Source organism: Euleptes europaea, chromosome 2, assembly GCF_029931775.1.
Source record: "Euleptes europaea isolate rEulEur1 chromosome 2, rEulEur1.hap1, whole genome shotgun sequence".
In the NCBI taxonomy this organism is placed as follows: Eukaryota; Metazoa; Chordata; class Lepidosauria; order Squamata; family Sphaerodactylidae; genus Euleptes; species Euleptes europaea.
The window spans coordinates 30,034,774-30,106,862 of record NC_079313.1 but is presented as its reverse complement, the minus strand read 5'-3'; positions in this window follow the sequence as shown (position 1 = coordinate 30,106,862).

Genomic DNA, 72,089 nt, shown 5'->3' with positions numbered 1-72,089 from the left:
AAATAGAAGACGAGAACGGCAATCAACGGTGAAGGGCATAACCTTTTCTTTCTGATGTGCTGGTTTTCTATCTACTTGAAGTTTTGTGTGTTTGTGTGCAAAGGAAGATTCCAAGCTTGAAACCACTACCTGCGGTCTGAAGAAAACACTACCTGTGGTCCATTCTGCCACCTCAGGGCTCAACCTCTTTATTGCTACTTGTTTCTGTTGCATGCGTGAACCACAAGTAACTCCTAACTTTGGCATGGAGAGGGTATGCCCCCCTCCCATTCCTGATTTGGGGGACAGGGCGCGCCACAAGGCTTTGGGGGGTTTTCAGCATACCCGAAGGTCTTTCCCATCTTTACGGACACCCTCCATACCTATTTGTTCTTCCAAGTGGGACACTCACTTTACAACTAGGTGGAATAATGTAGTGGCAAACAAAGGGCACATGGCATCTCCATCTCCAGTACTCCAAAGATTTTGGCTGATTACCAAAATTCTTTTGGCTGCTATTAAAAATGCCTTGGATACCCCCCTCCCCGAATCTAGGTTCACCTTCAGGTGAAATTAGGTGTCAGTTCTGTTTCTAAGCTGGAATGGATGCGCAGGCACTTTTTTTCCCAGTGAAAAGGGAAAGCGAAGACAGCTTTCACTGATGGTAGGGAAGAGACTTAAATATAGCCTGTATGACAGAAACAGCACATGCTTATTTGCTGATTGGAGAATGAAGGTCATCCATCTACCAGTCTAGTCAAGCAGGATTTTGATTCACAGTGGTTTAAAATTCGGGATAGATTCTGTTTGGACTTTATTGTTATAGCTCCTTGTATGATGTCAAAAGGGAAGGGGAAAGGAGCCTTCACTTTTATGGGTCTTATATATTTTCTCCAAGTGATAAGAATCGCAAGTGCCACTGCTGTGATTAGAGGAAAGATTGTGGGAGACGGGGGTCATCACGAGGGATTTATAATGGTAGGCTGTATATTTTCCTGTCAGAAATGAATGCATGGCAAGCTGTAAAGCGGAATTAAGTTAAAAATGTGAAATGTCGCTTGAAGTCGAGGGCTTCTCCTGGTGCTAGGATATTTGCAATAAATAATTTTTTAGAAGACAGAAGTGGGTGAAAAATGGAGACTGATATGGTACATCTGCTGTTACAGATGCCCCCCCCCATCCATGAGGTTTGAATTTAACAATGCTGTTTGTTTATGTATTTATTTATGTATGTATTTATTTGCTTTTTAATCCGCCCTTTCCCAACCTGGGTCAAGCTCAGGGGGGCTTACATCACAAACACAATTTCCAACCCCATTCCAGCTAAAATACAGGAACACCATAACAATAAATAAGTTTCATTAAAAAACCTATCATACATCTTAACAATTAAAACCAATTAACAGATTAAAACCAAGAAATCCAATGACACCTTGAATATTGGTACTGGTGGTGTCGCAGCCAGGCGAAACGTGGAATGGCCAATGTAAAAGATAAATCAGGTGTTGCAGGTGGCACAGGGAGTCCAGTCAGGATGGTAGATATTTCAGAACCTTTCTGAAATGGTTTGAGGCAGCATGCAAAGCAATATTAAAAACAGCGTAATGCTAAATGTAACCACCAAACGCCGACATCTGTCTAAAACAATGTATCAACCCAAAATTGCAAATGCAAAAGCTTAAAATAAGCCAACTGACGTTTGCTGAGGAACTGAGGGGCCTATCGCACTCATTCTGGGAAGCGTTTTGCAAATGCCTTGAAGATGGTAGTGTTGGATGCGAATTCAAATTTCCCCCTCGCACCATGTTATTTTCACTCTGCTTCTAACATCAGAGTGCACCTCCCAAAATACCTCTTCCCCCCATTTTAAGAATACTTCTTTTGCACGCTGGAACATGTAGATTTAAAAATAAATAAAATAAGAGCAGGAGTAAGGGGAGGGAGATTGGGAATTCTCTGTGTGAGATTGGGATCCAGGCAGTGGTTGAGCATATCCTTCGGCACTGGTTCTGCACCGGGAAAGTGTGCGAGGGGAAGGGTAGGAGCCCCACTGCCACTGTAGCGCAGAGCACTGAGTTACAAAGCGGAGCATGTGTGTGTCGGCAGTAGAGCCCTGACTTGGGACTGTATGCCTGCCCTGATTGTGTGTGTGTGTGTGTGTGTGTGTGTGTGTGTGTGTGGTCTCTCAGCCCGGATAACCTACAAGAACCAAAAAAATCCAGCTCTAACATATTGATGCAATGCTGTAGTTATGGATATAATGCTTTCATTTACAAAGAAAGTCTCTATCCCCAACTTTGAGACATATAAGGAAAAAGGCATATCTCAGTGAGGGAAGGAGCTAGAGACTTACTTTTTAAAATAAATGAAAGCTGGGAATTCAGAGAACCTGCTTAAACTATCAGTGTAACACTACAGCATGGTATCAATATTTTAGGGCCTTTTAAAAAAACCAAGAGGGGTTGCTCTGATGCAGGTCATTCATTAGACTGATTTAGCATCAGCATAATTTAATTATAGTGTCGTTTGCCAGAAAGTAATTTTCAAGTATTTTTTTCAAATTCAAAAAATGCTTCCCTTTGCCATTTCAGCTTCAACTTGAGGGTATTTGGACATCTGTTCAAGGCCGTAATTTTCTACAGTTCAAAAATGAGTCAATCCCATTTCCCCCTAAGTGTGCCAGTTTAATGCTGTTCTCTACACTTTGCATATTAATTTAATCACTTGCCCTTTACATTTTCTTGTTGATTTCACCAAGTGCAACTCTAGATGGCGGAGGGGAGAAGGAAATTTTGACTCTAGGCTGGGCCTGGAAGGGAAATTGTGGCATCAGACACATACACACAAATGTACATGCATGGAGTTACATCCATTTGCATATGTTTGTGTCTGTCTGCATATACATCTACCCTCTTCTGAACTTTATTGTCAACATGGGCAGGATAAATACTGTTGGAGAGATAAGAAGATCTGGGGGAATCTGTAAACTTTCATATGGGGAAAAAAACTTTCCCAAATGTTCCTTTACTTTTCAAAATCACAGCAACTCTGCTGGAACATATAGGCTTGAGAGGCTTTGTGACATTAGAAGGCAATAGACCAATCCCATCTTTATGGTTATAACAGGCTAGTGGGTGCTGCTGGGCAAAGGTTGCATGTAGGGAAGGTGGATGGAGACATCATACCTTCCCTGCTCTGTGGTTTCATCTACATATAATTTCTCTTGAAGAGCCAATGCATTGCTCCTTCACAGTAAGCAACCAATTGTTACAAGCAGTTTGGTACGCTTGCATATTACCCAAAGGCACCAAACCCTTTAACTTCATTTATCATTTACCAAAATTGTAGGATGAAATGGTTGAACTTATTGTTTGGTTGAATGCAAAGAAAGATAGCTCTATCAATGTGGTGTAGCAGTTAAGAGCACTGGAGTCTAATCTGGAGAACTGGTTTGATTCCCCACTCCTTCACATGAAGCCAGCTGGATGACCTTGGGCTAATCACAGTTCTCTCAGAACTCTCTCAGCCCCACCTACCTCACAAGGTGTCTGTTGGGGGGGGAAGTGATTGTAAGCCCCTTTGAGACTCCTTAAAGGTGGAGAAAAGCAGGGTATAAAAACCAACTCTTTTTTTTCCTCTTTGGACATAGTTGCCTGCAATTTAGGAAACAAAGCCCCCAAGGTACAGTCACATACAGTTTTCTTTCTGTGCACAAGAAACCACAAGCCAAATAAATAGCTGAAGAATGTTAAGGAATTTTCTGTCTTAGTTAGAATTTGTGCTTTGCAAAAGGTCCAGGATGTAATACAAATAGATATATATTGGGAATACAGTGTTGAGATGAAATATGTTTGGATTACACAATTATGTCTATTGATATGAATAAACTTTTGAACAAATATTTAAGTATGTTTTATACTGATAAACCACTTAACACTTAATGTTTACTGGATATTTTGTGTGTGTATATAGTGTATGTATAAACCACTTCTGTTTCTCACTTGCCTTAAAAGCCCCTTGCTGGGGTCACCGTAGGTCAGCTGCAACTTGATGTCACTTTACACACCCACAGTGTGTGTATATGATGGTTGTTGTAAGCATTACTGATTATAAACTATTTATTTAAAAATGTAAAACAACAAGAAGAAACCACCAGGGGCATTTAACAAATGCCTGCAAAATCAAACGATGTTGGCAGTGAAGTGCTTTTGTCATTGTTGTCCTAGCCCAGGGGTGGGGAACCTTTTTCCTGCCAAGGGCCATTTGCACATTTATAACATCATTTGGGGGCCATACCCGGTGTAGATCTCCCGGCGGGGGGGGGGAGGCTAGGGTTGCAAGGTCTCCAGCCACCACCTGGAGGTTGGCAACCCCAGGAGAGGCCACACAGAGAAGGCCTGCAGGGCACCCCCACTCCCCTCCTCCCAGGTGGGAGGGCAGCCAGCGGTGGGCCCAAGCAAACAAGGTGCCAGGGGTGCACACCCCGCAGTTGATCGGCAAGGGAGGAAGAAAAACAGAGAAAGAGGAAAAGGGAGGGAGGGAGAAAGAGAGAGAAAGGGAGAAAGAAATGGAAAGAAGGGGAGAAAGAAAGAAAAGGACAGAGGGAAAGAAAGAAAAGGATGGAGGGAGACAAAGAAGGACACAGAAAAAGAGGGAGAAAGAGAGGGAGAGAAAGGAGAAAGAGTGACCGAAAAAGAGGAAGAGAGAAAAGCCTTCCACCCCCACACACACACACGCATGCCACCCCCACATGACCAGGCCCCAGCCTACCCACCACCTACCCCCCCCACACACACACACGGCGGCGCACGCAGCCCCATGCGACCGGGCCCCAGTCTCCATGCTCTTCCCCCCCCAGAGTCCACAAAATCCCCCCCCGAAGCCCGATCGGCTCCCACACACATGCTCTGCCGCTGGGAGCTGCAGTCCTCTTCCCCCCTTGCTGCTCAATAGCCGACAGGCAGTGAGAGGGGTTTACAATGTGCCGCGGCGTTCCTCCATGCCGTGGCTGTAGGGGGCAGCCTTGGGGGAAGTGTCCCTCCCCCTCCCCTCTCACCGACCAACAGCCGACAGTCGGTGAGAGGAGGTCCAAAGGGCGCCACAGTGCCCCTGTAAGCAGCGGCTCCAGGAACACCCTTGGGAAGGGCCACCCTGTGCCCCACCTCCACAGCAGGGCCCCGGAGCCCTCGAGGGCCACAAAAAATATCCTCAGGGGTCGCATATGCCCCCGGGCCGGAGGTTCCCCATCCTTGTCCTAGCCAGGGCAAAGTATTGGGATGACAAATGTTCGATAAGCTTTTGCAAAGGAAAATGGAAATGAATTCGTATAGCTGTCTGCAGAAGGATGAAAACAATGGGCTGAATATGCACCTTACCACAGACTGTGGAAATAAAAAATGCCAGATGACCAGTGTCTGTCATCTGCAAAACTGAATAGCTGGTGGTATGCTCTCTTGGACACAACCTGCATGGATCAACTTTGAAACGGGTTACCCCATGACAGTATTTGGTGGCTGACAGCACATTTCTGAGCTCTAAGGGCGAATGCCCTTAGGAGGCCAGGAAGGCGCAGCGTCGGCGTTCTTCCCCCCTCCCCCGCGCCAGCGTCTGAGCAACTAACACCAGCGTTAGTGGCCCAAACTCTGGCGGGAAAGCCTGGACGCCGGTCGCTGGGTGCTGCCATGGAAGCGCCACCCCGGGAGACTGATGGGGCCTTCTGCCAGTTCCCGCCGGAGTCACAGCCCACGCTGGTGTCCCAGGAGGCGTTCCTGGGCGTTTCGCCACCGGGCTGGGAGAGGAGTTGCTTTTAGGTGGCCTCCAAAGTCCTTTCGGGCCAGGAATGCCCCTTTTTATTTTTGAGAGATGTGTCACCTTTTTCGGTGGTGTATCTCCCGTGCAACCCTATGAAGGTTTGCACGGATTTTTAATGCCACAGGGAGGTTTCAGCGGGGCCGAAACCTCCTTGAGAGGCAGCACAGCCGCGCTGCCTCCTATGACCGGCGTGGGCATTCCTCTCAGGAATGAACTGTTACACTTCTTATTTTTAGCTGTAGATCAAATTACTAAAAAATCATACTTAATTGGCCATGTTGAAATCTTGTGTGCACATAAGCCCTTCTATGAAGTGTACTGGACTTAAGTTTGTGTAATTTTGGATAGTATCATGGTCTTTATAATAGTCTGGGCAACAAACAAAAACACCACAGATAATATTCAGTTAACTTGATAGTGCCATCAACTAGCAAATGTAATTATCCTTGAAAGGTGATTATAGCCTGTGGCTTGAATCCCATGAACTATGAGCAGAAGGCCAATGGGTGAATATATTTTGAAATCAAAAGCTGGTGACTCCATTCACTATCCCAATAATTTCATTATATTAAACTGAAGGAAGAGCCGGTCCCTTTTCCTTGGCACCCCTGTGCTGTACTTGACTATGGCGATATGCGGAGACGTGGAAATTAATTTTCCTTCTTGAGAAAATAGTAGTTCTTATCTCTGAAAAAATGTTTTATGACCTTACCTTTGAAGGAATAACTGTCCATAAATCTCTTTAATTAGCAATTATTAATTAGCAGTAAAATACATGTTTTCCCTCCTCAGCTTACTTCCAGCTTTATGTGCTAGTAGTCCTGAAGAATCTTCATAGGAGATGATTTGCAAACACATTAAAATTTTTATTAGGACTCACGAACGGCTGGTGTCTGTATTAATAATAATACAATTATGTCTCATTAAAGCCCTAAGCAGTAGCAAACAGGGAAAGAAAACCAAAGCTGCCTATTCTAATCAGTGCTTTGTATTGTCATTAGCAGATTTGGATTGGAAGACCACGTTAAGAAGCAAATTGCATGCTGCTTTGATTGCATTGCTAAATAAGTAATGGAGAAAATATGAATATTTCAAGGATATCTGTGCCGCTTCATTTGGATTAATCGTAAAGTATCACAGAATTAATATGTTTTATATTACAGAATTACTATATTTAGTAATTTTAAGATTACAAAAGGTGAAAGGGCCATGTACATGGATGCCTGTTGTTGGATGCTGACTCTTTATTTATACGTTGTATTTCTGTCTTACCTTTCTTCCACCCGGAAACTCAAGGTAGCACACACAGAATTCCCAGCAAGGGTAAATGAAGGTTTCCTGTTTTTTTCCTCTTTTTATAGTTGCCCATACAGTCCTAAACAGAGTCGCACCCTTCTGAACCTGTTGCAAGTGGCAACACCATGGTAGAATTGGGCAAATCATTCTATACTGCTTCTTCACACAACAGAGAGCTTGTCAGCAACTCCACCCAGTGCTGGACATCAGTCACCATGTTTGGACCAAGGAACACTTTCTCTTGAGGGAGATGGTCCTCATCTACCTATTGCACTTCTCTTCCGGCTTCACACTACCTTAAGGTACCTATCTCTAGCTTAGCCACATATAGATCCCAAAGCCTCTACACTGCTAATTCTGGATTGGTTCCACTGAGCTATGACATTACATAGCAATCCTGAGGTCATGTGGCTGGAACTGGATCAGAGTGTAAACAACAGTATTTCTCATCAAACCATGGTCACAGCAGTAGTTAAAAAACAATCCAGCATTTTTATGTATAAGAAGATGTAGTATATTATCTAGATAATAATTAATAAGATGGTTAAATTAGTAACTATTTAGAAACATTTAAAGAATTGTTCTGTTTCTATTGCTTAGATCAACCGATGAAGTGATGAGAATGTAAATTATTTAATTATTTATATTGACACATTTTGGATATATCTTGTTTCCTTTTTAATTTTCCCTCCCTCTTTTCTTCTTTCTGTATCCTATAATATAAAAATAAAAAAGTTACAAAAAAGAAGATGTCGTATAAAGAGGAGAAACTTTTTTAAATGTAAGCTTCAGAAGAGACAGAGAGATGATTTTCCAAGTAAGTGTCTCATTTGAGCAATGTCTGTTTCTACAACTGATGAGGACGAAAATGTACTTGAAATATCTAATAAAAAGCTATCATGGATTTCAAGCTCTCACCGGTGGACCTTGAGAGTCACTGGGTTACATTGTGGAGCAATATTCCATGCTTCTACACAAAGAGAGAGGGAACGAGCTAATTAACATTTTGAACTTGTCATGCATTCCCTCTGTTGACAATATGCTGTGTTGAAAAGGGCAATGAGTAATGTAGCAAGACTGCTGTACAGAAAAATAGATTATTACTGAGATGGATGGTAATGTTTATTGTCAGTACCTATGGAGTTGAGAGAGGCCTCAGGTAAAGGCCAGATATAATGGAATCCTTTAATGCAGCCATCTAGGCAGACAAAACGCCTATTGACTTTGAAAAGGAAGTTAGGGCTACTTTTTGACATTCCTTTGTGAGACATTGATCGGTTCTTAGAAGCCACCATATAAAATTATAACGGGATAATTGTTGTGAAAACCAGTGAGGTGCAGAGTGCAGAAAGTTGGGTGCGGTTGGGATGAAAGCCAGTCACTTATAAAGTTCAGAAGCCCTTCAGCCAGTCACTGTTTCTCAGCCAAACACGCATTACAGACTGCTGTTGTTGTGATGAAAAGTGAGATCATTGACACAGGTATTTTTTGAGGAAGGATAACATTCAAATGTGTTAAAGAGTAATAATAAGTGGGAAACCACAAGAAATTTCCGAGAGCAGCTATCCCATTCTCCCCACCTTTGCTTCCTCCCCTTTCCCTAAGATCTTTTGAGGAAGGATAACATTCAAATGTGTTAAAGAGTAATAATAAGTGGGAAACCACAAGAAATTTCCGAGAGCAGCTATCCCATTCTCCCCACCTTTGCTTCCTCCCCTTTCCCTCTACTTCTCTCAGTTTCTCTCTCTTTCACCCTCCTGCAACCCCATTTCTTATTATCTCTCTCTTCCATTCCTGTCAATTTCTCACTCTTTCTGCCTTCCATCCTATCACTCTCTCTTTCTTTTACTGCCTCCCCACCTCATCGCTTTCTCTCTCGTTCTGCCCTCATTCCATCACCCTTTTTCTCTTTCTACCTTCTACCCCATCACTCTCTCTTTCTGCCCCCCAGCACCCTTCCGGCCTCCCTCCTGCCTGCTTTCCCCCCAACCCTGCAGCAGTGGTGGCAGTGGCTCTCCCAGAATAACAATGGATCTCGCAGCTACAGAGATCAGTTCCCTTAGGGTTTCTAGTTTCAGGTTGCAAAATTCCTGGATATTTGGAGGTGGAACTGTGGGAGGATAGGGTTTTGTGAAGGAAGCAAACTCAACAGGGTATAATGCCATAGACTCCATCCTTAAAAGCAGCCTTTTTCTCCAGGGGAACTGATCTCTGTCATCTGGAGAACTGTTGTAATTCTGGGTGATCTCTAGCCCTCACCTGGAGATTGGCAACACTAGTTCCTTTGGAGAAAATGACTACTTTGGAGGGTGGCGTCTATGGCATTATACCCTTTTGAGGTCTCTCCCCACCTCAAACCCAACCCTCCCCAGGCGACACCCCCAAATATCCAGGAACTGTCCAACCTGAAGTTGGCATCTCCTTTCCACCTAAGAGCCATCCATCTGCCCCTCTGTCTTAAATTTTCCATCTCCCTGGAGAAAATGGCTGCTCTGGAGGGTGGACTGTATGGAATTATACCCTGCTGAGGCCTCTCCCCTCCACAAACGCTGCCCTCCACAAAGTTCACCACAAAATGTCCAGGAATTTCCCAACCTGGAGCTGGTAACCCTAGAGGCCTGGCCCAAGGTGCAATTGAGTGGTGCAATTGAGTGGTGTTTACAGCATAAGGCTTTGACCTATCTGGGAATTAGTAAAAGATACACGAAGGCTGACGAAGCCACAGCCCTGGCTATCTTTGTCTCTTTCCCCGGTCATTAGTTGTTTCACACTACGGCATTGCCTGCCATAGGAGACTTCCACTCTGCTCCCCCTCCACTGGCAGGAGCTTGGCATCCGCAGGGGGCGGCACGGGAGCCTACTACGTCATTGAGCAGTACCTCCTTGTCTCCCGCCGGGAGCTTGACTTCCCTTCTTGGCTCCTGACGTTTCACAGCGGCGGGACTTACTGTGCATGTCTGCAGCCACTTATGGAACCTACCCCGTTCTGGCTCATTAAGACTCTTTGCTCGCAGCTTGACTGCTTGCCACTTTGAATGAGTTTTGTTCTTATTTTTGTGCCGGGGATTATTTTGCCTACATGCTTTAGCTCATACAGAGTTTTTGCACATTGTCCTGCTGTGCGTTTGTTATTTGTTTACATAATTTTTCGTTATTTCCTTAGAGGGGTAATTAAGCTTTATTTCTAGGTGTTTAGATTTATATTCCTGAGCCTACTTGCCGCTCTTCTGCATTGCCTCGATTGTTCAGCATAGGGTTTTGGTAACCTCCAGGTGGTAGCTGGAGATCTCCCGCTATTACAACTGATCTCAAGGCAACAGAGATCAGTTCCCTGGGAGAAAATGGCCGCTTTGGCGATTGGACTCTATGGAATTGAAGTCCCTCCCCTCTCCAAACCCCACCCTTCTCAGGCTCCACTTCCAAAAACTTCAGGTATTTCTGAACCTGGAGCTGGCAACCCTATCTCTATGAGAGTAGAACATTAATGCTTTGGTCCTCTCTTTCTTTTGGGACTCTTATGTCATTGAATATAACATTGAAGAGTGGTTAGGAATGCCTCTCTTCCTTTCACCATGACTAAATTGGTATGCATTGTTAGTATACACTATGATTTATTTGTTTGGAAGAAGCCAGGAAAGTTCTACCATTAATCAACCTTTTTCATGCTAACTAGTCACATAGCAACACAAGATGCAGACATGTCTACTTTACTTTCCCACCGGTTTGCTTTCTCCCAGTTTTTGTTATGGTTTGCATTTATATGAGAGGAGGATGTAATATTGAACTTTTAAATCCTCATTTACTATGAGAAAGAATGTGCCAAGATTGGGGAAGGGGTAAAATGATGACGCTAGGAGTATAAACTTATGTTCGTTTATATTTATCATGATTTTTGTTTGCTTTTTAAGCTTTCTTAAATTATGTTGATAATTTTTTTTGCAAACTACCAAAAATAAGATAAACTGTTACCAATTAAAATGTAAACTATTTAACACCCTCACTCAACAGTATTCATGAATATAGTCAGTCTATCATATGATGTATATAAAATATTTTATTACCCTCACTTTTATTCCCATTTTTTCAATAAATAAGGGTAAGTGGTAGGAACATGGCTAGCTTCCAAAGCGTCCTAATGAGCTCGATTCAGGTGTACCACTTCCCAGATGCTAGTCCAGAAGTCAGCAACAGTTTATAATGAAAGACCCAATCTATGTCAACGTTCAGAGCAAAAGATCAACAAAGGGCCAGTGGAAGAAAGTATCTGGAAATACACCAGTTCACAAAACTGATAACTGAGTCATTGATTAACAATCCGTAAAGTTTCTGCAGCCCAAAAACAAGCTGTTGAGTGTCTTCTATTAGGAAGTGCCATTCAAAATGGCTGCTTTCACGCCAAGGATTTCCCACATCAGCCACCTGACTAGTGCTTTATTTCATGTTTCTGTATGGCATATCCTCTATTTGTGCACAGACAATTAACAGCTTATTTCTCTCTCTCTCTCTCTCTCTCTCTCTCTCTCTCTCTCTCTCACACACACACACACACACACACACACAGAGAGATCTTGTTTTTTTAATTCAGTTTTTTAAACAAAAGACCACCACCAAAACAAACAAGGATAACAAAAAAACCCATTAAAATACAAACATAGAAAAATATGACCAAAAATACATAAATATATAAAGGTGAATCCAATTATTGACAGAACGCTTAGTAGTTAACACATTTTTCAATCTGTTTTAATAATTACAAATAAGAGAGGAATTAATTAATGACACTGGGGATTTAAAAACAATAATTATTTATATATGTTGTACTTAATTCCTTGTCTATAGTCTGAGGAAGGGTTTAGCTAGATGTTGAATACCTCTCTGATTCATGTATGAAATAAAATTTGCTTTATTTTAAACCTGATGTTTCCTGGACATGATGCCACTGGCCCAATAGTTTCTTGGGTATGAAGGGGAAACAGCATAATTGCAGGACTGCAGTGAAGAGCTAGTCAATTACTCTTTTCTTTTGATGAGAACCACAAGGGGCCAGTCCATTCAGCATTTAGCAAAACAGAAGAGAATCATCTACCTTTTAACCAAGGGGGAGAGGATGTCTGGAGGTGCCTCTGTAAATATGGGGACTTTTTAAAATAGGTTTTTTAAAAGGTGTTGAGCATTATTAATTGTTTTAGTGCACTGACAAACTCCTGTGCAGGATTCACACTTAAATTTCTGGCAGCTGTTCATCTCCATCATTTCACGTTGTGTAAAACATCAATAAAAAACTGCTTAGCCATAAAAAAAATGCCTGCCACTCCCTCCGCATACTGGTTATTCTAGCACCTAGGGTTGCCAACCTCCAGGTACCAGTTGGAGATCACCTGCTATTACAACTGATCTCCAGCCGATAGAGATCAGTTCACCTGGAGAAAATGGCTGCTTTGGAATTGGACTCTATGGCATTGAAGTACCTCTCCAAACCCCGCCCTCCTCAGGCTATGCCCCAAAAACCTCCCGCCCGTGGTGAAGAGGGACCTGGCAACCCTACTAGCATCCCACATTTCCCTCCAATATACCTGAATTTAAAGATTTTGTTTTCTTTTTTTAAAGAGCCATGTGTGGTTCTGTATTGACCCATATTTGACTCTAGAGCTATAAATTGCACATCCCTGACCTAGTTCCTGGACATGTTGATACAAGTGCTTATAGATGTCCACCCTCAACCAGTGACCTGTTCATTCCAGTCGCTCACCCCCAGCCTTTGGTGTGTTACTTTTTCGCCTAGAACATTCCTGCCTGTTAGTTAAAATCAAATTGGTCAGTAAGATTCAAACCTTTTGGCTCCAAACCAATCCCAGCTTTGCAGCCCACTGGATGCTCACATTCCAACATTTTTACAGTAAAAATGTAGCCCTCGCCCAAACCCAGAATGTTGCAGCAGCAACCTTTCTCCTGAACTTGCTACTGCCTCTGTGTAGCTTGAATACGGGGCCCTCAGAGATCTGGAGCCAGCCTCAATCTCAATCAGGGTTCTCCAAACATCGGGGGTCACACACCTGTAGGCCATTTGGGTGACATTGTACACTCATGGGTATTCCCAGCTGGCCAAATAGTGCCCTCCCAGAATAATTTCAGGTCAAGAAATGTGGGGGGGGGGTCTGAGGCCCCTTCTCCACACACACCACCGTTGCAATCTGAATTTGGCATCACACTGAGAGAAACTGAGGAAAACTGGCAAATAGCAGGTGATGCTTACATGGAACACAGGGTGGGGAACCGAGCCCAACTTGTCTACTCCATATTGTATGAAGACGCTGTAGGCTTCTGTTTAATTACACCTCAAATGGATGTTGCAAAGATAAATCAGGGAAAAGTAGGGTTGCCAGGTCCCTCTTCACTACTGGTGGGAGGATGGGGTTTGGGGAGGGGAGGGACTTCAATGCCATAGAGTCCTATTGCCAAAGTGGCCATTTTCTCTGTTAGCTGGAGATTAGTTGTAATAGCAGGAGATCCCCAGCTAGTACCTGGAGGTTGGTAACCCTAGGGAAAAAAAGAATGACTTATGCTGCCCTGAGCTCCCCGGAAGGAAAGCCAACATGGTGCAGTGATTAAGAGCAGTGGTTAGGAGTGGTGGACACTAATCTGGTGAACTGGTGACTTTCCCCACTCCTGCACATGAAGCCAGCTGGGTGACCTTGGCTAGTCACACTCTCTCAGCCTCACCTACCTCACAGAGTGTCTGTTGTGGGGAGGGGAAGGGAAAGTGACTGTAAGCCAGCTTGATTCTTCCTTAAGTGGCAGAGAAAGTCGGTGTATAAAAACCTCTTCTTCTTGTTCTTCTTCAAAAACTCTGTGATTGGTACAGCGAGGGTGCAGCCAAATATAGAGCTGCCATTTTGTGCAGCGATTGTGCGTTTAGTGTGACATCCCATTTAGCCCTCTCTCTATGAAGGGGGAAAATGTTATATGGAACCACCCTGGGACACTTCTGCTTGCTATCTTTGAGGAGTTCCAGAAGAGCTACCACTTTTATGCCGTGCTAGGAACCCCTACTACAAGAACAGGAAAGAAACACATTTCTATTCTTAGTTCACAGAGGGAGCTTGTGGTTGGTGGTAATCTAAGTGCCTGAGAGCGGAGAAAGCACATTCCCTCTCAGTGTGTAATGACAGCATGGGGCTTAGGCATCTAATGACTGTGGCTGTTCAGGGTGAATCTTTCTGTTATGGCTACAATGATCACACAATGAAAGTATATTGGAGAATAACTGACTGAATGAAGAGTCCATGAAAAGGTCTAAACATTTGATATTTGTTTCCATAGGCATTCTCCTGGGAGTGCCATCAAGGGAGGTCAAAGGGCCCAGTTATAACCTCCCCATCTATCTGAAACCAACTGTGATTACATTCATTTCAGGAACATATATATCTTGGGAAATTCATGGTAAATAGTCTTAAAATATGCTTCATTTTAGCAATCATGTTTAGCAAGTAAAATCATGTTTTTAACCATACTGCAAATCTATCTATATATTACTTTTAAAACTTAGAATATTTCATCCCACCCCTTGGAGCTCTTCCAAAGGAGCTCAGACAGCATACATAATTCTCATTTTATCTTAATTCTTATCATAATTCTCTTCCTCATTTTATCCTAAAAGGCTGAGTGTCTGTGACTGGCCAAAGATTACACTGAAAGCTACATGGAAGAGAGGGGAGTTTTATCCCCAAGCTGTGCATTTGGTCTATTGGCAGTTGTTACACTGGTGTCTGTCTCTAGACCTGCCTAAATCTACCAGGCTTCTACTGTGCCTGAATCCTGGGACTTGTTGAAGTTGGACTCAGATGTCTTCCTCCCCAGGTCTCACCAAGATACCAGACTGTTGGATTTCAGTACCTAGGAACCCTGTACTACAATTTTACTAGAGAATTGTGAGTGCGTGTGTAAGTGTGTGCTATGTAAAGGATCAGGTTTGAATACTTGCTGAGGGCCAAACTAGATGTGATGTCTGCCATATGTTGGATCAGACTTCCTCAACCTGACGTCCAGTCAGACATTCCAAAGCACTGTGGTGCCTGATTTGACTCTGGAGCATGGTAAAGGGGAAGCATAGGTTTCAGCGCCGCCCCCCCCCCCCCCCCCGGTGCTATTTTCCTAAGTTGAAATGACCGCAGGGCTACTTGTCCTGCTGTGGGGCTTCCATGAATATTTTGGCTTGGGAAAACACTGGCAGGGTAGGCTGATGCTCCTTCTTCCCCCATGCCATGCTTGAGCATGGAATCCTGAGCCCGCTGTGGGCTCACCAGCCAAGATCAGGATGGGGAGATGGGGGGGGGGTGGCGTCCTCTGAGGAAGCCATCCCCCCCCCAGCCCTGATCTCTAGGCAGCTGTCAGTGACCCAACCAGTCTGGAGCAGCTGTTTTTGGGTCAGTGGGGGATGCTGGCAGCCGCCAACAGTAGGGGCAGAACGCTTTCTTTAGTTTGGGGGGGATTTAACCCCCCAGTTCTTTTTTAGAAATCAGATTTTTCTGCAGACCCACGGGGTCCCCTGACTGTGCAGAAAAACCGGGTGGGTTTCAGTCTTCCCCCTATCTGTAGATTTAAGTATCTGCAGGCAGGGGGCAGAGTTGGGAATTAGATATATACATTTGCTGCAATTCGCACTATCATGGAAGTTCACAAAAACAGTGACTACAATTGTGGCAATTGCAGCATATCCACATTCATAAAGAACTTGAGTGGTCCACATGCAATCTTCTCCATGGGAATTGCAGGACATCCACTTTGAGGGGATTTGGTGGCACTATCCTACATTTGAACTAGCTCTAAGATCTGAATATTCAAGTTAGAGTGGAAATTGAAATTATGATAAATACAGGGCTACTGCTGAAGATGGTAGTCTCATTTCATTTTCCCCTTACCCCTCTGGCAACATTTAGTGCAATTTGCCTAAGTCTTGACATCATGATGTTGTGTGTTTTCCTGCCCTTGCCATCAGCGGTCAATAATGTGTGCTCAAAGCCATTGGATCAAATGAGTAGTTTCAGTTAAGTACATTTAAGGTCAATAATATGAAGACACTCAGGGCAGGAAATACAGTGCAATGACATCTGGGGGTGGGTGGAAAATGCCATCAAGTCACAGTTGGCTTATGGTGACCCCGTAGGGTTGTTAAGGCAAGAGACGTTCGGAGGTGATTTGCCATTGCCTGCCTCCAAATGGGCTGAGAGAGTTCTGAGAGAACTGTGACTGGCCCAACATCACCCAGCAGGCTTCAAGTGGAGGAGTGGGGAATCAAACTCAGTTCTCCAGATTAGTCTGCCGCTCTTAACCACTACACCACACTGGCTCTCATTTGGATGTGAGTAATTTTTCATGAAATGTGGTGGAGCACTTGACATAGAGTTGCTGTTTCAACAGCATCCCTATATTTATCATAACCTATAGCACCAAAATAAGAATAGAGGAATTTATTAGGAGGTTAATGGTGGAAGCAATTTAATACAACATGCTAGTCTTCTGGAAACGTCATCTCTTCTCAACACCTTTTCGACATCCATCAATAAGCACCTCCTCCCATAAAATAGCTGGTTGTGTTGAACTCATTTATTATATTTTTAATAGTGTTATGGAATTGCTTTAACCACGGGAGCATAAGTAGTAAACACTTCAGCAATTGGTTGATCCACGATCCTATTATTTTTAGAGAAGTCATGTGGTTATAGCCTTTGCACATCACTTTTAAAATGTAGGTAGGACAATACTTCTAACTATAAAACTACTGAAACCAAGTAGCAGTGCTACTTTACAGCATCATGGAGGACACTAATCCCCCCCCCCTTAAGACACACATCACTTGTAATCACCTGCCTGGTGATCTAAATGTATGCAAAGAGAATCTTAGCTGAAAAGCTTATTAATTGAATATCATCATAATTAAACCACGGTTCTTGCAGGAAATCACATTTAAAAAGGGGAGTCTATATCTGCTCCAAATGCAAACATAATGTCAAGAGACCCGAATGCCAATTGCATTATAATTAGATTTTCCGTGCAGAAATAAGTAAAGATGCATATTAAGCATGCAAATGATTTCCTTGCCTATCGTGCTTTATGAAAACCAGAATCAGCACAAGCCAATGATACAGTCTGGGAGAGTAGAACTGGGCAAACACTCCTTGTCTCCCTGTCTCCATGCTTTCTGTTTCTGATTGCTTCATTGCTTTCAGAAATATATATTTTAAAAAATGGGACAGCCTGGGTCAAAGGCTGGGCCAGGGGGCAGCCTGGCACTTGTAACTACGTTGAGCATTATTGCATCCCCCCCACAAACCATGTCACCTTCAAGCTGTTCCAGAAATGATCTGGGTCAGTCACAGCCATTGGAGAGTACAGAGAAGGATTTAAAGATTGCCAACACTAGCTGCCCATCAGTTACCTGGCTCAATTTAAAGTATCGGTTATCACATGCAAAGCCCTTCATGGGGAGAAAGGCAGTAAATGAATAAATGCTGTGAATAAATAAAATATTTATAAGCTGACTTTCTCTGAGGACTCAAGGCAGTTTACAAAGGCAACATATACTGCAAAGATGGAATAAAAATCTCTAAGAGCATATATAAAAAGCAGCCTCCAGCGCCCACCAGTCTTCTACAACATCAGCTATAGAAATGACCTCTTCTTTACCTCCACCGAATGCTCTCTAAACAGGACACGTATATGGTCCCTATGTAAAATTAGAAGTGACGGTTCTCTCCATACCGGTTTGGGTAGACCCTTTCAGAGTAATAGTCCTAGCACAGAAAATGCCCTTGTCCAACCTGAAGAAAGTGCAGACTGATTTATGAGAGCAAAGCAAGAAGTCAATCTTTTGAGAAACTCAATTGACACGTGAAAATGTCAGGAGAAGTGGTCCATTATATATTTAGTTAGTTAGTTAGTTTTGTATCCCACCCTCACTCCCCGGCTAAGGCGATATGACTGTCCCAGATAGTGAAGAGCTCTCAAACTAAAAACCAACACCTTGAGCTGAGCCTTGAAGCAAACAAGTAAGCAGTGCATGCTAAAATGCAGGTGCTCCAAGCTGCTCGTCTACCATATTTGATACAAATTTAAACTTCTAGGTTATCTTCAAGGGTAGCCCACCATACATCACATTACTGTAGTCCAACCAAGAAGTTACAATGACATGGATTAGCACAGCTAGGTTGGCAGACTGAATGTAGTGACGTCTCCAATTCAGGGGTCCTATTTATGGGCACAGAACTGGCTCGAGGTTTTTAGGGTGCAGGAACGCTCAGTTGTACCCTTAACCTGGAAGCGTCAGGACATGTCTCTTGCGCCATGCTGCAAATTTGGTGACTCTACCGCCAAAAATGCCCCCACAGGAGCTTTGAAAAAATCCCCGTAGACTATAATGGGCCTGATTTTTTTCCAGTAAACCTGGAAAGAAGCCAAATACCCATATTTACCTCTATGGGTATTTGGCTTATTCCGGGTCTACCAAAAAAAAATCAGGCCAAATAAATCCAAACCCGAAAATTACCACACACACACACAAATCATGACCCTAAATTCTGTTTATAATGTTTGAATATTCTTTCAACCACTCTGCACACATAAAAACCCAAACCAAGGGGATAGTTTTTCAGCCTAGCTTTTCCCCAGACATTTTTAAAAATACAACATACATAATGTTGACTTGGGAAATACCACACACTGCTCACGATCCTTCTCAACCTGATAAAGTACAGCCTAAGAAAAGCTTTATCTGGTAATTACGCTGCCAGAAGCTAAAATGACTAAACTGAAGCTACTGTACTTTAGTCACTGGAAAAGACACACTGGAAAAGACTAGGAAACAATGAAGACAGTAGGAAAGGAGGAAGACCCACCATGAGATGGATTCACTCAATAAAGGAAGCCATGGCCCTCAGTTTGCATGACCTGAGCAAGGCTGTTAACAAGAGAAGGCTTTGGAGGTCATTGATTAATAAGTCAGAAGTGACTTGATGGCACATAACACACATGAACAGGCCTTCCATTCTTGCCCCCCCCCACTTTTCAAAGATGTAAAATCAGGCTCTTTGGGGAAGGCCAAGCCTATCAGATGAGGGACAGGTCTACTCGTGGCCTTTGGCAAAGCCAAGCATAACACAGCTCCCAGTTCTAAATCAGTGGTGGTGGTGGTGGTGACAAGAGAAGAAACCATCATCTTCTCCTCCTCCCCATTTGACTCCAGGCTGCTCCAGGACTTGCAGCACCTCAGCAGAGCACAAGGCAAAGGGGCAGGAAAGAGGGGCACACCAGGCATTCTAAACCATTAACAGTTACCAGCCTCCAAAACCCTTCTCCCCCTGTGAGTGTTTAGAACACTCCCTAATCCCCCCCCCCCCCGCCGCCCAGAAGTCTCACATACCCAAAGCCTACCATGGCCACTGTCAATGTGCAGTCCTGGAAAGAGGGCAGCAAAAAGACAAGGAATTGGAAGGTCCTGCAGGTGCAAGAGTGGAGAGTGCCTCAGCTGGGGGAAGGAGGGATATTAGTGAGGCCAAAGAAGGTTATCTGAGGGTCTGTGTCTCCTACTGCATAGAACTTGACATCTTTGAACATCTCCTCAGGAAACTTTAGTTCCTCTTCCTCTTCACTCGCTTAGTTTTGTCCAACTAACAGCCTCAGCTTCTGCCTTACCAGGGGCTGTGACTCTCCTTGGAGGTCCTCGGTCTCCCTCTCCCTCCCCCTCCCTCCACCTGCTAACAGCAGAAGGAAGGGAGTACATGCACTGCAGAACGAGCCATCTTTTCTGTGCACCTCCTAGTAGCAGCCTAATCAGGGGAATGGGCATGCATGTTGCACAATGAGCCATACCATATAGAACATCTTCAAAAAAAAAATTTTCAAGTTATTTTTTTTTAGAAACTTGCTGGGTATTCCAAGATGTATCTTTTCCTCCACTCTATGATTAGAACTGGGGCTCCCAAACCTATCATCTGTTATATATCAATCTATCATTAAATTTCAGTTCTCCTTCTTTGAGCCATCAACATCTCTTGATATGTTTCATTTGTTAATATCAGACATCTCTGTGTCCACCTGGACTAGTAGGTTAGACAAAAGGTTTTCTCTACCAACAGAGCGACTAAAAGCTGCAAGAAATAGTATTCGAAAACAAGCTGTAAACAATTACAAAATAAGATCTTAATTGAGCATTGGTCCTTAGTGTTTAAGGATGCAAATCATAAATGTTCACTTCTCTTCTTCCACATACCCTTTAACAGAAATTTTTTACTTGCCAGACTATTTCTGCTGATTGTGTGTGTGTAAAGTGCCATCAAATCACAGCCGACTTAAGGACTTCCGGTAGAGAGCTGATCCCAGCGCCATGTCCCCCAAGATCTCTTGAGGGAACCAAGAGGCGTTCTGAACCGGGGGCCCCCTTAAAAGCCCCGACTTCGATCCTAAATAGTGGATTGGAATGCAGGCAACCCCCTGCTGCTGAAGAAGAGCGGTTTGACTCCCACCCCCCTCCCACGAGAGCTGCTTGATGTGGAGGAGGGTCGGTTGAAGTCCCGCCGGCCGAGGAGGAATTCCACCGCCACAAATGTCTCATGGAAATAGGCTGCAATCTCCTCTATCTTTTACCGAACATTGAACAAGCTAATAACAGAGAACCCCGATTTCCAACATCCGAGTAAGTTACATGAACTCCTTTTGTCAACTAATCCGATTCTGAATGACAGGAATTTTTCAAAATCGGCTAAAGATTTTGCACCCTTCACCCAGGATTCTAAGTGATCTTCCGATTAAAAAGACTATTTAATTAAACTAAAAACTGAATTAGCAGGCAAACAAAACAACTGGAAAGAATTGAGTGGCATAAATAGCTACTAATCGGCGGCTGCGGTGTAGAAGGGGAGAGGAGAAATCCTTCACTTTCGATTCTCCATTCCTTTACTTTAGGAGAGTCCTCCAACCACTTTTTCATTCAGGAAGTGGCTTCTCTAGGAAGACAGGAAACCATAGTGGGCTGTTGGACCCGATGTGCCCCACTCAGTGTAGCAGCAAAATAAATCCTACCTTATTTAATCATAGAGTGGGAGCGACCAAAAGCCCACTGCCTCACAATTCCCTGTATACTTCCTGGAACAAGCTCCAAAGCCAAGCCAGAGCCTTCTACCAACTATCATCAAAAGATACAGGAAATGTTGGCCATGCAAACTGAATTATTAAAGAAGTTTGAACAGGTTTCCATGCAACAAGAACAATCAGCTATACAAATGACTTTAATTATTACTCAAAAATTTGATAGCATAATAAATGAGATCAAGGAAATAAAAGATCAAATTACAGTAATGAAAAATGGCATGAATAAGATGGAACTTTCAGTTAAAAACAACACTGAAGAATTGAAAGGAGTTAAATGGACATGAAATCTCAAGCACAACAAATTGAAGCAATACGACTCCAGGAAGAGCGAGTGAAGGACCAACTAGCTGTTTTGGACCTGTAACAGAGAGAATCTAACCTGTGCATATGTAATTTGCCTGAAAGACTAGGGGGCACCAGAGAGACCATCATAAGATCGCTTGCTGATATATTTCATTTAAATGAACAAGAATTAAATGATGCAATAAACAAGATATACAGAATCCCCTTGTCAACTCAAGTACAGAAAACAAAAGCTAGAGAGATCTTGGTCTCCTTCTTTGACATCAGGATGAAAAATATTATGAAACTTTATTTGGAGAATCATCTAAGTGTAGATGATACACAGTTAATAATTCTCAAAGACATTCCTCATCACCTGATTGAAAAGAGAGCCATCTATAAAGACTTTGCTGAGACACTGAGAAACAAGGGAATAAAATACAGCTGGCTGCTACCACAAGGACTTACCTTCACCTATAAACAAGTTAAACATGCTATCAATTCGTTGGAAGATATCAAAAGCTTTTTGACAAGAAATAATGAGCTGTCAGACCATACTACAGGAATACAAGAAGAAGAATCAACAGCCCAAGGAGCAATGGGTAAAGATTGTCACAGACAGGAGACCACTTCAAGAAAGCATGCAGATGGCAACAGAAACTCCAGACAGAAGAAAAAGTTTAAAAAGAAGGGTTAAGAAAGCCGGACTAATACCAATTTGACTCTTAATATGGGAAATGGGGGGGGGTGAGGAAAAATGATATCAACTTAATTTTTTACTTGGGGGTATATAAAGTTTTTTAAGATCTACTCCATTTTTTATGACAGAGATGAGTGACTGGAGAAAATTATGTTAATGAGTTTTGTTATGTCTCTGTTTTCACTTTTTAAATGATTTTCTTTTTTTCTCTTTATTATTAATATTATATTATTATTGCTTATCGAAATGTATTAAATAAGGGGAAAGTATAACATTAAAATAATGACTTATAAGGATTAGAAAATATTAATACAAAGGAGACACCAGATATTTGTAGGGAGGGAGGAAGTCGGTGGGGAAGTCAATTATAATTAATTACATTTCATACTGAAGACATACACCTAATAATTCTTTAATTTTTTATCGATTCAAAGATTGGCATATAGGATGTATTGTCAAACGAGATGTTTAGCAATTATTGAAAAATAATAAAAAATATATATTAAAAAAAAATCACAGCCGACTTATGGCGACCCCTTTTTGGGGTTTTCATGGCAAGAGACTAACAGAGATGGTTTGCCAGTGCCTTCCTCTGCACAGGATCTCTGGTATTCCTTGGTGGTCTCCCATCCAAATACTAACCAGGGCTGACCCTGCTTAGCTTCTGAGATCTGACAAGATCAGGCTAGCCTGCTGGTTAGAAATCCATAAATTAAGATGAGCTTTTTTATTGGCAAGGTGTAATGCCTCAGACTCAGCCGAGATACAAGAGAGATAAAATAAAATAATTGCAGAAGAAAACAAATGCCCATTTTGTCCAGATCAAGTAGACTCCCTAGTCCACATTGTTTTAGCATGTTCACCAAATAATATTGCATGAAATAAATATATAACTTCCTGGATAAAACAGCTAATGACACTTTCTGAGAAGTGGATACTGCGTTATCTGCTATCAAGTAGATTGGTGAATTACATTAGAGATGTGACAAACTTTTCTCTTTATAGAGTCAAGAAAAAAATAATTTTCATTTCTCTCTTTTTTAAAGTGTGAAATGGCAGATGAATAGCCAATGGAAACTAATTCTAGGGAAAAGACAGGAGACCTTCGGAGGTGGTTTGCCATGGCCTGCCTCTGCATGGGCTGAGAGAGTTCTGAGAGAACCGTGACTGGCCCACAAGCTTCGTGTGGAGGATTGGGGAATTGTACCCAGCTTGACAACTGTGGTGACCAAAACTGAACACAATACTCCAGGTGAGGTCTAACCAGAGCAGTGTAATCAAGACACTATACTTATGCTGATGCAGCCCCAAATCACAATTGCCTTTTTAGCTACTTTATCACATTGCTGACACATGTTCAGTGTATGGTCTCCTAAGACTCCTAGGCCTTTTTCGCACATACTACTGCCAAGACAAGTCTCCCCCATATTACAATTATCCACTTGATTTTTTTTTCCCTACCTAAATGCTAAACTTTACATTTCTCTCTGTTGAAATACTTTTTTGTTAATTTTAGCCTGGTCTTTCAGCCTGTCAAGATCATCCTGTATCTTGAAGCTGTCTTCTACTGTGTTTGATACCCCTCCCAATTTAGTATAATCTGCAGATTTAATGAGCATCCCCTCTATTCCTTCATCCAAGTCTTTTATAAAGATGTTGAACAACACAGGGCCCATGACAGATCCCTGAGACATTCCACTTGTCACCCCTCCCCAAGAGGATGAGGAACCATTAACAAGCACTCCTTGGGTGCAATCTGTCAACTAGTTACAGATCCACCTAACAGTAATAGGATCCAAACTACATTTTACCAACTTGTCAACAAGAATATCATGTGGAACCTTATAAAAGCCTTATTGTAGTCATGGTAAACTACATCCACAGCACTCCCCTGATCCAACATGGCAGTAACTCTCACAAAAAAGGAGATATAAAGTTAGTCTTACATGATTTATTTTTGAGGAACCCATGCTGGCTCTTAGTAATCACAGCCATCCTTTCCAAATGCACAAGGACTGACTGACTGTTGATTTGTTCTAAAACCTTTCCAGGTATAAACATCAAGCTGATATTGTTGAAGGCTTTCACGGTCAGAGTTCATTGGTTCTTGTAGGCTATCCCGGCTGTGTGACCGTGGTCTTGGTATTTTCTTTCTTGATGTTTCGCCAGCAGCTGTGGCAGGCATCTTCAGAGGAGTAACACTGAAGATAACACTGAAGGAGTAACACTGTCCTTCAGTGTTACTCCTCTGAAGATGCCTGCCACAGCTGCTGGCGAAACATCAGGAAAGAAAATACCAAGACCACGGTCACACAGCCCGGATGGCCTACAAGAACCGATCAAGCTGATAGGTTGGGGGTCACCTGGATCCTCTTTTTTTGCCCTTCTTGAAGATGAGAACATTTGCCTGCCTCCATTCTTCTGGCACCTCAAGTGTTCTCCAAGAATTCTCAAAAATAATGAACAGAGGTCCAGAAATCACATCTGCAAGTTATTTTAGTATCCTTAGATGGTAGATGCAATTCATCTGACCCTGAAGACAATTTAACTTACAGAAACTAGGCGTTTATGTACCACCCCTATTCTTATCCTATGCCGCGATGCCCTTCCGTCATCATGTGTTCTGTTTTTGCCAGGTTGAGAACTGTTTCCCTTGCAACAGCAGACTGAGGCAAGGTAGGAATTGAGCAGTTCTGCCCTCTCTTCATCCCCTGTTAAAATTTCACTTTCCTCTCCCTGCAGACAATTAACAATTTAACGGGCAACTGCAATAAGCCTGTCAATATGCCTTTTACTTCAAAAAGAACCGTTGTTAAAAATATTACAATATTTTGAGGGATAAAAAGAAGACAATTGCAACAAATATTTCTTAGTGTTGTGTGTGCGCGGGTGTGACATTTATCCTTGAAGAGATTCAAAAGTAGGCCTTTGCGTCTTGCTGAATCTTCTCTTCCCAGAGCCTGTTTTTGGCACCCGCTGCCTCTCTGATGCACTCTGGCAAGGGATTAATCTAAGCCGTGCTTTACATGAGTTCAGTTCCAAAATCTGTTTGGAATGCTCGGCTACCCTGGAGATATGAAGATGAGTATGCTTCTGAATAATGCGCATGGAATCTTTGACACTGATGAAAGACAGCCAACACTCTCAAAATATCTGGGATGTAAGGTGCAGGCACTCCAAACTTCAATCCTGCCAACGTTTCCTTTTAGAAAAACCTTAGCAACAACCTACAAAGATGCAGGAAACTATTGCAACTGTCCCTGGGATTCTTTTACCTTCCCTTACAATTGCTGTATGTTAGAACTGGGAAGCAGAAGCAGATTTGGGAAGGAGAAATGACCTTGGAAAAGGCCAGCCCTCTCTTGCCTCCCCTCTAAATGAGGGAGGGTCCACGCCTGGCCACCCACAAGGAGGACATGCCTGGTCAAGCCACTGGCCATGGTGAGGCCAAGCTGGGCAATGTGTAGGGTTGCCAGGTAGGGGACTTAACGGGAACAAAGAGAGGCCTAGGTCAGCATCACTGGTGACATGATGATGTTACTTTCGGTTTGCACTGGAAGTGACATCAACATGTCGCCAGCGACGAGATGGCACTCTGGTATTTGGGAAAAAATCTATAGTAGAAGTCCTTTTTAACCATTTTACTGGGAATTTTCCTGGTTAGCTTAATGGCCAATCTGCCCCCGCAGAAGGGTTAGGGTTGCCAGGTGCCTCTTCGCCATGGGCGGGAGGTTTTGGGGGCAGAGCTTGAGGAAGGTGAGGTTTGGGGAGGAGGGAGACTTTAATGCCATAGAGTCCAATTGCTAAAGCAGCCATTTTCTCCAGGTGAACTGATCTCTGTCGGCTGGAGATCAGTCATAATAGCAGGAGATCTCCAGCTAGTACCTGGAGATTGGCAACCCTAAGAAGGGTTGATAACTCCAGATTAGGAAATCCCAAGACATTTGGGGGAATAGCCTGAGGAGGGGAGGGTTTGGAAAGGCCATAGAATCAATTCTCCTATGTGATGCCATAGAATCAATTCTCCTAAGCAGCCATTTTCTTCAGGAGAGCTGATCTCTGTAGTCTGGAGATCAACTTTAATTACAGGATATCTCCAGGCTCCACCTGGAAGTTAGCAATCCTCCCTTGCTGGCAAGCATACCAATGGTAGGGCACAACATTTGTGGAAGGCCTTGGCCTCTATGCCCTGTTTGTAGGCACTCCAGGGCAACTGGTTGGCCACTGTTTAAAAGAAGATGCTGGACTAGATGGACCAGTGGTCTGATCCAGCAGGACCTGATGTTCTAAGTAAGCTGGCATCCAAATTAAGAATCAGATAAGCAAGGACAAGTATTCTGAGGTCCCTACATGATGCAATTTCTAATAAGTTAGGTCCCGGAAATTTCTGCTACAAAGAACAGTATTTTAAAAGTCTGTGGGGGCCCAATTCTGCTTGGGACACTGTGTTAGAGGAGGGGCTCCTGACCCTTCCCCCAAACCATTTTCCTGAGCCAACTTGGACCCGAAGGGGAATAACTGCCCCATTTTGGAACTGCATGTGCACAATATAATGGGGGGGGGTCAGAAGCCCCCTTTCCTCACACCATGGTCCCAAGCTGAATCTGACCCCTGTAGACCTGGAGCTGCTGTGTAGATGTAGAGAGTTTGACTCTCAGACTAGCTCACATCCAAACACTGCCACCAGAACCAGCAGCTTTATAGAGCCAAATGAGGATCTGGTGGATCAAAGCTTATAGCAGAAGCTTTTTGCTTGCTCCGAAGGAGAGGCAGAGCAGAGGAACCATTCCCAGTCTTTAGTGCTGGGTTTGGATTCAGTGATTTAATTGTAGTGAGCATGCCTGAGTTGTATGCTTCAAGCAACGGGAAAGGCTGCATCATATGCATGTTTCTTATGCATGTTTCTCAAATGCTGGCAAACAGCCCAACAGCCTTTTCTACTCAGTTGACAACCTTAGTGCAGAGCTTGGCACTAGGGTTGCCAACCTCCAGGTGGTTTCAGGAGATCTCCTGCTATTACAACTGATCTCCAGCCAATAGAGATCAGTTCACCTGGAGAAAATGGCCGCTTTGGCAATTGGACACTATGGCATAGAAGTCCCTCCCCTCCTCAAACTCCTCCCTCCTCAGGTTCCGCCCGAAAAATCTCCCGCCAGTGGCAAAGAGGGACCTGGCAGCCCTATGTGGCACATGTGTACAGTACAGATGAGCCACTAGTCATGAGGCATCTGAAATGTGCAGCCCCTTTGGAGAGTTATGGAATTCTTCTGTCTTACATAGGAAAGTATTTTGATGTTTAAATTCCTTTAAATTTGAACCTCTTTGACATTATTGTGACAGTGCCTATTTTTAATGTTCTGTCTTTCAGGCGTCATTATATTTGCATAGAAAGGGAGGCAAAATTAATCAAGCATCATTCTGAACAGTTCCCATCCCATCATCTCTTCTGTTTGTTTGTTTTTTCTTTATTTAGACTGGGACTTGAACACGAGGGAAATTCTGAACAAAAATATTCTTCAAGAAAATATACATTGGCATTAAAAGGACTTGAAAGAATGGATGCGCCTGCCGGTTGTGTCTCAGGTTTTTATTTTCCCAGGTCTCTTGTATGTGGTTGAGTAGATATTTATGAACCTATTAGTTTCCTTTTTTACTGTGGCTTTCGCTTTGCCTCCCTTTTTTTCATCCTGTCCTTTGTGTTCCAGGCAGTAGATGAAATAAATATATTGTTGATATCAGGCTGACAGGGATACCATTCAGAACGATCCTGATGGTAGGAATTTTTGGCAGCTGCGCTGCCCATAAAGTGTTTGCAGGAGAGCCTTGCGTAGATGCAAATGCAGAGATCACTTCTGTAGCGCTCGCTCATCAACCGTTTATGCACCAACCCAAGGAATGAGGCTACAGCAGGAAACAAAAGGCATAAAACAAAAGGTGTAATTCTGGGGATGCCACAATTGGAAGGTATCTAATATATCCTACTCGCATGAAATGCTCCCGTTACAATAAATGGAATATATTGGGAGAAAGTTCATTCAGCTGGTGTACCTCACTGATGGCTTTCAGAAGCATGCAGAGCCGGTCAGTGGACCGGCAAACTGGGTAACATGTGGATGCATTCAAGTGATGAAACGGTGCCTTCACATGGGGTGATAAATACCTAGATGGCACCATTTTTAGCAGCAAGCTGTACATTGGCTCAGATAAGTTATCATGTGATTCTTTAAACATGTGCAACTATAATTTGTGTGATTATCCGAATGTAGGATACTCCACTGACTATAGTTAGTGTCCATCAAACCGGGATCTGAGATAGGGTTTCCAACCTCCAGGTGGTGGCAGGAGATCCCCTGCTATTACAACTGAGCTCCAGCCGATAGAGATCAGTTCACCTGGAAAAAATGGCCGCTTTGGCAATTGGACTCTATGGCATTGAAGTCCCTCCTCTCCCCAAAGCCCGCCCTCCTCAGGCTCTGCCCCAAAAACCTCCCACCAGTGGCAAAGAGGCACCTGGCAACCCTAATTTGGCCTGAAGTTGGTTTACTGACCACAGTTAATCTCAATTATGGCTTGTGTGATGTATAAATGTGGACATCTTCGTTGAATCTTTGTTTGCTCTTTGGTATTGGATCTCTGCAAGGGAGGCAGGAAGAGTGGGTGATGAAACCAGCCTCTGTGGAAGTACGCCAGGACCTGCTTTTTGAAAAGTGGTTGCTGGCGCTGCTTTGTTTGGGATGCATAATCATGCCACCAAACAATGAAAGATGTTTTACTTCTTTTATCTAACTTCTAACTGATGAACTGAATAACAGATTAAATTCAAACAAATTTTCCTCTTACCAAATACTCAATATGTTTTGAGAAATATAAAATTAACTTCATTTAAGAAGCCACAGTAACCACTATTAAAAAATAAAAAAATGTTAATATTTTATCCCCTATTTCATTAACAGCCTTAACAAATTTATATGAACACATGAACACATGAAGCTGCCTGAACCAGACCCTTGGTCCATCAAAGTCAGTATTGTCTACTCAGACTGGCTGCGGCTCTCCAGGGTCTCAGACAGAGGTGTCTTTCACATCACCAACTTACCTAGTCCCTTTACCTGGAGATGCCCAGGATTGCACGTGGGACCTTCTGCATGGCAAGCAGATGCTCTACCACTGAGCCATGGCCCCTCATTTCTGTGCCCTCAACTGAGCCCTGCTTGTGGGCTTCCTTGTGATATCTGATTACCTCCCCCATTGGAAACAGGGTGCTGGACTAGATGGACCATTGGCCTGATCCTGCAGCGCTACTTCTGTGTTCTTATGTTAGCTCCAACAGTTAAAATTTGTCTGTAATTATTAAAATTTAACTTTCCCACTTAATCAACTGAAGTACAAATTGATTTATTTACTGATAAACGCAGGTAACCCTAATCAAGATTAATGCTCCTTGATGTTGGTTCTGCGCTCAGCACTTAAATGACATTTTTAAAATCTTTGCTGCCATTTCCTTTCTGCTCAATTGGAAAAAAAATTGTTCCTGAGAGTAACTGAAAATTGCCCCAGATTGTCATTGAGTGATTTACAGAAATAGCCTTTGATTACACTCCCAGTCACTTTTATGGTTTACAGGCTATCAGATTGGCCTCGGAGGGGAGAAATAAAATAACATGTCAGTTCTGGACAATCAGATAATTGGTACAGTTTGTCCAAGAAAAATTATGTCTATTTCTTTTTGAAGATCTTTGGCAAGGTGAAAAATATCAATACTATAAATCACATTTCAATTGGAAATATGATGGCCTTAAAAGATCTACTAAGCTGTAGCAAAATGTTTATTTGACTCTCTTGCTATACATTTTCCACAAAGAGAGGGAAATTTTCTATTAGCGCTGTCAGAGCAAGATCTAATGTAGGTCAAGGAGGGGTGTGCATGTGAAAGGGAATGCTACTGGATTTCTTCATTGTGACTAGTTCAGTTCGAAATTTCGCATTTTGATTTAGTTTCTCCCTTGTGTAAATTGAACCCATAATATATATATTTTTAAAAATTTCATGTCATTTTCTTTCTTGCAATGCATTTTTCAATGTTATTTGTTCATCAATTGCATATAAATGGCATTAAGAAACAGACAAATTGGAAATGTTAGTGACAAAAACAGGCAGAACAATGAGGTCAAAGTGGTGTAGTGGTTAGAATGTTGGCCAAGGTCAAATCCCTGCTTAGCCATGAAGGTCATTGGATTACCTTGGTCCAGCCACTCTTTCTCAGCCAAACCTACCTCACAGGGTTGTTGTGAGGAGAAAAGGGAGGAATGGAGACCTGTATATAAGGAAGTGTGGGATAAAAATGGGAATGGAAAGATTAATGGACAGGGAAAAGGCTAACAATGGCAATGTACAAAGGGGGGGGGGGTGAAAAATAACATTGATATGCATTCTTGGAGCAAACACTAGAAACCAATTTTGAAAAATCCCCCCTTCAACACTGATCTGGCCAAAATTACTATTTTGGTTCACACATTTACAGTACTTGACTCGCCAATCCATTCTCATATTGAAATAGCAAATGCATGCCTCTTTACCAGGCATTAAAAGCAACATGTGACAGAGTAGCTTCAGATGACCCAGTTAGTGCAATCTGTCTTTTGATGTCTTTTGTCCTCTTTATCTTCATTCTGAGGTAGAAGGGTCACACAAAGTGGGCTTTTACTTGGAAGTTGCATTTCGTTGGAAAATTCCTATGCTATCTATGCTAGCTAGATAGACAGTCTGATTCAACTGTCACCTGACCCTTCCTTCTTGAATGTGGTGCCAGCACTGCCTTAGCAAATGTCAGGAGATTTTGAGGGCATTGCCTGCAGATGGCGAAGTTTGGGGTGGATGCGATGTAACTTCTGGGCAATGCTCTAGGTATTTCCCCTATCTCTATGGAAAGACCATAGAGATAGGGGAAATACCTAGAGCATTGCTAGAGCATGTGGTAAAGACCATAGAGATACAGGGAAGTACCTGGAGTGTTACTATGGAGTCAATTTTCCAGCCATTTCCCCCCACTTCCCAGTTTTCGAGAGTGGAGGATTGGGGCCATGGGTATGGTTACCAGCTCTGGGTTAGGAAACACCTGGAGATCTTGGGGGCGGAGGCTGAGGAGGGTGGGGTTTGGGGAGGGAAAGGACTCCAATGCCATAGAGTCCAATTGCCAAAGTGGCCATTTTCTCCAGGTGAACTGATCTCTATTGGTTGGAGATCAGCTGCATTTAGATTAGAAAGAATTAGATTACTGAAGATTAGAAAGAATTGTGGAAACCCATGCTGTAAGTAGAAACTTGAATACAATGCTTAAATTAAGATTTGATATTTATTTATATGCTAGTTGGACATATTTATGTATATATATGGGATCAGAAGTTACATCAGCATTACACTTTGTTACTATATTAGTTCCTGTGCTGATTTCCAAATCTCTGTGATATATGCACAGTGGTGTCTATTTTTGCAGCAACTACCTAGAGGTTGGCAACCCTAGCCATGGGGTTCCCAACCATAGGCAGGCAAGTGGAAAGCCTATTCTTGTCACCAGTGGCCATCTATCCTGAAAAAGGTGGAGAAGACAGAGCAAAGTCCCCTTTACTTAGAAATAGGCGGAACAACAGTAGTTATTGTTTGGAGGTGACGCCTCCGCCCCCGCACTTACCTCAGGAGACTGCATACCCCACCAAAGGCACACTGGGCCAGCAAGCCCCACAGCTGGAGTATCAGATCAAGTTCAAGGTGCTGGTTTTGACCTTTAAAGCCTTACATGGTCCCGGACCTTGGGGCCTTCGAGACCGCCTCTCCCAGTACACTCCCTGAAGGACATTATGTCCGTCAGATACTAATCTGTTGGTAGTCCCCAGCCCTAAGTGAGTGCAGCTGACCTCGACAAGAGCCAGGGCTTTTTGGCCCTGGCTCCAGCCTGGTAGAACGCTCTCCCTAGCAACATCAGGGCCCTACGGGACCTGAAAGAGTTCCGCAGAGCCTGTAAAACAGGGCTAGTCCACCAGGCGTACAATTCAGGTCAGCCACCGATGTCATCAGTATTGGCCTCCATACCTCCCCCTCCTTTATATCTGTTATTCTTCTGAGCTAAGAGGGGGCTTGTCGGTATCTGCTCTCTCGGCGAGTTTGTACACACATGAACACACATGAAGCTGCCTTATACTGAATCAGACCCTTGGTCCATCAAAGTCAGCATTGTCTACTCAGACCGGCAGTGGCTCTCCAGGGTCTCAGGTGGAGGTCTTTCCCATCACCTGCTCGCCTAGTCCCTTTAATTGGAGATGCCGGGGAGTGAACCTGGGACCTTCTGCATGCCAAGCAGATGCTCAACCACTGAGCCATAGCCCCTCCCCTATTGTATTTTAGTGCCATCTGATGTTTAGGTTATGTTTTAGATTGAAGAACTATAGTTTTAAAAATCTTTTAGATGTATTATGATTATATATTGCTTTTAATGTTGTAACTTGCCCTGAGCCCAGTTCTGCTGGGGAGGGTGAGTCAGAAATCGAATGAATAAACAAACAAGCTGGGGAAGGTGCCTGTCAGATTGCAGCAGGGCCTGGCCTTGGCAGAGTCTACTCAGGAGTAGGGTTGCCAAGTCCCTCTTTGCTACTGGTGGGAGGTTTTTGGGGCGGAGGCTGAGGAAGGGGCTGTGGCTCAGTGGTAGAGCATCTGCTTGGCATGCAGACGGTCCCAGGTTCAATCCCTGGTATCTCCAGTTAAAGGGAATAGCCAAGTAGGTGATGTGAAAGACCCCTGCCTGAGACCCTGGAGAGCTGGTGCTGGTCTGAGTAGACAAAACTGACTTTGATGGACCAAGGGTCTGATTCAGTATAAGGCAGCTTCATCTGTGTTCATCTGTGTTCATCTGAAGGCAGGGTTTGGGGAGGGGAAGGACTTTAATACCATAGAGCCAATAGCCAAAGCAGCCATTTTCTCCAGGTGAACTGATCTCTATTGGCTGGAGATCAGTTGTAATAGCAGGAGATCTCCAGCTAGTACCTGGAAGTTGGCAACACTACTTGGGAGTCATCCACCTTGTAGTAGCCCAGTCACCTCTCAGCAGCAAGCTCAGCAGCACTTACCTTCTTAGAGGAGGTCAGGCAGGGCAGCCAGCAGAACATCAAGAGGCAGATCAAGCTATGCCTCACAGAAGCTGGCAGAGCAAGGATTCAGCACTGCTGCAAGAATGGGGGCTGGATGGGGGGTAAAGACCTGCAAAGCTGGAGCTAACTGATCAAGGGCATCTGGAGGCTGCCCAGCCCAGGCTGGGCAGGAGATTGAGTGAGGGATGGGACAGCCTATGAGGAAGCTGGCTGGAGCCCTACCAAGCGGAAAAGGAGGTGGAACAAAGGGAGGAAAAAGAAAATAAAAGCAATCCCAAATATGTTAATAAAGATACTATAACAACAGTAATAGATAATCATATATGAATGAGAATTTGTGAAAGGAAGTTGAACAGGCTGTAGCAGCATAATCTTGTGCTATCCAACTGGGATACAACAGTCCTCTACTGCCAGACAAATACAAATACAAATTCAGCAGAACGTTTCCTCTAACGGAAGAGGAGGGACAATTTTTTTGTCAAATTTGCTGTCCACAGAAGACCTCTGAGCCTCCCCCCACCCCAATGTTGTTCCTGGGGTACCCTGCCCCCAGGAGCAGCATTTGGGGGGGGGGTCATTTCAGGCTTTAGCTGGATAGGGAGGTGAGAAAGTCCCACTTCTTTGATGGAAATTTCCCATTCCCAGAGATTTTCTGTGGTATCCAACCCATTTGGCTGGCTGCACAGAATTTTCATGCCTGACATGGTTCACTTTTTCTGTATATTTCTCACACCTTTGGGGATAAGGCTGTTAAGAGAAATACTCTTCATTCCTCTTTACAGTCATTTTCTTTTCCTTTTGTTTAGGAATTTGGATTCAGTTTCTAATACAGTCCATTTTGATCAAAAAGAAATTCAAAAAGAGGAGCTACAAAAGGGAGGTTCTGCAAAAAAATCAGAATTTCACTCTGTTGATTCTCAAAGGCAGGTAACGTTTTCCCGAACCTTCCCATACTCCTATGACAGTGTTACCCCTTTCAGATGGTCTCCGTTTGAGTTGGGGGAATTCGCTTTTGGAGACTAGCTTAGCGAGAGAGAAGGGTATGAGATCTGTTTTACCAATTTTTATGGAGATGAGCACACCAGTGGAAATACCCTTAATAATGAAGCATTGCTATAATTTTAAGGGATTTTTTTGGAAATAGTTTTAAGCGCACACACATACAGCAATAAAATCACACACCCAATACACTCAAGAGCCTAAGAAAGAAAAGAGAGGAGGAGGTGGACACAAGGATATGAGGGGCTGAGGGCAATATTTACCTATCCAGACGAATGGTGAGACCCAATGATAGCAGCGCTGAGCAGCAGAGAATCCATCAGCGTCTCTCAGAAGGAAAGAGCCGTACAGATGTAAGGAGTGGGTTTCTTGGATCTAAGTAAAACACGCACATGTTTGAATGGCAAAAAGGTCACTACTTATACAAAAAATGTGCCCTAAGGCTGCATGAGGTCACTGGCAAAACAATGGACTTTGCCAGGGACAAAAGGTTTGATTACCTCTCCAGTGTTAAGATATTAAAGTATGAAAGGACATGAGGTAATGGCAACAAGAAATAATACTTTGGTTTGCCTGATTAAGTACTGGTAAATACTCTAGAAAGAGCCCTGTGGTGCTGAGTGCTAAGCTGCAGTACTGCAGTCCAAGCTCTGCTCACGACCTGAGTTCAATACCGACGGAAGTTGGTTTCAGGTAGCCGGCTCGAGGTCGACTCAGCCTTCCATCCTTCTGAGGTTGGTAAAATGAGTACCCAGCTTGCTGGGGGTAGAGGGAAGATGACTGGGGAAGGCACTGGCAAACCACCCCGTAAAAAAACAAAAAGTCTGCCTAGTAAACATCGGGATGTGACCTCATGGAGCTGGGGAGTAGATTAGCTATGCAAAATGACTGGTCAGAGTTCTGTGAATGGACTGATTGCTGATGGGATTATGGCGCTTTGCTATCAGTTCTAGATGGAGTGCTTCATTAAGAATGTGAAGGAGGCTCATTAAATCCCTATTGTTCCAGCTTTTCCACCTCGAGGTCAGAGGAAAGCAAACAACCTATCTCTGTCTTACAGCATCCAAAGCTTTGCACAGGTCCCCAAGATGGCTTCCATAGCCTTGGAAACTTTGGTTCACCTTGGTAGAGCAGTGCCCTGCTATTCCCTGTTAGCTTTGTTACCTTATGCCATTATGGCATACTGGGTTTCTGGGGCAGATAGGGGGCCAACAACAGCATCACTCTGGGGTGTGTAACGTAAAACTGCAAGACCTGAAATTACAAAAGTGTGTGTGTATTTCTTTTCAAGAGAACTAAAAGAGAAACCCCTCTTTTATAGAGAGAAAAAGGTGAAGAAGAGAATCAATGGCTATATCTAAAAAAGAGAATTTCAGAAAAAGAAATTCCCTTCTCCATAGCAACACTAGTTGGGGAGCAGAGTTCCTGGAGTATAAATATTGTTCTCTCTAAATTACTTGCAAGACAACTGATTTCATGATGCTAGCTGGAAGCAGAGGTAATTTACATGGTATCTTCTGGTTACAACCAAAGCCACATTTTCATTTTAGAAAGATTCCAACAGGAGATTGATACACTGACAGCCGCAAACCAACTTGGCTATAATGATTGTGCTGGCTGAGATTCAAAAGAGTGTGTCAGTACTTTTTTGCTTCCCCCCCCCCCTTTGTCTAGACATATTATTTCCACATAGCCAGTATTTTCAGCCAATTCTATATACTTTAACAATTTCATGCTTTAGCAGACTGCCACAGCGCAAATGATATTTTCAAAATTGAATCCCAGTCAAACCTCACTGACACTAGGTAGCAACGTGGAGCCAAATGGGTATGCTAAACTACCTAATTTTCTACTTTATTTTCACTTTCTACAGCACATCCTCTCCCCGGTCTCACACAGACTTTCCACAATGTACATCATGCTTCATTAATTTCCATATTTTTCTGAGCTGAGATTTATGAACAAGGAGATCTGGGCCCGAAACTATAGAAATAAGGGAATTTCCCCCCCACACCACTGTCAGCACTGAACTTCTCCCTCCTTTTTCTTTTCGGCTACATTTATGGTTATAAATGGGTTGGCAGTAACTGAAGAATGCTTGCTGTAGCCAACATTATCCCTGTAGCCTTCTAAACAGTTTACCTGAGTGATGAACCCTGAATTTGCCACTGGTTGACTTGGGGTCACCAATCCTTCTTTCATGATTTTGGGAGGGTGGAGGGAGTTCCACTGATACATAACATGCTTCCAGTTGCACCAGAATGTCTGGTTCTTTCATCCTGGGCCAGAAAAAGCACAGCTGTGACAAGAGGTACATATCACAAGCAATTAAGCAAATCAATTGCTTTTTTTTTTTAGTGTTCATTTCCTGGGCAGGAGTGTTATTGTGAGCCTTTGTACTGAAAGTGGACAATTTTGCCAACTGATTAAAGAGACTGGTTGGCTTCAGGAACAAGAAACAAAGGGTAGAGGCGCAGCTGGTTTACATGCTATGCTGCTGAATGCTCAAAATAAGCAATTAAGCAGATCAGGTGAAACCCAACATTCAAACACTGCAATAAGACTGTTAACAAAGAGCATCAATCAGGTTTTACAGTCCTTCACCCTTTATTGGGCAGGAATCATGCCTGATAATGCCCCACCCTGTGGTACACGACCACTAAGACAGGATTCAAGATTTAAGACACACCAAGATGAAGGCAGTATACCAGCCATGCTTTCCAGACCCCCTGTTTTTGCAGGCAGTCATCAGAAAGAGGCTTTTATTAAGCTTCCTTGGGACTTAATATTGACTAATAGACAAGAAATGGTAAATAGGTTGAAGGTGGTGGGGATCATAGGGGAAAGTTACCATGTTCTCCTAGAATTATTTTTGCTGTGGGGGACCATGGAAGTATGTAGCCACATGTGTCTGTTAGATTTTGGTAGGGCATATTTTAATAAACTCAGAGGCATGATGAGAACCATTCCATGGGCATGACTGCTGGAAGGGAAAGGAGCAAGTGAAGGGTGGGCTCTCCTAAAACAAGAGCTCTTGCTAGCTCAAGCCCTCACTATTCCAACAAGAAGGAAACATGGTAGAGGATCCAAGAAGCCAATGTGGATGAACAGAGAACTCCATGATGATCTAAGGGAGAAAAAGGAAATGTTCAAGAAGTGGAGGCAAGGACATACCTCTAAAGAAGAAGAAGAAGAGTTGGTTTTTATATGCTGACTTTCTCTATCAATTAAGGTAGAATCAAGCTGGCTTACAATCATTTCCCCCTCCCCAGACACCCTGTGAGGTAGGTGGGGATGAAGGAGTGTGACCAGTCCAAGGTCACCCAGCTGGCTTCATGAGTAGGAGTGGAGAAACAAATGCAGTTCAGCAGATTAGTCTCATGTGGAGGAGTGGGGAATGAAACCCAGTTCTCCAGATCAGAGTCCACCGCTGCAAACCACAGTTCTTAACCACTACACCACACTGGATCTCATCTATCAGCTGGCTACTAGGCACTGTAGGTCCAACCATCAGAGAGACCAAAGCTCACAGTGAGCTGATGCTGGCCAGGGAGGCTCGCTACAACAATAAAAGCTTCTTCAGATATGTGAGGAGCAAACATAATGAAAAAGAGGCCATTGTTGGGGGGAAATGGAGAAACTCTGTCAGAGGACAGAGAGAAAGCAGAAAGGGTCAGTGCCTATTTAGCTTCCGTTTTTTCCCCTGAAGAAGAGAATGGGCTCATCTAGAGTTGATCATAGGCAAGGCATGGCATCTAGGCTGCTGATTGATATGTACAGAGAGGTAGTTAAGAACCACTTGGCTGCACTGGATGAGTATAAATCCCCCAGGCCAGATGGTATACACCCAAGAGTGCTCCACTAACTTTCTAGAGAGCTTTGTCCATCATCTTCCAGACCTCTTGGAGGACAGGAGATGTGCCACTAGACCAGAGGAGGGTGAAGGTTATACCAGTTTTCAAAAAAGAGAGAAGAGATGACCCAGGAAACTAGAGGCCAGTCAGTTTGACCTCTGACCCAGTGAAGATACTGGAGCAGATATTAAAGAGATCAATCTGCAAGAATATGAAGGACAACTTGGTGATCCGAGGAAGGCAGCATGGATTTATCCCTATCAGGTCCTGCCAGACCAACATCATTTCCTCCTTTGATCGAGTGACAAGCTTACTAGATTGAGGGAATGCCTCGATGCTTGTTTACCTGGATCTCAGTGAAGCTTTTGAGAGGGTTCCCCATGATGTTCTGATGGATAAACTAGAGGACTGTGGACTGGACCTTGGGATAATTAGGTGGATAGGGAACTGGTTGGAGGACTGCACTCAAAGAGTAGTTGTCAATGGCTTTTCATCTGAATGGAGAGAGAGTTTGGTTCTGGGCCCAGTACTTTTCAATATTTTTATAAATGATCTGGATGAGGGTGGACATGATTGCTCTCTTCAAGTATTTAAAGGACTGTCATTTAGAGGAGGGCAGGGAGCTGTTCCTGTTGGCAGCAGAGGATAAAAAAAGGTAAAAGTCCCCTGTGCAAGCACCGGGTCATTCCTGACCCATGGGGTGACATCACATCCCGACGTTTCCAAGGCAGACTTTGTTTATGGGGTGGTTTGCCAGTGCCTTCCCCAGTCATCTTCCCTTTACCCCAGCAAGCTGGGTACTCATTTTACTGACCTCAGAAGGATGGAAGGCTGAGTCAACCTTGAGCCGGCTACCTGAAACCACCTTCCGTTGGGATTGAACTCAGGTCGTGAGCAGAGCTTGGACTGCAGTACTGCAGCTTACCACTCTGCGCCACAGGGCAGCAGAGGATAGGATTCCCAATAATGAGTTTAAATTGTGGGTGGAAAGGTTCTGGCTGGATATTAGGACCTTTTTAAAAAAACAGTAAGAGTTGTTCAACAGTGGAATCAGTTCCTTAGGGAGATGGTGAGCTCCTTCTCACTAGCAGTGTTTAATCAGAGGCTGGGCAAACACTTGTCAGGGATGATCTAGGCTGATCCTGCATTGGGCAGGGGGTTGGACTAGATGGCTGTATGGCTCCTTCAAGTTGTATAATTATATACACCTGCTTGTTGGGATACATTTGGTTTGGTGTTTCCCAAGTAGTACTTGGCAGGAGTGAGGGCAATTTGGCAGCTGGGAGTTAGGATTGCCAGACTCCAGGACCAGGTGGGGCCTGGAGTTCTGGAATTGCAACAGATCTCTAGACTAGAGATCATTCCCCCTGGAGAAAATGGCAGTTTTGGAGGGTGGAGTCTAATGGTATCACATCCTTTTGAGTTCCCTTGCAATGCACCCAAACTTCCAAGAATTTCCCAAACTGGAGCTGGCACCAATACTGATGCTTTTCCAGTTTGTTGCAACACTTCTTTGGCGTGCAGAACCAATGGTATGGATCCTACCACTCTAGGCACAGAAGATGGAATTTTCCTGCATTCCTCCATGTTTGTGAAGCTGCTTCTGATTCTGTGTTGTGGGATCTGCACACAGGAACAAAAATATGGACTGAAGAGCTGGAGTGAGGGAGGACTAGAGAATGAAATGGATACTGAAATCAGAAGGAGTGAAGGGATGGAGAGGAATGCAGGAAAACTCTTTTTGCCTTCCAGAACAGATTGGTGGATCCACACCAGTGAGTTGATAAAAATATAAGTGTTAGTCTGATCATTGGTCTGATACTCTCAGGCAGGGGAGAGAAAGGCATAAATGGCATTCCTGATAACAGTCTGGAAGATTTTCAGATCAAACCCTCAAGACTGGACAGGGATTTAACTCCAAATGGGACAGAAATACATGAATCCATTAATTCCTAATTAGGGCTGGGACATAGGTTTTTTTGTCTTTATCAAGAGCACACTTGCATTAAATAAAATGTCCTCGACTATGGTGCACTGCTGCTGCATGGCATGTCTTTGTGATGTATGTTTCATATCAGCAGCTTTATGGCTGCAGTATCTTTTCTTTGTTTATTGTCAAAACACATTTTGTTGCCTTTGGCAACACAAAACAGAAGCTTGGTACAGTTTTATTCATCAGCAGTTTAATTTTTTTTCTTTAAATTGTTGGTCATGATGTACAGCACCGGAAAACACAGCTTGAATTTCAGATATTATATTAAGGCTTCACAGATTATTGGAAAGAAACTTAATTTGTTAAGCACAAAGAGTGGCTCTGAGATACATTGTGGAGAAATAAATTAGGGATGTATGATGTTATTGTTAAGCAGTCCTATATATATATTTGTTGCCTCTAAGCACACAATTTAGGTTTCAAAGGGAATTATTAATGAGTTGGAAAAAGCAGACATGGATACTCATGATTAGAATGTATTGCTTCTGTGTTTGTGTATGCCTGTCTTCATTTGTTTGCTCTGATAGGCATTTCCTTAAATATTTCCTGGAGATTCAGATTTGGCAATTAAAGTATTGCTGGTGCTTCAGAAACATATGGCAAACTGTAAAAAGAACACCATCATGAATGCATTGAATTGCAATAGCAGCAGAAACAACAGAGCGAGGTAAGAGGAACAAGGCAAGTGAAATTAACATATGAACCCATTCACATATGAACCCACTCACATTTTCTCACCACTGTCTCCTGCTGTGCTAAAAAAAAAAATGCTGCCCATTTCTTATTCATCTCTATTGCCCTCAGTGGCATAATCACATGTCCAAATCTGTTTGGCTAAATATCACTGTGATACTCCCTGTTCACTATGAGATTCCCCAACTGGATAGAATCACCCATTTGATGATTCCAGGAAGAGGCGGCAACTGGGGCAAACCAATAGTACTGAAGCAGCAAAAGTCAAGGAAAACAGTACCCAAGAGATTAATCAAAACCAGGGATACTGAGAACATCAAAGTGATCCCTATAGCCATTCAAAATTAAAGCAATCAGACTGCTCCTTTTATGTGTGAGTCAATGGCCTTTTATGCATAGTCTGTTTCTGCTGGATCTGCAGCTCTCTAACTGCACACTATTTGCAGTCAGATTCTCAAAATACTATGCACAGAAGCTTTTAGCCTCGAAGAAATTCCATCGACAGCAAAAATGCAGAGCGTCTGAACCATGCATGAGTCCCTCCCCCCTGAAAATGCTGCTTTGCAATTGGCTGTAGTGTATTTTTAAACAATACATCGCCAGCCCCCGCCAGCCCCATAGTGGTATTCTTTTATTTGATCTGAACTGAGTGGCCCTTTTGCAGCCAAATCAGAGCAGGGTCCAGACAACTCCCTCACTCAATTTGTTTCTGCATAACTCAATGCAGGGTTCATAAGAACTTAAAAACATTGGTAATCTCGCAAAAAATAAAAGGCTTTCATGCCTATAAGAGGAGGTGTATAAGGGGCAGGCAGCAAATCAGCATAGTTCTGTTCCATCCTGCTAAGAACTGAAACTGACTCACACTCACTGTGAAACTGACCAAAAGCAGCCTCGTGGTTTTCCAACATTATTCTCTCACTAATGCACTTGGTAATGGCATTGACAGGAAGGGTTGGATGAGGGGGACAGACACATGGGAGGGAGAAATGAGATGGGCGTGGGGAGAAAAACCTGAAGTGACAAGTACGCACATGACTGGCTTTTGATTTGTGATCGAGGCAGACTTTAAACTCGGGGTAAAACATCCTGAAAATGCGAGGAAAATGTGAGGGGAGAGGTGGAAAATACATGCATAATTAAAATGAAGCCTTGAAGTAGCCAGGGGATGACCGCAACAGGTACAACCCATGCATAAAAGGTCAATTACTGAACCCGAGAAGAAGAGTTGGTTTTTATAACTTGATTTTCTCTACCTTTAAGGAGTCTCAAAGTGACTTACGGAATAAGAGGAACTTATGCTGGTGGTGAGGGCAGTTCCATCGGTGCCTGGGCGCTGCGGAGCTGCACGGTACACCTCAGATGTCACAGCCTCTCGGGGACCTAAATCCTGGAAGAGAAATGTGGCACCAGCATGAGGGAGGCATTTCTGGGGTCTCCTTGGAGTGGAGCTGACTGATCATCCAAAGCCCCTCCACTCAGGAACGTCCCCTCCAGCAACATCATTTCTGCACCAGGTTTTTCTTGGCACAGCATTGCTCTTTTCAATGGGGATTTTTCAATGGGGAAATTTTGGATTTTTTGTGTTTTGTTTTTAATGGGGTTTTGAGCTTTGAAGTGGCCAGGAAACCTCTTTGAAGGTGCCGCAGCGGCACCTTGGCCACAATGTCCCCGGCCATTACAAGGCTCAGGAATGAACGGTGAGTACCTGAGAACTGATTCCCTAAGCAAACATAGATACACACCAACAAGACGGCACCCTTATAAAAGATAGAAGGGAGGAAATTGGGAAGTTTTATGGAAGGGACATACAATATTCAATCCAGGCTTGAGCTCTGTAGAGGTCCAGGAGTAGACACAGCAGATTTCCAAGGAGCAGAGCAAGGAGCCAGCAAAGCAAGGAGAAAAGGCCTTTGAAGTGCAGCAGAGTGTCATGGAAATTCACAGGTATATTGCCTAGCTAGGTTTCAATTGATTAGACCGTGAGGTTAACAGGAGAACAAAGTTTTATTTGTGCAAATAGTCCATTCCAAGTATAAAGGGCCAGGGAGTACCCTGGATGGAGACAATGCCTGGTTTTTATACACTTGCCTTATTAATTAAACCCTTTGTTACAGCACATACATTTTATCAGCCAAGCTCTGGTAATTTTCTGTTACACACTCTTACACAGATGTTTACTAAAGTCAGAGATAATGAACAGAAACCACATAGGCTTCCTGAGAACATCTTGTGATCTGCACTTACAGTAACTGATCAACAGCACAGTCCTACCGGGGGGGTAGTTGCGGTGTGCCTGGGGACAGTGCAACTACAGTGCAGTTGCACCACCTCCTGAGTGGCTTGCTGCACCATGACCAGCAAGCCACACAGGAAAATTCCCTGAAGCTTGTGAAACTGTTGTATGCAGTTCCACAGGTTGTGCCACCATTTTTGCTGGCATAAGTTTGTGTTGGCAAAAGGGGGCATTCCCAGGGTGAAAGGATTCAGAGAGATGACTAATGTCAGCCCTACCCATGGGAACACCACCTTTGGCACTGACAAGAGCCCCTTCAGCAGCTGTGCCAGTGCCCATGCATGGTGCTGCCATCACTCCCTGGAACCAGCGTAAATGCCCCGGCGCTGGTGTAAATACCCATTTGGATGGCACAAGTGGCATTTATGCTGGTGCTGGTGTCATGCCACCTCCAAAGCCCCGTTACGATTGCACTGTAAGACACTGCCTTATTTTGCTAGGCGAGTACATTAGTTTGCAAGAACTTAACAACATGTTTATAGCACAAAGTTCATTCTGTATAGAAAATGGTTGACAGAATACAAAATGGAGCTACTTAGACTAAGGGAGAATTTTCATATCGTAAGAGGTTCTTAGAAGTAAAACAGAGTTCTGACCAGTAGAGATCTGGCCTAGAGATCTGAGGAACCATTTGCTGGGTTTGGGAGTCTTTCTTTTATGGACAGAAGATCCCCACAGTAGGTGAGGGTTTGGCCATTCCAATTTTGGATTGGTTCAAAATAAAGTTTAAATCTCACTGACTGGTTTAAAGTTAACAGCTGTCAAACTCTGAGGGGGGAAATACCTTGCTTAGGCTATTATGAGCCAAATGTGCACGGGCACAAACGTCTGGGTGAGACAAGATGGCCTCAAATTTTCAAGATGGTTCCCAAATTTTCAGGAGAGCTTCAAGGGACTCTCCTTGTATGAACCCCAAGATTTGGTGAAGATTGGGTCAGGAGGTCCAATTTTATGGGGTCCGGAAATGTAAACTTTACAATACTTCTCTATGGAAGAGGGGCGACCCCTTTCGGACTCCATAAAATCGGAGCCCCTGACTCAATCTTCACTAAACTTCGGGGTTCATGCAAGGAGAGTCCCTTGAAGCTATCCTGAAAATTTGGGAACTCTACCTCCAAAAATGCCCCCACAGGAGCTTTGTAAATAATCTTCCTAGACTATAATGGACCCAATTTTTTCAGTAAACCTGGAAATAAAGCCAAATACAAATTTACTGGTATGGGTATTCGGCTTATTCTGGTTTACCAAAAACAATTCAGGCCCAATAAATCTGAACATGAAATTTACTGATTTTTTTTTTATTTTATTTTTTGCACAACCCTAGACTTGAGTGTAGTGTAGTGGTTAAGAGTGGTGGTTTGGAGCAGTGAATTAGACAAGGAATAGAGAATAAAACTGCTGGTATCATACTGCCCTTGAACAAATCTATGGTGAGACCACACGTGGAATACTGTGTACAGTTCTGGTCACCACACCTAAAAAAGGATGTTACAGAGCTTGAGAAGGTGCAGAAAAGAGCAACCAAAATGATTAGGGGACTAGAGCAACTGTCCTATGGGGAGCGGTTAAGACGCTTAGGGCTGTTTAGCTTGGAAAGAAGGCGGCTGAGGGGAGACATGATAGAGGTCTATAAAATTATGCTTGGTTTGGAGAGAGTGGACAGGGAGAAGTTTTTCTCCCTCTCCCATAATACTAGAACACGGGGTCATCTGCTAAAGCTGGAGGGTGAGAGATTCAAAACAGATAAAAGGAAGTATTTTTTTCTCACAAACACATAGTTAAATTGTGGAACTCCCTGCCCCAGGATGTGGTGATGGCTGCCAGGTTGGAGGGCTTTAAGAAGGGAGTGGACATATTCATGGAGGAGAGGGGTATTCATGGCTGTTAGTTAGAATGGATACTAGTCATGCTGCATACCTATTCTCTCTAGTAACAGAGGAGCATGCCTATTATTTTGGGTGCGGTGGAACCCAGGCAGGATGGTGCTGCTGCACTCGTCTTGTTAGTGGCTTCCTAGAGGCACCTGGTTGGCCACTGTGTGAACAAATTGCTGGACTTGATGGGCCTTGGTCTGATCCAGCAGGGCCTTTCTTATGTTCTTATGTGATTGTAAGCCAGTTTGAATCTCCCTTAAGTGGTAGAGAAAGTTGGCATATAAAAACCAGCTCTTCTTCTTCTTAATTGATTAAAAAAAAGGGAAAAGAATAATTGGGAGTTGGTTAATGAAATAGCCACATCCTTGGGCTGAGCAGACACCTCTGGGGTATCTCAGGATATTGGTTGATGTTGCCAGTGCTTTTGTTATTGACAACAATATGCCACTGAGCTATAATATATTGAACATACAAGTTCTGTCTACGATGAGTCCAGCCAAATGTTTTCTACTGTGATTTGTTGCAGCTCTCCAGGGCTTCCTCTGACCTTGTACCCAAAATCCTTGAATGAAAGATGCCAAGGAACTTGGAGCCTTATGCACCATGAGATATGTCTGGGCACTGAGCTATGGTGGGGCTGTGGTTCAGTGTGAGAGCATTTACTTTGCATGCAAATTGAACCCTAGGTTCAATTCCTGGACTCTCAATTTAAAAGAAACAGGTGATAGGTGATGTGAAAGACCTGCTGGCAGTGAGAGTCTCCAGTACTGACTTTGACCAACCAAAGGTCTCACTCAGTATAAGGCAACTTCATGCATGATACTTCCTGATCTGCCAAACTACCATTGTTCTTGGAGGAGAAAGCTGCTACCCTACAGAAATACACACAGTCTGCAATTAGGCAATTCTAAAATAATTTATTACTGTTACAAGTATTGAGGGGGAAAATTACTACTGAAAGACATATAAGCTGAAGTTCTAAGTAGTGACGTTAACATGATATATATCGGGGAGGGACTGTGAATTAGAAAAAAAATACTCATACTTGTCAAAGATTGTTATAGAGCTATAGTGACACATTACACTAAAAAGATAATGTTAAATTCTTTCATTGCTAAAGGCTGGCACCATGGAGAATTCTGCAAGGTAGAGACCTTGATAAAATATCTAAAAGTACATTGCTGGCGTATTCAGCTTTGATAAAATACCTTATTTCATGACAACCTGGAAGGCGGCCCTTGTAGAACATCTACAAGACATTTTGTCTACATATTATACAGATCAGAAAAATCCCACTGATAATGTTAAATATGGTTTTGTCTTCCTAACTGTATATTATCCTGCTTATTAATTGCTCTTGTGTTAAACACACATTACATCTGCATAGTATTGTGGCTATATAATCTCAGTGATACTCTGGGCGAAAACACATGGTCGCTTTATCCTCCTTTAAGCTCTGTTTTAGCCAGGATCGAACGCACATTAGGCGAAATGCATGCGTTCGATCCTGGCTGAATCCTGGCTGAAACAGGGCTTAAAGGAGGATAAAGTGACCATGCGTTTTCGCCCTCTGAGTGCTACTTTGACCCATATTCCCTCATTTATAAACATCAGATCTACAGAAACACAATGTTTTTTTTTTTTTTGGTAGTGGGGCCCACACTGTAGAACTCCCTACCTGTTAAGAGTGCTCAGAATTCTGATGGCAGGAAGCAGTAAAGACATTTTTGTTTCAAAAGAGCTTTCCTTGTTTGATAGGTCTATCCACTGCATTTGTTATAGTCCCACTGTTCCATCAAGGAGCTCAAGGTAGCATTCATGGTTCTTTTATCCTCCAGTCTCCCCCTACTACAATCCTGTGAGATAAACTAGACCAGGGATGGGGAACCTCAGGCCCGGGGGCCGTATGCGGCAGAGTGTGCATGCATGCGGGAGCCGATCGGGCTTTGGGAAGGGGCCTTTTGTGGACTCTGGGTGGGAGGGCATGGAGATTGGGGCCCAGTCACGTGGACCTCCATGCGCTGCTGGGTGTGTGTGTTTGTTTGTGTGTGTGGGCGGGGGAGACAGGGGAGGCTGGGGCCCAGTTGCACGGGGCCGGCATGCGTGTGTGCGGGGAGGCTTTTCTCTCTTCCTCTTTTTCTGTCACTCTCCTTTCTCTCCCTCTCTTTCTCCCTCTTTTTCTGTCTCTTTCTTTGTCTCCCTCCATCCTTTTCTTTCTTTCTCCCCCTCTCTCCGTTTCTTTCTCCCTTTCTCTCTCTTTCTCCCTCCCTCCCTTTTCCTCTTTCTCTGTTTTCCTTCCTCCCTTGCCAATTGACTGTGGGCTGCGCCCCCCTGGTGCCTCATTTGCTCGGGCCCACCCCTGGCTGCCCTCCCACCTGGGAGTGGGGAGGGGGGCACCCTGCAGGCCTTCTCTGTGTGGCCTCCCCTGGGGTTGCCAACCTCCAGGTGGTGGCTGGAGACCTGGCAACCCTAGCCTCTCCCCCCCACACCGAGAGATCTACACCTGGTATGGCCCCTGAATGATGTTATAAATGTGCAAATGGCCCTTGGCAGGAAAAAGGTTCCCCACCCCTGAACTAGACTGAAAGAAAGTGATTGACCTAAGGTCACCCAATGAGCTTCATGACTTGTACCTGAGTTCTTTAGGTTCCAATTTGATACCTAAACCACTATACTTATATTAGCTGTCTTATCATTGGTTTGAAAATATACTGCCACTTTAAATCCACCTCCCATTTATTTTTATTGATTTACTGTATTCAGCTATTTTATAGTGTTTGCAAATTGCTTTGAATATCCTTTGTGTGGAGATAACAGAGAAATACATCAATAAATAAATAAACCTTTGAAATCACAGCTATTTAAATGGTCAGAAGCTTCAGATAAATACCCCATTTTCCTCTGTTCTCTGTATTCCAATGCTGGAACTGTAATACAATAAAAATATAAAAATTAACTGGCTGGATCAGAGCAAAGTCACTTCTAGTCGCTTTCCAACAGATGCCTCTGGGTGATGATATTCCTCTTTTGTTTGCCCTCCCAGATTTTTGATGCAGAGTCATGCTGCTACTGAATTTAGAGGATTCATTCAGCTAATGCTTGTGGTTGAACTTGTGAAGAAGGGAGGGATCCAACTTGAGGCACATGTATATGCCATGTCTGTCCTTAGCTTTTTACACAATGGCCAGTTCCCTCAGATCCTCTACTTCAGGGGTCCCCAAACTTTTTGACCCTGAGGGTATCTTTGGAATTCTGACATGGCATGGTGGCCACAGCCACAAAATAGTTACCGAAGGAGGTGGAGCCCACCCTTTATGGCTTCCACAGCCTACCTTCAGTCACACATTGAAGATCCTTGTTCTGTGGTAACAGCTACTGCCAAAGCAATATTTTTTTAAAAATCTGACCAGCCAATCAAATATCAATCTCCAATCAGAAGTCTTGCTGGGCAAAAGCCCCACCTGCCCCCTTTCAAAAAACACTTGGCAGGTGCCAGGAAAGGTATTGGCAAGCACCATGGCGCTCATGAGCATCACACTGGGGACCCCTGCTCTATTCAATGTAAATTTGTGATCACCTGGGGCCCTTTATGGCCCTGACCAATGGTACAGAAGAGTCCTGATTGCCAGAAGCCATCGAGTGCAAGTTGAAGAGGAAATTTCTTTGGAAATCACAGCACTACAACAAGTTCTTCACAATCACAATTAATGTATCCAATGCAAAAGTGAAGCTGTCGGCGCCTCCTAGCCCATTTCCCAGGCGCTGACAGCTTGAAAAAAGCCTTTTAAAGGCTTTTTAAAATTTTAAATGAGGCTTTTCGCCCCATAGAGAACAGCGGGGCTGCGCCTGCTAATAAGCAGGTGCAGCACTGCCGTTCTCGCCACTGGTGTGCCAGGCTGAAAGGGGACAAGAATGCCCCTGAGGATGCTGGAAGGCCTCCCAGTAGGGCTGTCGATTCGGTTTGGCCCAAACCGAAAAACAGCCGAATTTCCTCTGATTCGGCGGTTTTTAGTTCGAGACGAACCGAACTCAAAAATGGCGGGAAACCGGGGGAGCCGAATCCAGCGAGTTCAGGAGTTCACGAATAAATCCGGCAAATTCGGGGCCGTCAGTAAGCAGCATTCTCCTCCCCCGGCCAATCGGTGGCCAAGCTGGGTCTTCTTCTGGCCAATCAGTCAGGATTGAGTACTGGAGGAATCAGCTGATGCGCGGCCGGGCCGGGGAGAGAGAGAGAGTGAGAGAAATCCTCGTGTGTGTGTGTGGGGGGGTGCTTGTGCATATTCGCTCCTTTCCGTCAGCAAATAAATTAATTTTCATTTCTTCTTCCTTCATCTTACAGCCTTCTATCCTTGCACTATTTCTTATCCTTTCTGCTAGCTGTTCTATCGCTATGATAAATAAGAGCGGTGAAAGCGGACAGCCCTGACGAACTCCTCTCTGAATCTGAAAAGCTTGCGAGTGATCACTGTTAACCTTCACCACTGCTGTTCTATCCCTATATATCTCCTGAATTGTATGTAAATAATTACTTCCTATTCCATACTTGCGCATAACCTGACACAGGTATTCTTTGGAAAGAGTGTCAAAGGATTTGAATACATCCAGTTTTAGAAGGCCCAATTTTTTTTGTTGGCCATATTGCAGGACGTTAATTATATTTCTAATAGGGTGTGCTATATTCCTGTCTTTTACAAATCCATACTGGTCCTCTTTTATTATATTTGGGATAACCCTCTTTAGTCTATTTGTCAATATTTTTGTGAATATCTTATAGTCTTGGTTAAGGAGGCTTATAGGTCTATATGACACTACCTCTTCAGGGTCTTTCTATGGTTTTAAAATCACTATTATTTCAGTTTGTCTCCATGAGTCTGGAGCTTTATTACCCTTCAAGACTTCATTAAAACCGACTGAAGTTCTGGGGCTAGGATTTCTGCCATTTCCTTGTAGAATTCCCCTGTAAACCCATCTAGGCCTGGTGATTTGCCTTTTTTCAATTCTTTAATTACGTCTCTTATCTCTTGCAATGTGATATCCTCTTCCAATTTAACTTTCTCAGTCTCCTTCAATATTAAGTTAATGTCTTCTTCGAAACCTACTGTGTCCCTCTTCTTATATAAATTTTTGTAAAAAGACTCAAACACCTCTGTAATTTCTTTAGGGTTTTGTGATGTTTGGTTATTAACTTTTATACTTTTGACCCTTTGTTTTTCCTTTCTATTTTTCAGATAATTAGCCAGTCTTTTTGCTGAGTTTATGCTATTTCTTTGGAATTTGTTCCTCACCATAACTTCCCTTTTCCATATTGTTGCCAAATCTAAAGCCTCTAACTGTTTTTTAAGTTCCGTAATTTGTCTCTGTACACTGAGGTTATATCTGTTCATTTGTTTACTTTGTAACCTTTCCAATTCCTGGATTTTAAGTTGTCTTTTTGAGTACCACTCTATTTTTATAATTCTTTTTTTTTTATGCAATACCCCCTTATCACCGCCTTTGCATCGTCCCATAAGATATTAGTAGTGACCGACCCTCTGTTTTCCTCAAAATATAGCCTTATCTGCTCTTTCATATATTGTCTATCCTCTTCCTTAACCATTATTAGATTATTGTACCTCCAGTGTCTTTTTTTTGTTTTGTTCTTGGTTTATCGCTATTTCAAAACTTATTGGAGCACAGTCAGATATCCAGATTGGGTGAGTTATAATTCCTTTAATGTTCATGTCGCTACTCTTTCCTAGGATTATGTAATCGATACTTGATGCTGTTTTATGTCTGCTAGATATGTGATTGGGTTTGGGTTGTAAGCCCATAAATTCATGCGCCTCTTTCAGACCCCATTCTCCCAAATTAATTGTTTTATCTTTTGTAATATCGATATTAAGCTTCCCTGCTATAATATTTCCCCCCTCTGAAAATTGTTCATAACACAGTGATAGCATTTCAAAATAAAATGAGCGACAAAATTAAGTCTATAAGGGATGATGTAGCCAAGGTGGGAAAGGAGTTAGTAAGGATTAAGCAAATAGCTTCTTCCGCAAAAGAACTTGCAACAGAAAACGTGCAGAAGATTGCTCACTTAACCCGGCAAATTAATGAACTCTCTGACCATAACAGAAGGGCTAATTTAATTTTGGCAGGGATTTCTGAAAAAGTTTCTGCCAAGAGTTTAGAAGGGACTCTTAAGGAGTGGCTTGCAGATAATGGAGCCAAGCTTCACCAAGACAAAATAGAACGAGCACACTGCTTGCAAAGAAGAGGGAGGGTGGAGCCCCCCATGATGCTATAATCAAATTCACAAGAGAAAAACTTCAACAACAAGTATATAAAGAACTGAAAAAGAAGAAGGAACTGTGCTTCAGAGGAAGAAGAGTATGGGTGAGACAAGACTTTTGCCAAGAGACTCTCAAGAAAAAGAATTTAATGTGTCCCTATGACCAAAAGCTGCCTGTAAATAATGTAAAATTTACATGGGGTTACCCATCCTCAATAATTATTTTCGAAGATGGAAAGAGGCTTATGGCACGCAATACCTCTGAAGCGAAAGAACTACTAAAACAGTTGGGAATTGATACAGAAGATATGAGAGAGCAAGAAACGGAAGAAGAAGCAGAATTTGAAGAGGACCCTGAGGAAGGATGATCAGGAAGAGCTGAAAAACGTCCTAGGACAGACTCACAAAGTGGAACTACCTAAAAGGGAAGTATACAAATGTTAATTGAGCTAATGTATAATATTTAAGAGAGTTTAGGAGAGGGAGGGGATGCGTGCACTCCATGAGGTGGAGAGAGGGGATGTTTTTTTATCCCCAAATGGCTTCTCTACCACAGGGCGGGACGGGAAAGGGAAGGGGTGGGTTAGCAAACTATATAAAATACCCTCAGCCACGGAGCCTCAAGACCCAAAGTAATAAGGAATATGGATAGGTTAATAAGATTACTTACACTGAATGTCAATGGACTAACTTTGGATCTCAAGAGATACAGGATATCTAAACTGGCAAGAGACCAAAAGACTGATGTAATATGCCTCCAGGAAACACATAAGAAAAAAAAATGACAACAAGCCGCTTTTAAAGGATACGGCCTGGGTGACATTAGCAGAAGCTAGAAGTGATACTAAGGTTGAAGGGGTAGCAGTCTTGATTCATAAGAAATATAAAATGGAGGAAGTGGAAAAAATAGTAGATAGAGATGGTAGATACTTATTAGTTAAATTTAAATAGTAAATATTCAGTCTACAATTCTAACTAACAAAGTGAACCCAGAAGGGCCTCCACCCCATGAGACTAATGCAACTCACACAAATATCACAGAAGGAAAAAACTGTTTTGCTGTAATGTATACAATAAATACACCACAGCTAGTGTTGTGGAAGCAACACCTACCATGTTAATAAATAATGTACATCTAAAAATTTAATTGTATGTATATCCTCAAAAATGAAGTTAATAGAATTTCCCAGCAGATCACGGTAAGGATGTGGAATGAAACTGCAAAACTATTTTGAATTGCAAAACTGTGGAACAGGAATGGAACGAAATTAGTTTTTTAGTGTTATTCATCCAACCTTGGCCGAAACATGCACAACAATTATCTGTTTTAATTGTTGCAGATCCCAGAACTATGTGAAAACTGTTTACTTATTCACAACAGAATTTCCCATTTGTGAATAAAATAAAAAAGACGGATACTTGTTGCATCCCTATTTTTTTCTTATTAACTTAATTGCTCAACTGATTCTCTGACATGTCTTCATTCAAAGTATAATGAGATGGAGATAGCATTGAGTGATAGCAATTTTTCTGCAGTGATAGAAGTTCTGTCATAGCATGTTCACACATACAAGTCATCCTTTGGTACTACATCAAAGAAACTTTCAGTTTATCTAGAAGGTACCATTCTGTGTACTAATCTCATGCAACCAGCCTGAAATTCAAGGAGAAGATAAAGTTCTAGAGCCATAAGAGGTTTCATGGGGCATCTAGCCCAATCCCCTGTTCAATGCAAGAACTGGAGCTAGTGCATTCCCCACAAAAGGCTGTCCATTCTCTTCTTGAAGACATCCATCAAAGGAAAATCCCTTCCACAAAATTGGTTCTATTGCCAAACTACTGTCACCATGAAGAAGTTACTCTTAATCTTCAGGTTTTGTCTCCTTAACCTGATTAGGGCTAGCCTCGCCTAATAGTGGGGCTGCCAACCTCCAGGTGGTGACTGGAGATCCCCTGGGATTACAACTGCTCTCCAGGCGACAGAGATCAGTTCACCTGGAGAAAATGGCTGCTTTGGAAGGTGGGCTGTATGGCGTTATACCCAATTGAAGTCCCTCCCTTCCCCAAACCCCACACTTCCCAAGCTCTATCCCCAATATCTCCAGGTATTTCCCACCCCAGAACTGGTAACCATACCTTCCGGAACAACCCAGAATAAGTTTTTTTGCCTTCTTCTGTGTCACAGCTATTTGGTGGCATGCCAAGCATGACCCTTCTCCTTAGTCTTTTTTTTTCCATTCTAAACATATCTAATGCCTTCCTCCTTTCATTGTATGCATTGTTTTCCAAACCCCAACCATCTTAATTGCTTTCCTATGAATCTGTTTCCTATTAGCTACATTTGTGCAGTGAGATGAACTGGATACTATACTCCCATACCTAGATGCTTTGGCTTATACAACTTTAAAGAAGATGTCTAAATCATCCTATCAAATGTATAGGTTTGTGTTTGTTGTCTTCTCTTTTTATTTATTAGTAAACTATGATTTCCACACCTCTTTCTTACACTAATATTTCTTCCATTTCACCTGGTCCTCCAAATATTAATTGCAATATTTCTCCCCTACTATGTTTACAATAGAAAGAAAGGGTGATAAAACAGCTAAATTCCAATGCTTTGGTAACATTTTTACAAAAGCATTGCATCTTCTGGCAGACCAAGTGAACTTGTTATTATTATTTTTTTTTACAGAACTCCATTAACGTTCTGTTACCAGGCAGGTGTTCTCTGCATATTATTCTTCCTGGGGTGAAGCATTATTAAGAAAAAGTGATTACATTTGTTGATGAATTTGTAAGTCTGTTTCCTGTCTGGTCAATTTATGGGAAGTAGTAACGTAGCAGTTCTATTTTTAATGATGTTATCATTAACATGGTTCCATGTGTAGCAAAAAAATGCTATAAAATTATTCATATTATTTAAATATGGATTATCCATCAGAATAGGGAGTTGAATGGAGAAAGCTGTCCTGTTTCCTAACTGAAAAGTAAGGGCAAAAAAAAACTGTGATACTTGTTGGCAACTTTGGACATCAGTTAGTCCATATTGAGCATTAAAAACTACTGCTCAAGTCTGTTTGGATATGCATGGAGCTCTCTTCAAAAAGCAATACTTGTGTCAATGAACTATCTGATGGGGCCAGGGAAACAGGTAGATATGAATATGTCTTTTTAAAAAAAAAAATATTTTTATGTTCAGGATGTCCATATTGTCACTGCTCATTTTTTCTCTCTCTCCAGATTTGGCATTTTCTTCTGTGGCTGCTTTTGTGTCTCTTTTATTACCTTTATGTCTGTTTTTACTGCAGGCATGTGAAAGAGAGATCAGTCGATTCATACAGAACATAGCAAGGCTTATTTAATCTCCCTTTCGGTGACTATCAGTGCAATCCTAAAAACACTTTCCTGAGATTAAGGCCCGTTGAATTGAGAAAGGTTTTTAGCAGATCTGTTTAGGATTGCTCTGAACTGATTTGTGAGTTGCCCCTTTGTCTCCTATTTTTCATATCCAATTACTCTTGTTTTCAAATCTGAGGTCTTTTATGCATGGCTGTTTCACTTGCCATCACCCCTCCAATGACTTCAGACTTTGTGTTGATTATGCATGCCATTTCTGACAGTCAGAGGTCGCCTTGCTCTTCCCCTACATTTCCCAGTGTTTTGCCCGCGTTTTCAAATTTGAGATAAAACAAGTCTCTGAAAACATGGGCAAAACGCAGGGAAACACAGGGGGAGAGAGCGAAGCAACCTCTGATGACTGGAAATGGCATTCCTTATCAACACAAAGACAGGAAGTCGTTGGAGGGGTGACATCTGTTCTGAGGGACAAGAATCGTACAAAAAATCTATTCTGTGTATGGGCTGTTCATGCAAAGTATATTGTACATGCAAAGTATATCTATTGAAACCTAGGGTACAAAGCAGAGGGAAGGGGTTCCTTTTTTTCTGCACTGAAATCGCTCATTGGGTGATTGTATGAAGCAGCACTTTGGCAGCCCAGATGAGGGGTGGGGGGAAGTTGAGACACTTTGCACACACATTTAACAAAGCATGACTAAGCCGTGACCCCGCAGTACAATCAGTTGTTGTGGAACCACAGTGCTACAAAGCATGGTTAGACAGCAAATAGCAACATCCAGGAGATGCAGGGAGGAGGACTGAGTGACTTGCATATAGAAATGTGGGGAAATTCACCAGGGAACCCCCTCCCCATGTTTTTCTTGGACTCCTCTCCCCAATTTCTTTGATTGAAGAACTCCAATTAAATATTATTTGTTTTGAAATGAGTTAAAAACATTTTAAGGCACGGTTTCACTCAGGATGCGTAGAATGAATTTTTTTCATGCAAGATCATGATTATTCATGTGTACACTATAGACATGAACCACATATTTCCAGGGATATCATTATTGTTTAAATTTGAATGATTTTGGCAACAATTACTATCTTATCATATGTTTCCTGCTAGTACATTATTATGTTCAGTACAGGGGTTTCAATGTTATGCAGTTTAACTTGATATCAAAGTATGCTGATAGTCCTGTTGTGATGCAGGAGACTGTTTCCAATCAAATAATATTTGGGTTTTTTCGCTTACTACAAAATGTATTTTCTAATTTCTACTTTTATAATTTCCTACTGGTCAGATGACAAAACTTAAGATATATGTTTTAAGGTAACACAAGTTGCAGCAAATCGCAATGCTCTCTCGCATACTCAGTATATTTCCAGTTTTGCTTGTAGAAAGCTAGCAGTGCCACCCTAAGCAGAATTACACTGATCTACATTCATTGGGTTTACCAACTCTGGGTCGGGAAATTCCTGGAGATTTGGGGGTGGAAATTGAGGAGTACTCTGATCTCAGTACTCTGGAGATCAGTTGTAATTCTGGGAGATCTCCAGTTCCCACCTGAAGGTTGACAAGCTAAATGTCTATTGAAGTCAAGGTGCTTAGAAGGTTGTAATTTTGCATAGGATTATATCCGAAGGCCTTTCTAGTTTTAGGTTCCATAAATATTCCAAATAATATAATTTTATATGGTCAGTTATAGTTAATGTATGTTATGTTGTTAAAGTGGTGTATGTTTCAACTTTCCCCAACATTTCCACTCCCCCCAACACCCCCCCCCCCGAAAAGGTTAGCTTTCCACAGCTCCAAAGTTTTGGAAATTTTAACGTGTACTTGTGTGTAAGTGAGGGGTTCAGCTGAGGTAAATTCAACACTAAACTGTGTTTCCCTCAAAGTTTTCAGCATCTTTGTAAGCAAATTTTCTTCCAGATAACCAGCTGGTGCGTTAGGTGAAGGCTATTAAAATTTTTAAATTCTCTCCAGTTCTTGCTGCTGAAGTGAAGGTAATTTGGAGCTGTGCCTTGGAGATTCTAGCCCAAAACATCTTTTGCCAGCATTGAAGTTTAGCACTATCTTAACAGAGGCAACAATGGCAGAGAGTCAGTTTGGTTATATGTGAATCCTTTAGACCTGGTATCCTGGACAAATTAACAAGCCACCCATAGCTGTGACACAGCGTAGCCTTGAAGGGCCTTGAATTAAATAATTATATCTTCATGTCAACTCACCGTTATTCAAGGATGATCTCACCTCTTTCCAGGTTGTGAAAGAGGTTGAGAATGAGATTGGACTGTGTAGCTTTAGGCAAGCGCCTTAAATATGCAGTGATGAAAGAGTTGGCTCTGTGTGATCTCACATTGCTATTAAGCATCAAACAGTGGCATTAGACATCTGTCTTCTATACTGTGCTGACAGTCCTGTTTGCGGTGACTAATAGGACCATTTCAAACTGATGTGCATGAGATATTCTTTATTGCCTTGGGTGGAATTCCACTGATAGAACATTTAAGTGAAAAACAACGTAAGCGATAGGGCTGAATTGTGAACGCGTCTAGACCAGATGGCTTCCAACAATCAGATACTGGGAAGGCTGAGGGTTCTTAAGGACATTTACACAATAGATGGGAGCAGAATTCAGATAGCAAAGGTTGATCTGAGCCAGTCGGTCAATCCAGGTGGGTTATTTATGGAAGTCTCAAGTTGTGTCCAGAGTCTCAGATTACAAACTCTGTGTTGGATCTAACAGCTTTTTCAAACAATCTTGCCAAAATCCCCTCTTTTCTATAGCTTTGTCCCACATGGCTTTTGTACATACAGGCCCTGTGATCCTCAGCAAAGCCTTTTTGGATGGTCAAAGAGGACCCCAGCTTCCTTTTTCATTAGCAGAAAAGCTAGTTGGATCTAATCCCCTGGCTGCAGAACCCAGACATCTAAGTAGCAAAGCAATACTGTAGCTACCAACAGATTCTGATCATGTGTGGACCAGCTATTGTCATTATTATTATCATGCCAATAAAGGTGACTGAAACTGAAACTGATTAAGTACTGGCAATGACTCTAGCATATATGAAGATGTTTCCAGGGTTTTCCCAGGAAGAGAGGGAGTGGACAGGAGATGGCTGGCTTAGAGTACTATGCAAGTTAGATGAAGCTGGAGGGTGAATTAGATATGCAAGGAGCAAGCCAGACTCCTCTGAATAGTTCCCTGATTGCTGATGGGTTTAAGGTGTTCTGCTGTCAGTTCCTGCTTGGGGTGCTTCAGTAGGTATGCGAGGGAGGCTATTTACTCCCTGTTGTTCCCAGCCGTTCCACCTCGAGGTTAGAGAAATGCAAACAACCCATCTCTGCCTGACAGCTCCCCAAGTTTGCACAGGTCACCAAGATGGAGTCCAGAGCCCTGGAATCTTTGGTTCACCTTGGTATGGTAGTGCCCTGCTTCTCCTGGCAGGTTTGGCCCAATATGCCCTCATGGCTTACCAGGTTGCTGGGACAGATAGGGGGGCAGCGCTCTGAAAGCTGTCACCACTATGATAAGTTTGAAAAGCTACTGGATATGTTTAAACCCAGGGTTAAAGAATGTGAAATTTGCAATCAATGCTAACAGTTTTTCATTGGAGGTTAAAAACAAACAAACTAATAGATGGATGTTTTTATGTGTTCTAGTTGTTTTTTTTAAATAAAGCTTTATCTGAATATACGGTATTCCTTTCAAGTTGTTTGCTTAATATTCAGCTGCAGAAGTACTATTGCAATCTTTACTGACCTTGCCAGAAATAATCCAGCCCAAACAATGACTGTGATCAAGATCAAATGGTCTTTACACATCTAAGGAAAACCATTTTCAGAAGATCTAAGATTAAAGCAGGAAGTCTCTCTCTCTTCTTTCTCTCTCTCTCCCACTCCCCTCTTTCTGGTCCCTTTCTTTGATTTTTTTTTTTAAAAATAATTCATTTATACTCCTTTAAAAAAAGATCAATTTGTCATTGTCTCCAGAGACCGTTGGCTTTTGCTTTGTCTTGGATAATACTGGATTTTCTGCATGGAAATTGTTGCTAATCAAAGCAATTATCAGCCCACATGCCATTCACTGACGTTTTATCACCTGCTTTCTAAAAAGCTAATCAATGACTTTGGGAATTCTGAGGTTTTAACTTATCTCACCACCCCTAAAGATACATCAAAATGATACATATTGGAATTTTCTATGACATCTTCCTTTATTTAACTCTTCAAGAGCCACAACAGTTAATGTGTTAGAGTGGGAAAACAGTGTTTACTTAGTTCTATGCTCAAGGCAGGCTCCCTTTTCTAAATTTCTTTCTTCCTGCAACTTGGTACTCAAGTAGGGTTGCCAGGTCCTTCTTCGCCACCGGCAGGAGGTTTTTGGGGTGGAGCCTGAGGAGGGACTTCAATGCCATAGAGTCCAATGGCCAAAGTGGCCATTTTCTCCAGGGGAACTGATCTCTATCGGCTGGAGATCAGTTGTAATAGCAGGAGATCTCCTGCTACTACCTGGAGGTTGGCAATCCTATATTCAAGTGAGTTCAGCATGGCCCATAAGGTACAGTCTCTCACTGTTCAGATAGACTGCGGTTGCCCAAAGCTCTTGTACCCAAAAAAATGAAACAGAAGAAAAACTGCTGGCTCCCACTTTCGAACGCCGCATGTCTCCAACCCTTCCCCCAGCAGAATTCAGGAGCTGAATGGGCTTTCCTAAATTAGACTGCAGAGTCAGTACAAAAGAGCAGTGGTTCTCATCTGCCTGGTCAGCTGCTCGCACTAAGCCTCTGGTCAGTTATTAATATCTTGGGTTTCCTTCATTCTGAGAACATGCTTTATTACTCCTTACTGAAAATAGCACCTTTCATGAACTAACATTGCCGCCCCAAGGTGTATTGTGGAGAAACTTCAGACTACATCGGTTTTTGAACAATTTAACATTTATTATTTTAACACAACATAAAACATTTATTTATAACAGATGAATACAGAATTATATTTTTTTAGAATTTGGAAAGTATGTGGCTACAACTTGATTGGCAATAGCCTTGGCGTTGCGTGGCACGGAGACAGGTACGTGAGCTGACCCCAATGCGGCGGAACGTATGAACCTGCCCACCGCGATCCCGCTGTGGAAAATCCGGGATGGCGATTCTGGGGTGAGCACCCGGACGTGAGCCACTGGGTATACCCTCGCCACGTGGGCAGAGGCTGCTTGCCCTTTCCTCAGGGCCTAGCCTTACCCAAAACCCCTTATTGAGGTCTCCAGGACGGAAGAAAGGCTCGTTCCCAGCCACAGGAAGGCTCCCATTGTCCAGGGAGGGGCAGCTCCCCTCCGGAGGCAAGACATGTGGCAGCCTCCTGTTTCCCCTGCCTCCATGACCTGCTGCCCTTCCTTCCCCCCACCTCCATTGCCGGTTCCATTTCTCCGGGGGCAGCAAAGGTAGGCTCCCTTGAATCGGGAACCTTAATTATTTTAATGTCTGACAATATATTGCATGATTGTCAATGCACATTTTGCTTGCTTGTTTGGGCTGCAAACAGGGTAGGTGCCCTATTGCCCCACCCCTTGTTACCATAATGCAGAAAAAGAAATCTTTGTCATTCTCTCTGGAGTTCGGGAAAACTTCCTTAAAATCATTGGATTCTTTAAGGCAAATGCCGATCGGTATTCTCCAGGCCCTAAGGCTTGCATCGTTCATCTGTGGCTATAGGGCAAGGGCAAGACTGAATGGCCTGTCTCCAGCCTTCTCTGTGAAGAACATTCACGGAGTGTTCTCATATTCCTCTCCAATTTCTGCAGCCCTTTCCAGACCATGAAAACATAATTTCTGAGGTCATAGGATCTGCATGGAGGTTGGGGTGAAAAGGGATGATATAACCCCTTCCCTCTATGGAACAGCACTTATGGAAAAGGAAGGCAGAGCAACTTCATTCCTTTGTCTGTCCTTACTCCTACACTGTGACATGGGTATATCTCTGCAAGGGTCCCATTACCCTAGGAATAGGGTTGCCAGGTCCCTCTTTGCTACCGGTGGGAAGTTTTTGGAATGGAGCCTTAGGAGGGAGGGGCTTGGAGAGGTGAAGGGCTTCAATGCCATAGAGTCCAATTGCCAAAGCAGCCATTTTCTCCAGGGAACTGATCTCTACGGGCTGGAGGTCAGTTGTAATAGCAGGAGATCTCCAGCTAGTACCTGGAGGTTGGCAACCCTACCTAGGAATCATCTTTCCAGGAGTTGGAAGGGGCTGCACCAGTGAGGATTGGGGGAGAACTCCATATTCGATGCATGGATGGGTTGTAGGATTCCCCGCCCCATGCCAGCAAACACCAGGAGTTGTTTTTTTTTTGAGATGGTACCTGGGGAGGGTGGAATTTCAAGAAGATATGATCTCATTACCAGATGATGCTCTATGAATTTTCTCTGATCTCTACGATGTCCTTAATTTCTATGATAGACCATACAGAGTGACCTCATCAGTGCTATTCCCCTCCATTTTTCTCCCACTTCTTAAATTGTCAAGGGTTGGGCATTGAGGACAGGGGAATGCCTGCTGCTAGTGGGCAAATGGCAAGGAATTTCTGAATCTGCTTCAGCCTAGGGATATATAAAAACCATCTGAGAAACAATGCTAGTCAATCATATCAAAACTCACTTGGGTTGTCTCAGAATTCTTACACGGTTCCCAAAATCATTTCAAATTTTGCTTGATGCGGGAATTTAGTGGCAACTTGAGAATTCCCAGAGTAAATGGGAGGGGCTGAATAAAATAAAACCAAAACTAAAGGGCAAGTGATAGAAGGATCCAAAATTATTGCTTCCAATAAAAGGTTTCTGTATAATTGCATTGGGTCATGTTTAATTAAAAACTTGTATCCATTATAATAGGTAGCTGTCACATACAATTCCAGAACTGTCCCAGTCTAACAAGAGAGATCTGCTCTTGTAAAGCAGCTTTCGGCAAGCTTGCACAGCCCTTCCATCACATCTGGATGCACATTCCTATTGCAATGTCTAACCATGCCCAGTTGACTAAAGGCATCTGCCAGTGCTAACGTACACCTGTATCCAGGGTGACCAGATATTACATGCAGCTATTTGCTTGCTGTTTTTGCCAGAATGGGGCCATTGTGTTCACATACACATGCAGATCCTTGGCACCTGAAGGATTGGGTGGGAAATAATTTAGCTCATTTATAAATCATCATCTGGAGGGTTGATTGTTCCTGAACTGCACTGCTGCGTAGGTGACATCCAATAGTTTTTGTCTTCTAAACAAACTCTCAGCAGCATCAGCAGGCACTATATTTATTGGAAGCATGGTAATTGGACATACTTTCCATTCCCCCTAGGATCAATTTAAAAAAAAAAAAATCAAAAAGTGTACTGACTTTAATTAGCCAGTTATTCAGCATGTTTTTTTGTCATTAAGCTGCTCTATAACAAGTGTTCTAATCACTACCATAATGGCAGAGTAAATGAAGTTATAGAAATTGACCAGGCTTAATAAGCAATCACAAAGCAAATGGGATTTAACTTGCAGCCTGTGGGTCAACAATGTATGACATGTGCTGTCACCTGAGATTTGTCAATCAAAGCTCACCTCCATTGAAGCCAAACAAGTAAAGGTATAAATTAAAATGTGATAATGTAGCTTTCAGTCTAAATTCAGTCTAAGAGGACCTACGATGCGCAGAGAGGGGAAAACCCTCACCTCTAACATTCAAAAGATTGCAGCGGGAATACACATCAGCCGATAGATGCTTTGATTTATTTGTTGGGAATATTACTAATTGCATGTTGCAATTACTACTCAGTTTCAAAGGAGAAAATATGTAATACAGTTGTTACTCTTAAGGGCTACCGCGCACCTATAAGAAAGTTCAACTCTGGAAAAATATCATGGAGAAAATCCCAAACTTCTGCAAATGGAGCAAGTTCAAAAAAATTTTTTACTGCTGTTCTGTTCTCTCTGAAGCTCCTTGTGCCTCCTGAAAGGGGTTGGGAGGGATCCTCCTAAATACAGTATCAGGTGGCACTGGGGTTGCCAACCTCCAGGTACTAGCTGGAGATCTCCTGTTATTACAACTGATCTCCAGCCGATAGAGATCAGTTCACCTGGATAAAATGGCCGCTTTGGCAAGTGGACTCTATAGCATTGAAGTTCCCTTCCCAAACCCTGCCCTTCCTCAGGCTCCACCCCCAAAACCTCCCGTTGGTGGCTAAGAGGTACCTGGCAACCCTATGTGGCACAGAGGGAATCTGCAAAATTCACCTTTCCTTACTCTTGTACATGAAGAGGGCCATTTTTATAATAATAATAATAATAATAATAATAATAATAATAATAATAATAATAATAATAATAATAATAATAATAATAATATATTAATACGATCACTGACAAGCAAAAACAACCAACCAAAGAAACAACAACAGGGGCCATTTTTTGCTGATTCCCTCTTCTTGTTGCAGCTCCCCATGATGTATGGGATACTCATCTAGAGGGCCCGATATAACATAAATGTCACTTGATCAGGTTAGGCCATGAGAGTGGGGGGGGGCAGGTTCTGGCTGGCTCGTGGGCCAGATAAGAGCTCTCAAGGGGCCGGATCTGGCCTTATGTTTGACATCCCTGATCTAGAGGGTCTGCCAAATCTCAGCAGTAGTTTGGGGGGCACTGGGAGATGCAAAGGGAAGGGGAAGGTAATACAAATTACTTTCACAACTCACTTTCTTTGCAAAAGCATGCCTCATAATTGTTAGGGTTGCCAAATCCCTCTTTGCAACCAGCGGGATATTTTGGGGGCAGAGCATGAGGAGGGCAGCGTTTAGGGAGGGGAGGGACTTCAATGCCATAGACTCCAATTGCCAAAGCGGCCATTTTCTCCAGCCGAACTGATCTCTATCAGCTGGAGATCAGTTGTAATAGCAGGAGATCTTCTGCTATTACCTGGAGGTTGGCAACCCTAATAATTCTGATCAAATTTGATTTGAGCAGAGGAAAGTTTGTATATTACTATTGGCAGCTCTCTGCCATATATTCAGGGATATGTTGGATGATTTAAAGCTTCCATCTGGATGGAATATATGGAAAAAATTCAGCACATGGGAGGATATGGTGATCATATGAATTGCACTGAGAATATATTTTACTAGGTATAGTTCATGGAGCCTGATCAACACTCCACTCATTCATTACATATTACCTTCTCGATTTACAGTACCTTTAAAGTAGCAATTAGGAATGTCCAAGTACAATAATACTTAAAGTTCAATTAGGAATTCATGCTGGTAGGAAGATTAAATATTTACTAAAATAACAACAGCCTTTCAAATAATGGTTGAAACTTCATTACTCAGATACATTTTTGAATGGCTATTTTCTGCCTCGCTTCACCATAATTGCAAAATGTAATGGTGGCAGTAAATGTTTCAAGGCATAAAATAACACAGAGCTCTTAGGTTACAAGGACATTGGCTAAAATGCAGTCGTGTTTCCCGGCCTTGCTATCTTTCTACAACATCTCTGTAGAAAATGGCAATGTTTTATGGCAAAGATGTCCTCTCTCTCTGCTTGACCGGACAAACATCCTTTGGCTCCCTCTAATTACAGCCTGTTTTTCAGCATTTGGTACAAAGTGGGTAAAACAGCAATACAAACATATATCACAGAAAAATCACAACAAATGCAGGTCCTTTCAAACAAGGGGACCTGGCTTATTTCAGTTGCAAGGGAGTGCCATAAAAAGTGCCACCACAAAAAAAGCTCTTTTAGGTGTGGTAACATATAATTCCACCATGAGATGGTGGGAGCAGTCATAAAGAGGCTATTTCTCTAGACCTCAGAGTTTAGGGAGGTATATATCGGAGAACATGCTTCCAAAAAATATCTTAGCTCAAGACCATACACGGTGTTATAGCTAACATCAACACCTTCTTACTGTGATGTATGGTATAGTGGTTAGAAAGCCAGTATGGCTTAGTGGTTCAAGTGTTGCACTTGGATGGGACCTAAGTTCAAATTTTCATTCTGCTATGAAGCTCTTTGGGTAACCTTAGGTTATTTGTACCTTCTTAGTCAAAACTAAGTAAAAGGTTTATTGTGAGGATAAAGTGGGAAAAGGAAAATGGTATATATATGCAACCCTGAGCTCATTGGAAGAAGGGTTAAATGCAAATGCTGCTCAACGTTCATTAAAATCTGTAGCAAATAAAACAGCCTTACAGGGATGGAAGGCTTCCAGTTACACCCTCCAGTTACAATCCCTGATGTCAGGGTGTATATGCAATTCCTAGAGACTCCAGCCAATGAGAGGCCAGGGATCCTCTGTGAGAAGGGGAAGGAAAAGAGAGGTAGAAAAGTGGTCAACTCCTCAGGGCTTAACCTGAGATAAAAATAGGGACAGGGCTAGGTATCCTAGGCTAAGGTGGTAATTCATGAGAGGGTCAAGAAAGGATCTGGAGATCAGGTAACTTTATCACCTGAGCCCGAGTCCAAGGATGACTGGACGGGGGAAGTGTGAGGACTGAAAAGATAAAGTCCACACTTTGAGTATTTCTGTCAAATTGTGGCCAAGGCAGAGTAAACTCTCTGTGTCCAACCAGGCCAAAAGAAAAAAAAAAAGAACCAAAACCACCAAAGGCCCACTCTTCCAATACAACTCCATATTCCAGTCAAGTGGTCAACTATGTCAACAGCCACTGATTGAACACCATCAACGGGGAAGATGTTGACCCTTTTAAACAAAGACCCACCAATCCAATCAAAGCCCTTTTAGTTCTGAACTCAGGTCTAAAACCCAAAGGAAATGGGTCAGGGCAGATATGTCATCCAAGAGCCCCTGGAGCTGCTCCACCACCACATGCTCTATCATTTTCCCCATAAATGACAAATTGGAGACCAGCCTATAAATGGCCACTTCACCCTTAGCCAATGAAGGTTGTTAAGCAAGGCTCTAATAATACTTTGAAGATAAAAATGTTACAAGCAGAAATATTTTTTGATATTGACACCAACATCATGGGAATACAATAACAAGTAAACATTATTTATTCCTAAACATTTTTTATCCCATCTGTCTTGTCATGAAAGCAAGGTGGTGAGCAATACTAGGCAAATCCAGTAAAAAATTTAAACACCAACAACCCACTTCATACCAGTATAAGCCCCTCACAACCTCCGCAGACTTTGACTACTGCCATCAACAGCCTGTCTGCATAAGAAAGCCTTGCATTGTGTATAGAACTGTGCCTTTCTTACTCCCTCTGGTAAAAAATTTCCAAAGAGCCAATGCCACCCCTGAACAGAAGTGTGCCCAGCATGTGACCAGATAAAAGGCCAAACTACACAATATGTTTTTTTGCTGTACTACAAAATGGGGCAAATAATTTCCCAGGCTGTTTCGGCTCACAAAAATTGTGCAGGAGGAACGAAGGATCCCTTCTCCCCCTATGCCACAGCCCCCAGCCCCCACAGTGAGCCCCCACAGACTTTAAAAATGATATTATTCACAGCTGCTGTGTGGCCATAGGGAAGCGAGTCAGGTCTAGGGAACTTGGACTTGAATTGTTAAAAAATATATCAGATAGTTTTGCTCAAGGAAGGCTTCAATAACAGAAGAGATTGAGAGGATCAGAGGTAGAGCATGGGTTCCTATTGAAGGAGGCACTTCGGGGTCATAAAGGGCTGTAAAAGTCAATATCAAACACCTTGAATGTGTATTCTAGTATTAAAATGAGTCAGATCTGAATGCATATCTCGGTACACAACCCTGAGGAGGAAATATAAGCCGTCCTGAGAAATAACCTTATGGAGGGAGAAACTGACATTCATAGGTGGTGTTCCAGCCCACACCACTAGGGTTGCCAGGTCCCTCTTTGCCACTGGTGGGAGGTTGTTGGGGAGGAGCCTGAAGAGGGCAGGGTTTGGGGAGGGGAGGGACTTCAATGCCATAGAGTCCAATTGCCAAAGCGGCCATTTTCTGATCTGATCTTTATTGGCTGGAGATCAGTTGTAATAGCAGGAGATATCCAGCTATTACCTGGTGGCTGGCAAACCTACACACCACTGAGGGGGGACTGTCACGGTCTCTGACATAATTATGGTATTTTGTGTACATGTGCAGAATAAATTCCATGTAGAGCTTGAACACAGCTTATAAAACTGAACCATAAACTGCAGAGGTTTGTGTAATGAAAAGCCCGGTAACAGCTTACAAAATGCTGACAGAATTTTCTCAAGGTCAGAATTCTTTAAGAGCTAACTATGTTATCCTGGTCTTGTCCTTGAGGGGGAAAGTATAGAGTTACTTTCATTATCTGTCAGTAAGATGTAACTAAAATCACCTTTTCTGATTCAGCTGCCAGCTGTCAGCTGAATCTCAAAGGCGGAAAAGTCCTGCCATCCTCAAGGTCTACTAAAAAGATCTTACTGCACTGTAAGTGCATTAATAGCTTCAACTTTGCTTTTTATAACCTCAAGGCAGTAACTTCTTGCTTTCTGTGACCTTGGTAAAGGCTACATTCTATAACCTTGCTGAAGGCTACGTTTCATACTAACCAGATGGTTACAAGTTGCAGTGTAAGCAATAATTGTGTTTTATGCTTTATATAGTTATATATTGTGTTATAGATTTCTAAATGGTCTCATTTAATGCGTATTGTACTAACGATGAGAATGGTATGAAAATTGAGTATATAACGTGATCATGAAACTCAGAAATGATTGTTTATACTTTAAGCAAAATAGACAAAGGAAAGGAAGCCCATATATGGTCATGGGGAACTGAACAGCTGCAACTAAGACATTACTGCACTGCTCATGTTATCTGAAAGAGAGAATAAAAGGTATCCCTCTTGATGGATAAAAATGTCTGAAAGTGGGAACCCAGTGGAGCAGCAGCCATGATGTTTCTCAGACAGTAGAACTGGCCTTGGGATAGAACATGAATATGATGACCAAGAAGTGAAACGTTTACATCAGCCCATATATTCTGAATTCAGGCAGGTTTTTGTACAGAAGTAAATGATATAACCATTTTTTATTTTTTTAAAAGAAATGTTAGTCCCAATCTATCCATTTAGATATCAACTCACATTATCTTTCCTGGAACCATCCAGGTTTAACTCAGACATTTCAATTGCTCTCACACCCAAGAAGTGCACATCGTTTCTGCTTATTTTTTTTAACCAGGCTGTTCCAACTGGCCTGATTCCAATTTCAATTCATCTATCTTCCTCTCCCACCCCCCACCCCCGATACAACCTTGTTTGGCTTCTGCATCGCTGAATAATTCCAGCGAGAATGTGCTGTGAGCACAATCTCCCATTTTAAGGAGAGATGGTTTAAAAACAATGTTAAGTATAAAACTGAGCCTCATCAACTGTAATGAAGGATAATCAGGAAGAGAGATTAGCTCCCGATGTGTAAGCATATTTATCCATTTACCATCACGAGTCTAGGCAGCTTATTCCACTAGGGAAAACAGCACATTGGAAAACCTCAGGCTTTATGCTTGGTTTTATTTATTTATTTATTTATTCCAGGCAGGGGGAGTGGGTACACTGTTCAAGGTAATGTGCAATAAAAATCAATATAATGAAATCAAAAAGCAGAGCAATCATAAAACCAAGTGAAGCAAAACATTAAAGACTCCCTTGTCTACCACATGGAGAGAATCCCAATGCAGCTTGGCCCTCCTCCCCATCCTGGACCTCGAGCAAGCATGCAACAATGTACCTTGTTCCCTGTAACCAACCTCAAGGTGGAGTCTGGAGTTCTCCCAAAATTACAACTATCTCCAGACTACAGAGAACAGTTCCACTAGAAGAAATGGCAGCTTTGGAGGGCAGACTCTACAGTACATCACAGAGTTTAGGAGAAAGGAAGTCCTAGAATGACATCATGTTCCTGCTGATTTCCCACCCCTCCCCAAACACTGCTATCCCAAGCCACCATCCCAAATCTGCAGGAATTTCCTAAGAAAGGCTTGGCAACACTAAGAACCAATGATCTTCACCATCAAGCAGAGCAGTAGCCTGTAAGAGAGGAGGCTGCTGGACTTTAATGGACTTTCAGCTCATACCCTGAAAATCTTGTTGGTCTCTAAGGTGCTACTGGACTTGAATCCAGCTGTTCTACTGCTGACCAACCCAGCTACCTTCTGAAACCATGTGCATAGAGGGGAAGGATCAAGTTCACACATTTACATTCAAGTGCCCAATGTCTGAGCTAGCGTGGTCTAGATGTTACAGTGTTGGACTAGGATCTGGGTGCAGTAAACACAACAGGACCCTGGGAGTTTAAACAAAGAGAATAAAAAAAATGCAAACAACTCAGACGCTTGTGTGATCCACAACTCAGACACTAGGATCTCTCAGTCTCTTCAGCCTTATGAAGGCGTATCACAGCAAAAATCAGTCAAAGGTGGCCAGATTGGCAGGCATCCATGACCTCTCATACCGAGAATATGCCTCTGAGGGGAGCTTCTTGTAGTGGAAGACTCAGTCCTTAGAAATGTAGATAGCTGGGGTTCTGGTGGTCTCATGGACCGCATGGTGACTTGCCTGCCTGGTATGAAGATTGCAGACATAACCCATAATTTTGATAGTTTGATAGATAGTGCTGGGGAAAAGCCAGTAGTCGTGGTGCACGTTGACACCAATGATGTGGGAAAGTGTAGTCCTGAGGTCCTGGAATCCAAATTTAGGTTGCTAGGAAGGAAACTAAAAGCAAGAACCTCTAAGGTAGCTTTCTCTGAAATGTGACCTGTTCCATGCGCAGGACCAGCTAGACAGGCACAGTTGGGGGGTCTCAATGCATGGATGAGATGGTGTTGGGAGGAAGGCTTTAGATTTGTTAGGAACTGGTCAACATTTTGGGACAAGCCAGGCCAGTACAAAAGAGATGGGCTCCACTTGAACCAGGACGGAACAAGACTGTTGGCGCATAACATAAAAAAGGTGGCAGAGCAGTTTTTAAACTGAACCTGGGGGAAAGTCGACAGGAGCTGAGAAGCATCCAGTTCAGACAGACTCATTGCAAATAGACAAAGGGAAAAATGCTTCTGATTCCCCACATGTGGATGGGGTAGATATGAAAGAGGATGATAAAGTAAAGCGGGATAGCCACTTAAGGATGCTCAAGGGCACATGCCAAGCAATTTGAAAGAGGGAGACAATGTGGAGGTGTTTCTATGCAAATACTAGAAGCCTCCAAGTTAAAATGGGGGAATAAGATTTCTTGGTTTTAAGGGAAACCATAGATATAGTGAGCATTACAGAAACATGGTGGAAGGGTGAGAAACAGTGGGATAAGGTCATTCCTGGATACAAACTGTATAGAAATAACAGGGAAGGGTTTATTGGAAGGGGGTGTTGCTATGTACATCAAGGAGGGCATAGTGTCTAATAAACTAGAAACCATAAAAAGGTCAGACTCATCTACAGAATCCTTTTGGGTGACAATACCAGGCCCCAAAGGTAATTTAGTACTGGGGAAATTCTATCGGCCCCCTGACCAAAAAGCTCAGAGTGATCTAGAGACGGAGAATGAAATCAGGTGATGAAATAGTAATAATGGGAGACTTTCACTACCCTCACATTGACTGGATAAATGCATGCTCCAGTCAAGCCGAAGAGATAAAATTTCTAGACATCCTCAATGACTGTGTCCTCAAACAATTGGTTATGGACCCAACCAGAGGGAAGGCAATCCTGGATTTAATACTCAGTGGTGCTTCCAGCGACTTGGTGTGGGATGTGGATGGGGTTGAGCCAATTGGCATCCGTGACCACAATGACATCAAATTAAATTTATGTGTAAGTGAGGAAGTCCCTGGGAAATCTCACACAATTAAATTTGACTTTAAAAGGGGGAATTTCTTTAAAATGAGGAACCTGGTAAAAAGGACAGTTAGGAGGGTTAAATCTCTGAAAAAGCCTTGGGGGTTACTCAAGTCCTCAATACTAGAGACTGAGCTAAATTGTATACTGCAGGTCAGCAAAGGTAGTATAAAGTCCATACTATAATTAACCAGTGTAGTGTAGTGGTCAGCGTGTTGGGATAGGTTCTGGGAGACCAGAGTTCAAATCTCCACTTAGCCATGCTCACTGAATGACCTTGGGACAGTCACTATCTCTCTGCTTAACCTACCTGAAAGGGTTGTTGTGACAATAAAATGGATGGAGGGACAATGCTGCCACCCTCAGCTCCTTCAAAGGGGTGGGGAATGTAATAGCTAGAAGGAATTTGACGTGTGCCATAACCATGATAACATCACACACACACAAAAAGCAACAAAAATTGGCCATCCTGTACATATCTCAGTATATAGCAGAATTCATAAAGAGGAGAAAGCATGCAAGGATACAGCAGGATCCAAGGCATTTAGAAGGTTTTCACAATAAAGGAAATGAATTGAGATAAATGCTTTAAAGGGCTGCAAACTGGGAAAAAGTAATGCGGAAGGAAGGAAGGAAGGAAGGAAGGAAGGAAGGAAGGAAGAGAGAGAGAGAGAGAGAGAGAGAAAGAACGAAAAAGAAAGAAAGAAAGAAAGAAAGAAAGAAAGAAAGAAAGAAAGAAAGAAAGAAAGAAAGAAAGAAAGAAAGAAAGAAAGAATTAGAGCTTACAAGCTCAGAGCCATATTAACTATCAAAGACATGTAACATCTGAATGATGACATATTCAGGTTAGAGATTCCAAAAGGGGGTAATTCTGTGTTTCTGGTGGCATTTATATTGATTTTACCACCAGACTGCTGCATCCTGACAGCTGACGAATGGTCGAAAGCACACTCCATTAACTCTCTGTGCTTTTTCTGTAGGCTTTGAAAAATCTTCTTGCTATTTAACATCCAACTCAATATTGTCTTCAGTGTGAAAAGTAAGGATGTCCGTTAATGGGTTTCCAGACCAAAAGAAATCTATAAAATTAATTACTTATAGAATGGGATTTAAAAAGTTAAGTGTAAATCTAATTTTTGCTTCCAGGTTTATATTTCAGTCAGCATCATTAAAGGACTCCATCCATATCCAGTTACCCTGGCATGGGCATCATTTCTTCCGCTAGTGAAATGGGAAAGATTTACTCTTTTTCTTCTTTGAAGAAGTTATTAATCAAAGAGTCATTCTGTGAGATAATAGACTGAAGTACATTTGGATGTAAACAAGTGAGCTAGAAAAAGGAGCCAGGAGAATATATTTAAAGTTTGGTACATCTATATATACTAGGACCCTGCAGCCTGAAAACTGACTGGTTAGTTCAAATCATTATGTCAGATTCAGAAGACTCTTCCCACTGTTTCTGGCTATCATTTTCCCTTTAGGGTTGCTAACCTGTGAGAAAGACAGGTTACAAATAAAGTTAGTAGTAGCAGTAGTAGCGGCAGCAGCAGCACACCCTACCCAGTGG